The following is a 72089-nucleotide window of genomic DNA, read 5'->3' as shown; positions in this document are numbered from 1 at the left end:
TGTGCTTAATTTAGATTATCAACCTTCCTTTTTTGAGCAAGATCACAAAAAAAAATAAATAAATAAACCATCTTTTTTTAAGCCATCCCCATCATCAAACAATAAAGAGGGAAAATTATTGACCAACCATATGGGTACTGCCAAACCGCACCTAACTAGATACTGCGTTTGGAATAGGACTGTAAATGAACTGAGCCGTTCGCAAATTGTTAGAGGCTCGGTTCGATAAGAGCTCGTTTGAATTCGATTTGTTTGCTAAACGAACTGAACCTGAACCTCAATTCTAGGCTCGTTCCATAAATGAGCCGAACCTGAGCCTAACAATATTCGGCTTGGTTAGGCTCGCGAACATATACTTAAATTTAATTAATAATTTAATAGAGGTCTATTTGTAAATATAAAAAAATTTAAGGTTGTATATGTAATTTAATACTTATTTTTCTCTCAAATTCTATACGATCAATGAGAGAGTTTGGGTTTGCATGAGTTTAATGAGCCGAGTAGAACCAAACCTGGGTCTTGACGAGCTCAATTCGAGCTTAGATTCGGCTCGGCTCCATTCGTTTGAGTTTAACGAGCCAAACTCGAGCCAAAATGTTCAGGTTCGAATCGAACTCGAGCCAAAGTAGTACCTTAACGAATTCAACCGAGCCGAACCCGAGCCTTGAAAAATTTTAACGAGCCGAACTTGAGCCGAGTTGTTTAGGCTCGAATCGAACTCGAGCCGAACTAGTACCTTAATGAACTCGAGCCGAACTTAACAGGGTTCGGCTCGATTCGGTTCATTTACAATCCTAGTTTGGAGTATTTAAAGGTAGTCGGTATTATTCATTACATTAGTTATTCTTTTCGTTTTCCGTTATAATTTTTACATCACATTATTCGTCTCGAAAAAGGGAATTAAATAAATATTAAAATATTTAGCAAAGTCGAAAATAAAACTTATAAGACAACACTAAAGACAGGCTATTTTTCAAACTTTTTCCCGTATTTAGTGAAATTAGTTTGTATTTTTTGTCAAGATGAACAATTAATTTATACTATAATTTGACCCGAATATAGTTAAAACGGGGCAGTTTTGGAGACAACTAATTAAACACCTAAAAAAATACCTCATAGTTTCCGATCAAATTTTGATGATCTGAGCTGCTCAATGTAATCAAAACGTGATTTTAAGGATACCTGCAAGAAATTAGCAAAAAAAAATGACCGGAAAATGCTTGATCTGAGTAGTTTTTAGCTTAGATTTGATGAATGATTCAATTAAAAACTGCTCAAAATAAGCACTTTCAGGTCATATTTTTTGCTAATTTCATTTCTCGCGAACACCCTTAAAATCATATTCTGCACACATTGAACGGTTCAGATCATAAAAATTTGATTGGAAACAATGAGATTGAGATTTTGGGTATTTTTTTTGGTGTCCCTTAAACCGTCCCGTAGTTAAAATTTAAAAAATATTAGGTCATAGGGCACCTAAAATTAGTGGATTACCAATTATACCTTTATTAATTGATACACGTAAAAGATTGATTGACAGTGCATAAGATGATAGGAGGAAAAGATAAAAGAAAAGATATGCGCCCGTTCAAGACTAGAGAAGTGATGTATAAGTTTGAATTAGCTCGGAAATTAAGAATTAGGATTCCAAATTTCCAATGTACCTAAAATGGGAGAGGAAGAACAAGGCTTGAATTACTAATGAACAAGTTGGTACCTCAGCATTTTGTTAATAACATGGCATCTGAATTAGTATTTGCACATCTCGATTAATTTTTAAACCCGAAAATCAACGACGGGTCAAACATAGAGTAGCCCAAAATATTTTTTCATCACTTGAGATGAATATTAGATGATCGCCTTAAAAAATGGGTGCAGTGTTTAGGACCGAATTTGCACATTAGCTGTGATAATGGTAAAAATAGTGACTACAAAATAAGCAAATTGGGTCATTGCATTTTTTAAAAAAGTAAAAAAATAATAATAATTCGATTGTAAATTTGTTGACAAACAATATCATGGTGACCATATTCGCGTACCAGATGTTACTTTTGACACAATCTCATCGATGGTAATTCTACTAGTATTCAAACCGTTGTGATGTCAAACATGTTAGGATAAGTGAAATATGATGCCCAAGTATTCTCCTTATAACATTTTTTGTTTGATCGATAACGATTTAGACAAAAACATTGAATTACATAAACAACTTAGAAATGAGGGAAGTCAATAGGGTTCCAATACAAGCAAGCATGGAGCCAGGTGGATAAGTGGCGGCAATCGCCCCCACAATTTAAGAAAATATTGTTATTATATGAGAATTGAATCATTTCCAAATTACATAGACCCGTCACCACTACCTTTTTTCCCCATTTTTTTCGTTATATAAAAGAGTCTATAATCCTCTAGTTTTTGTTTGTTTATGCGAACTGGAGTATATCTGTTTCAGATTGATTTATATAAGATGAATATTTTTTTTTAAAAGTTATAAAAGGTGGCCTTTTGACAATCCAAATTTGGATAGCGGGAACGGAAGGTATGTATTGAGAGACAAAGTGGAACGTGGGTATGGTATGTAGGCAAATGAGCAGCTGAATTTATTTATTACTACTAATAATATGGCGCGCGTGTGGACCGACCAGATCGACCATATTAGCAAAAAGGCATGGGTGGTCTGATACATGCCACATCTCAAAAGACAATTCAATGAACATTTGAAGCGGAAAGTTGTGTTCCTATTGACCCCCCCCCCCTGGAAAAACAAATTTTAGTACTCCATTTTTAAGGAAACAACTAAAGAAAGATAATCAGAGAGAGAGAGAGAGAGAGAGAGAGAGAGTGGAGAGAGTGCGCTGCATAAAAGAGCAAAAGTGCGTAAAGCAGCTTATTTTTTCAGGGCCAAGAAAATCTGCAGAAGGCGCCAAAATCCAATTGAATTAAAGCAAATTTAGGGGGGCCAAAGATCCAATTGGTGTGACAAGGATCTAACTCAAACTTATACCCTTCCGTTCCTATTTAATTGTCCATTACAGTTTTATGTGTATTTTTAATAACTTATATCTCTCGATGTATATTACTCCGTTTTATGTTTTTGAAATCATTGTCTTATATAAAAAAATGAGCTCTATCAAATAAGATCCATATTGCATATTTTTAGCAATATACGTCGAGAGATATAAGCTGTTGAAAATACACGTAAAACCGTAATGGACAATTAAATAGGGACGGAGGGAGTATGAATGGACTTCCAACTTATTACTGTACTACTATTTAAAGAATTGATACAGTACATGAAAATTATCCATGAAAGTGTTCATGAAAGGACTCTTGATTTTTTTTTCATGGATAGTTTTAGTGTGTCCTACCATTTTTGTAGTACTAGTTGAATGCAAATAATTGAAGCACGCCTCTAATTTTTCCTGATACAGAAAAAACTCTAAAGAAGCATATAGTTTCACGAAAAAAACAAACAAACAGAACATATAATTTCATGCGACACGGGGTTTACAACACAAGCATGAACTATACTTAAATAAAGTGAAATTTCCTTTGCAAGTAGTGTTTGCGCATAGATTATAGCTTCTGTGTATGTAGATGTGAGTAACCCTTGAATTCCCATGCCTCAAAATATTAGCCCGAATTCCATTGGGTTCAACGCAACTAGCTAGAGAATGATTTTTACATTTCCATTTGTAAAAATCGCTCTCCGACAAAAAAAGTGAATGCGGAAGATGGGAAGTTTATTTCGTTTCGAGAAAGAAAGTAATGTGTGCTTTCAGGAGGCTGGGGGTTCCATCAACATGTGGTCTCATCCACCAACTTGAATATGCACTGGAAATGACTATATCTAAATATCTATATGTGGATTTAACACATTAACTTGTGGTACCTCTCTAGTGGTTGCTGTGTCACTTCTGAGGGTCCCTAACGAACCGTCCTACAACTTTTATTGAGTCAAACTGAAGAATACTAGCTTGTACCATGCAATAGCCTCACCATTATTTAATTTTTTTTTATAACCAGTTGTTCGGACTAACTTGCGGCGCAAATCTCAAGTGTCATCAATTATTTTGAAGTCAATTGATAAGAAACTTTCACCCCTATTTTAATTGAGCCACCAGTAGTGGACAGGGACGGAGCCAGTATTTTTGCATAGGAGAGCGGATACACACAATTAAAAAAATTAGTTAAAAAAAGAGAGACAACAGTGTGAACTTTTACTAACTCAAAAAAGTAAAAAAAAAAAAACCCAATGCGTATAAAAACTAAACATGTTTCTTATATCAACTTAGAGTATCTAGTATCCACAATGCTATAATCAAAAGTAAAAGATTTTTAAAGTTAACAATATTGGTGCAAAATATGGCTCACAATGCTATGGTCAAACTTAAAAACCTCCTTAGAAATAATCAAATTTTGGGTTTTGAATAACCAAAACTAGCAACATTTTGATGATAACCAAATTTAATAGATCCTACATATTCTCAATCAAATATACCAATCATTATACAAAAATATTTTATCTCTCTTCTCTTTTCCTCTCTCTTTCTCTTCGAACAATATTTTTGAAAAAAAATATTGTACTAAAAATTGTTTTTGTTTTTTAGAAAACAGTTTTTTTCCAAAAAACAGTTTCAGAAACTATTTTCTATTTTTTGTAAATAGTTTTTATTAGTTTCAAAACAAATTTTAGAAAAACTATTTTCTACTGTTCACAGTTTTTACTTTGAAAATATGATGTGATAATTTTTGATTATCTACTTTTGATTATGTCATTATAGATATTTACATTGCTAACCTTAACTATTTCTTAAATGAATAATCAAAAGCTGATGTGATAACTTTTGATTATCAATTTTTGATTCTAACATTGTGGATACTAGATGGCAAAAGCACTAACGTTTCTTTGATCCTATCTACCAAAATTAAGCATATTTGATTAAATGACAATATTAACCCATTGTTTACTCTTTTATTTTATTTTAGCCCAAAACTGTAAAGTAATTGTTGTTAGTACTCTTATTTTGTTTAAAAAGATTGTAATTAAACCTCATTAAGACCAATTTCAGTACAAAGTTGTTTCATAGCTTGAAAAATATTAGTACTCTTATTTTGTTTAAAAAGATTGTAATTAAACCTCATTAAGACCAATTTCAGTACAAAGTTGTTTCATAGCTTGAAAAATATTAGTAAAGCTATAACTATTAGGCCTTCTTACCAATAAGAAATGGAGGGAGGGCGGGGCTATACAGTTTGATGATAACATTTTTTTTTTTCAATGTAATATTAGAATTTTTGAAAATTGTAGGGGGCGACGGCCGCTACTAGCCCCCCTTAGGCTCCATCATGGGTAGTGGAGCAATGGAATTAGTCCCAAAATTTAAAGAAGGTGTGTATGAGTTGACCCGGACACCTTGAGTTATCATAAAAATTCATGTTTGGTGACATTTTAGTGGCAGCTCAAGAGAAAAAGTGATCCTTTTCAATCAAAAATACTGATATTGACTTCTTGACATATACTAGAGATTTACTTACAATTTCTTTCTCCCCTGCTAGATGCAGTTAAACCTTATTAACGTTTAATCGAATCGTAATAAGTTAGATCGAGGATGTGAATTATGATCACTACAAATTGTGTGAATAACCGAACCATAACTAGCTAGTAGCTAGGGTCTATAATCAGTACTTGAAGTTGTTTCTATTTGATTGAATTTCAAGGGAGAGCTAGAGATGTAGCAATGCATTATATATGCACCTCTAATACATGCGTTCCAACCGTCAAGTAATGCATCATGCACCACTGAAATATGTGGTCCACCAACAAGACCCGATGCATGCATATTTCGGAGCAATAATTTTATAGTCACATCTTTTACACAGACACAGTCGCACAAACTCATTCACATCAAGCATGGGGGTCCACACATACAGAGACACAGTTACACACAACTCACTCACATCAAGCATGGAACCCACACACAGTGAATTATTCTTGATGCAAATCAGTTTGAATGATTGTGTATGTAGTCATAACATAATTGATTTCGAATTGAGTGACAATGTTGAATCAAAATTGCATCAAGTGAATTATTCTTCATCGAGAACCACTTCTAGTGAAATTGGTTTCTCATCTCCCTCATCTCAGTGGTGACCAGGATTCGAGTTCCACGAGAATGGGGCCTTGGGGGCTAGAGCTATGAATAGCCTTTAAACCCCTCTATGCTAACTGCAATACCCTCACTAACCCCAGCAATTGTATACAGTGTTAACAAAAAAAAAAAAATTTTCTTCATCTCTATTTTTCTGGTTGAAAAGGTTGAAAGCACTAATAAAGAAGGTACAAGAAAAGAGTGATCTGGTTCATATGGACTGAGCTCTTGTCCAGTGTAGTCTCCCTCTAGTCCCGTCCAGTTTTAGCCTTTTGTGGGCCCACGTACAACAATGATTGAAATCGTTCATTTTTTAGAGTCCATCAATTCTACCACGCCAAAATTCTCATTGATCAAATATCGTTTGATAGGATTTTTAAATGGTTCATATAACAATCCTGTGTTACACACCTTTTTTATAGAGAGTAGTGCTATTGGTACCGACGGTACCATAGGGAAAATGTACCGACGGCCACCGGACGGCCGTCTCCGGCCACCGGACGGCCGATCCGAGCCGTCCAAAAATTTGAAAAAATAAAACCGAGTGGGTCTACGCGGGAATCAATGGCATCCGAGGTGTGTAGAGTACTTGATCCGAGCACCCCTTTTTCGTGTATATACACGTATATACAAATATACACGAAAAATGGGTGCTCGGATCAAGTACCCTACACACCTCGGATGCCATTGATTCTCGCGTAGGCCCACTCGATTTTATTTTTTAAAATTTTTGGACGGCTCGGATCGGCCGTCCGGTGGCCGGAGACGGCCGTCCGGCGGCCGTCGGTACATTTTCCCTATGGTACCCGTCGGTACCAATAGGATTTCTGTTTTTTATATAAGATTAATGCATTTTAAAATGATATCAAACGGTATATGATCAACGTAGTTTTTAACGTGGTCGATGTCTTTCGATGATCTCTAAAAAATAAACAGTTTTGATCATTGATGTAGGCCCGAAAATGGCCCACAAAATCCATCACTGGTAGATGTTTCTTGACTTCGGAAGTCATTTTCTGAAAATTTCATTCATTCATGATCCTTTCTTTCAAAAGTTCATTCGTTCATTCATGTGAGAGAGAGAGAGAGAGAGAGAGAGAGAGAGAGGACATGGTGATCCACCACCGCAGGCCTCATGGGTGTGCTTTGTTATTTTCTCGATCTCTTTCACCTTTTGCCGTGACTGGCTAAGACTAATCAGTTAAAGCTCCAGAGTCCATCAAAAGTGGTCCGTCCGATGGATTAAAGCGTTATACAGCTTTTACTCACATGAATTGCCTCAAACTGAAAGTAATTGATTAAAACCCATTCATTTTTAAAGGAAATTGATATGCGCGCTTTATTTTTTATTGATGGTGCTCTACTTTATTTATAAAGTTGCCATCAGTAACAAGTGAAGCACGAAAATCAGTTTCCTTTTTAAAACCCATTTCATTTCCTATTTGATTCTATAAAAACCAAATAATTTATCAATGTCGACTAAATGGTTATATTACACATCGGCCTCGTTCGATAACGGTGATAGACAAGTGGGATTTGTAAGGAGATGGAATTAGGATTGAGATTGGTAATCAAATGAGATTAGTAACTTGCTTGTTTGTTTAGGATGAGATTAGATGATGAAATTATTAATATTATATTTGTCTTGGATGGGATAGGACAGGATTGGATTGGATTAAGGCCATGTTTGATAGGAGGTTTTGGGAGGGAGGATTGAATTAATAATCCTATGAGGCCCCTAATACCTTGTTTGGTTAGGCTTTTGTGGGAGGGACTAGTTATCCTGTGGGATTGTTAATCCCCCAAAATGGAGTATTAGCAATACCGGGGGGTGGGTGGGTTGTGGGTATGAATCCCATTCTCATGGGATTGAGCAGTACTAGTCTAAAAATCCACCTTAATCCCAATCTCAATCTCAATTCTATCCAAAACAAACATATTATTTACAATCCTATAATCTAATCCTGTGCAAAAACAAATATGAATAAATAATTCATCCCCTCATTAATAATCTCATCTCATTCTCAATCTCAATCCTAATTCCACCTTATTCGAATCCCCCTAAAACGAAATCTGCAATCAAACATGAAGGTATTGGACTGTTAAGGAGGGAATTGGATTACCAATACTATCTCCAGGGTGTTAGCAATACCCCTATCGTCTGGATTATTCATCCCATGGACTAGCGATCCGGTGGTGTTTTTGGTTACCAAACAGCTGCTTGAGAGTCCCTTGGGACAATTAATCCAATCCCAAGTGCTAACAATTTTATCAAACGGCGCGGGGCCATCAAGTAAATATTGTGTCCTGTTTTTTCTCTCTTTCCTTTCATTCTCTTCTTGTCTTCAAATTATCAATTCTATTTGAAAAAGAGAATCCAAGTTTGATCTCATCTTTTGACGCATTATCAGTGTTGGTCCAAATAACAACCCAAGAGGGGGGGTGAATTGGTTATCTCAAATATAACACGGAATTTTAAAAAACTAATTGCAATCTATTCAACTACAATTCCAATTTCAATGAAATACTATTCTACTCATGCAATATTGATATGCAAGACGGAAAGTAAAGAGAGTAGGGAAGAGAGAATCGAACGCAAGGATTTATAGTGGTTCGGTCCGCAACTTCACGGCCTAGTCCACTCCCCAAGTGTCCAACTTGAGATTTGCTGTACTATCTTCAATAGTTACAATCTTCTAGCTTTGCGGGTGCTAGACAACCTTTACAATGAGCAATTTATCCCCAATCGCTCCGACTGATTTTGACTCCGGTGCTAGTCACACCTAACCCAACTAGTTTTGACTCCGGTGCTAGTAACACCTAACTCCAAGTGATTTTTTTTCCAAAACCACTCACAAAAAGTAATCACTTACGAGAGTATGAATAAGGGTGTACAATCCTTTTTACAATAAAGATCAAAATAAGAGCTCTCTCATACAAGTGTAAAATTATCAAGTTGAAGAATAGAGTATGAAGAGATTGATGTATTCTTTGAAATATTTCTCCGAAGCACTGTTGTGTAATCCTTACTTCCCTTTATATACTCCAAGAATGCAACCAGCACATCAATTGCTTCCATCCAAAATCCACTAGCCGTTAGGACAATCTTCTAGTCTAGTCAACAAAAATGTAGCCAATCAATTTCTTATTTCCATTTCTTTTCTGCAGTAGCCGTTAGAGATAATTAAGCACCCAAGTAATCTTCAATCTATCTCATTGATTAGCATTTTGCTTTCCACAAAATATCCCTTGTAGCCAATTAAAAAAATAGGAGAAGATTTGTCCTTAATCTTCCTCCTTTCAATTTATCTTGACCATTGAAGATAGTGATTTGGTGTAGCAATCTTCCCATGTGCACTTCAACCAAATCCTACAAAATAAACATTAAGGGATTCCAAATATCACAATATTAATTATATTTCTTTTCAATAAAAATATATTTTGTTATCATCAAAATCAATTAAGGTATTCCATAGAAACCTTCGGGCTAACAATCTCCCCCTTTTTTATGATGACAAATCATTAATGAATTTAGTCAAATAAAATTTAGAAATATAATTAGAGCAAAAGAAATAAGATACTCCCCCTCAATTTATGCAATCTTCTTTTGCTTGAGCTTTTTCTCCCCCTTTGTCTTTCACAATATTTCTCCCCCTTTGTCATCAACAAAAAGAGCGCAGGAAGAATCAATAGGATCATCTTCTTTTAGCTTTCATAACACATTTCTCCCCATACGAGTTTGAAACTCCCCTCGAATTTGCATGTTCAGAATTGTATTGCGAATTAAACAGATAAGGTGCACAAGCCAATTCCACATCCTTTAAGCCTTCTTTATTGCACTAAAACTTCAAACTTCACAAACAATTCATAAACTGCCTCTACTAGAAAAACTTGTTAGACATTAAGCACAGTAACAATGTTTAATAAACTTAAGGAGGATTAATCACCATATGTTATCGTAGAGCCTTATCCATTTGAAAACAAACTCATTTGGAAAAAGATATTTTCACATAAGCTTTACGAGAGTAAAAAAAAAACTTTTCAATTAGCAAGAGTTAATAAACAGTAGATAACTCATCAAAATCAGTACCTTCAAATCAATTATAGAACCTTGGGCAACTAAAATTAACAATTAATAATCATACCATATATACGACTCTGAGTTGACTCTATTAGTCTGTTGAGCTTACTCCATTACAGTAACTCGTCTTTTTCGCTGTCTAGCTAGAAACCATCTTTAAACATTCACCATTGAGCACACATCAGTCTACAAAAATAAATCATATGTAGTTCTTTGGTACCCACGATTGCTTGGGTCCATGAAGGTTAGTAACAAGATGCTTAGGAACCCATATCTTTTTCGTTCCAACACTCATATTTTTACGAATAGGACAAGAATATGATAAATGACCATTCATTCCACAATAGTTACAAGAAGTGTAAGAATGACTAGAAGAAGTTGATTTCACAAACAAATTTTGATAAAACTTTTGCTTTTTGGTTGGATTAAAACCGATGCCTACTTTGTCAAAAACACATCTTTGTTTTCCAAGAAGCATATCCAAATTTTCTTTTCCTTGAACAAACTTAGAAAGAGATGTTTTCAAATCCTCAACCTCATTTTTTAAAACATCATTTTCAAGTCTCAAATTATTTTGAAATACCAAATCATTTGCAATCTCTTTTGGAGAACAAACTTCTTCAATTTTCCCTTTCAAGGCATCTTTCTCATTTTTCAAACATTCATTTTCAGCTAAGAGGGAAAAATTAGTCTTTTTGAGAGACTTATATTTGGAACTCAAATTCTTAAACTTGGAATGCAATTCTTCAAAAGCATCTAACAGTTCATCATAAGTAAATTGCTCATCAAAATCATCACTAGAGTTTACCTCTTCCTCACCATGTGCCATCAAGCATAGGTTAGCAACTTCTTGGTCACTATTTTCTTCGGAGCTACTCCGATCAATTTCTCTCAATGCTGCAAGCATTGCTCTTCGTTTTGCTGTTTTCATTGACTTCTTGATTTCAGGACATTGTGATTTCAAATGGCCCGGCCTCTTACACTCGTAGCATATGATGTCTCTTTTCTTGCTATTTTCTCCTTTGGAACCATCTTTTTCTAAAATTCTTTTTGCCCTTCGCATTTTTCTTGTCATGGACTTTTTGAGCTTTCTTGTGATTACTGCTAGATCTTCATCATCGCTTGATTCGGAGTCATCTTCACTTTCACTTGATGTACTTGAAGTAGAAATTTTAAAAGCAAGGTCCTTTTTCTTACGGCTTCCATTATCCTCCAAGTTCATTGTGATTTCATGAGTCATAAGAGAACCCAAAAGCTCATCCAAGCTGTAATTTGTGAGGTCTTGTTTGGCCTCAATTATTGCCGTCACTTTTGGCTCCCATTGCTTTGGTAATGACCTGAGAATCTTTCTCACAAGATCAACATTAGAGTAAGACTTTCCAAGAGATTTCAAGCCATTAATAATATCAGTAAAGCGTGTAAACATGTCAGAGATGGATTCGTCAGGCTGCATTTTAAACAATTCATACTTATGAACAAGCATGTCAATTTTTGATTCTTTTACCTGACTAGTACCCTCATGTGTAACTTCTAGCTTATCCCAAATTTCCTTAGCCGATTCACATGTAGAGACTCTATTAAACTCATTAGGATCTAATGCACAATATAAAAGATTCATAGCCTTAGCATTCAATTCAATTCCTTTAACATCATTCGCATCCCATTCTTTTTCCTCTTTAAAAACTACTACTCCATTAACGGTTTTGGTAGGACGGTGCGGCCCATCAACAATAATTCTCCACAACTTATAGTCAGTTTGAATATAAATACGCATTCTAGCCTTCCAATAATTGTAGTTAGTCCCGCTAAATAAAGGAGGTCTATTGCTCGATTGGCCCTCGGGAAGGAAGGTGCCATAAGGGGTTGCCATGGATCTTACTCTAAGACGATTAAGTCAAAAATATTTAGAGCCTCGCTCTGATACCAATTGTTGGTCCAAATAACAACCCAAGAGGGGGGGTGAATTGGTTATCTCAAATATAACGCGGAATTTTAAAAAACTAATTGCAATCTATTCAACTACAATTCCAATTTCAATGAAATACTATTCTACTCATGCAATATTGATATGCAAGACGGAAAGTAAAGAGAGTAGGGAAGAGAGAATCGAACGCAAGGATTTATAGTGGTTCGGTCCGCAACTTCACGGCCTAGTCCACTCCCCAAGTGTCCAACTTGAGATTTGCTGTACTATCTTCAATAGTTACAATCTTCTAGCTTTGCGGGTGCTAGACAACCTTTACAATGAGCAATTTATCCCCAATCGCTCCGACTGATTTTGACTCCGGTGCTAGTCACACCTAACCCAACTAGTTTTGACTCCGGTGCTAGTAACACCTAACTCCAAGTGATTTTTTCTCCAAAACCACTCACAAAAAGTAATCACTTACGAGAGTATGAATAAGGGTGTACAATCCCTTTTACAATAAAGATCAAAATAAGAGCTCTCTCATACAAGTGTAAAATTATCAAGTTGAAGAATAGAGTATAAAGAGATTGATGTATTCTTTGAAATATTTCTCCGAAGCACTGTTGTGTAATCCTTACTTCCCTTTATATACTCCAAGAATGCAACCAGCACATCAATTGCTTCCATCCAAAATCCACTAGCCGTTAGGACAATCTTCTAGTCTAGTCAACAAAAATGTAGCCAATCAATTTCTTATTTCCATTTCTTTTCTGCAGTAGCCGTTAGAGATAATTAAGCACCCAAGTAATCTTCAATCTATCTCATTGATTAGCATTTTGCTTTCCACAAAATATCCCTTGTAGCCAATTAAAAAAATAGGAGAAGATTTGTCATTAATCTTCCTCCTTTCAATTTATCTTGACCATTGAAGATAGTGATTTGGTGTAGCAATCTTCCCATGTGCACTTCAACCAAATCCTACAAAATAAACATTAAGGGATTCCAAATATCACAATATTAATTATATTTCTTTTCAATAAAAATATATTTTGTTATCATCAAAATCAATTAAGGTATTCCATAGAAACCTTCGGGCTAACAATCAGGTCCACGATAAGTGTTTTACGACCCGAATGAACTAGAACAGGAATATCAGAATTCAGATCCATGAAGAGACAAAGATCAATAAGAATCCATAGGAATTACCAAAAAGATTTGAGCAGAGGAGCGAAAAAAACGCGAAGTCCGAGGTTACCCGCCCAAATTGCCTCTTAACCCTCTAAAGAGAGAAGAAGCTCTCTGCGTTTACCACATCTAATGAAGCGAGTTTGTTTATGGTTATTGATTGATGCATTCGATTAAATTCCTAATCTTGGAGCTGAATTGATCAGAGTATTCATTAGGAATTCACATTTTAGAAACTCCTGGTCTTTTTAAGTTTTGTAGACATACATCATTGTATCTTACTAAGTGAATTCAGAGCTTTAGGGATGGGATCGATAACCATGTTTAGTACTGGAAGAGCAATTCCATTTGGATTGACGAATAAGGGTCCATTTATATGCAACCCAATTATCGTGCTCAGGCTACGCAAGGTTTGATGCACAGACAGTATGCTGCTGCAAATAACAATATCACCCTACAGATTAAAAGGAGTTTATTTTGGAGGAGCGAGAAAAGGGTTCTTCTGTTGAGATAATTTATGTAGTAATTGGTTTTAGGGGTCACTGGTTCTTCTGTTGATGCACAGACAGTATGCTTGTCGAGAACATTGGCCATGCCAAAAATCACATTGATCGGATATCGTTTGATATGGTTTCGAAATGCATTTATCGTAGGAAAATTGTGTCAAATGGGTTGTAATTCAGTGTCGCACACAATTTTCCCCCAAACTTAATGCATTTTGAAATCATATCAAACGATATCTGATCAATTTGATTTGTCGTACCCAATGTTTTCGACAAGTTCTAAAAAATGAACAGTTTCGATCATTGTTGCGGGCTCAAGAAGGGCCCACAATGGATCCAAACTGGACCGAACTGATTGAGAGTCTAACTTGACAGGACCCTTGCCCCGTCAGTGCATACAATTTGTAGAGCCCTTACACCCCTTCGCGAGCTAGGGTTTCTTTTCTGTCTTCTTTGGTCTAGGCACCCTGATGCCCTTGTAATGTAGTAATTACTTGCCAAAACCTGTAATGTAATTCCTTCATCTAGAACCTATTACGAAAATAACTGCAATAGAAGTTGTGAAGGGCAATTTAATTAGCAGATTTGTTGGGCCTTGACTATGGAAAGGATGAAAGTGTCTTTTTAATTTATTTGGTTTGGGACAGAGGTGGTATATATCAAAGGAAGGACACCGGAGTTGTGTATTCCCTATCATGGTTCTCTTTTTTAAGAAATCTTGGTCATTCGATTATTCTTTATACTATCTTTCACATTTAGGAAAATAATATTCTGTTCATAATGCTCATATTGAAAGCTGTTGCACTTTTTGCTTGGATTTTATTTTATTTAGTCCATCAATTTTTATATATTAGGATCTTTGCTCAGTTGGCGTATCACCTAAATATCGACAGATGGTGGATTAGCAATTCTATTTTCTTATGTCCCTTTTAACATTTGCTGCCTCGAATAAATACTATAGATAATATAGTTCAAATAGGATTATTTTTAGCACTTGAACCAAAAATGGTTCAGTTTCTCTTTCTTTTTAATAATGCAAAAGATATCAATTTCTTCAGCTCATGGATGCATTTGCATGTGCATGTAACACTCACCGTTCTTTAAGTAGTCTTTTTTTTTTATCATTTAACAAGCCCGCAGGCTTACAAAAGAGAGTCAAACTCTAAAACAGAAGGAAGAGATAATGGGGGATTAGACACCCAATTACAAGGTAAATTTCCTGACTTGACTAATGCAGCAATGGTATGGGCAGCTTTGTTGGCTATGCGACTAGCCCAACTGAATATGATTCCACTTGCTCTGGCCAACTCCCTTGTGTCCAGAACCACCGCAGATACTTTCCACGGGGGAACAATTTCTGAAGAGCTAAGATGGATGGCTTCCTTACAATCTGACTCCACCGTGACCCCTTGCCAGTTTGACTTGGAGACCATGAAACAAGCTTCCCTGATAGCTACCAATTCTCCTTGAAGGGCAGAGAGAATATTGAAAGATTTAGCCCTACCATCCACAGTGGCTCCTGTAAACCAGTTCAATTTCATACCAAAACAATTAATTTAGGGATCTAAATCAATTCTCAAAATTATGCTACACCCAGGAACAAGCATGAGCATTGCAAGTCCTAAAAGGGGACTTATGATGGACATGGGCCATAATCAAATCTTCTCTTGGTATGGGCCTTTTCTTAGCCCAGCCCAAACAAGTGCTGATGTGATTTAACTTTTCTTTATGGCTAAAGTATGTTTGGGGAATTATATTCACACTCTCATTTTTAGAATTGAACTTACAACCGATTTGTCACGAGCATGTAGGCTCCATCATTGTGATGATCGAAAATGTTCACCTTATAAAGTGCGTTGAGAATATTAGTCACAACAAAATTTATATTTATTTGATTGTGATATATGCATGTTCAAAACATATTTATTTGCTGTGAGTTAGTTTGTTTTCTGTGCTGATCATGCATTTGTTGACATTCTATAAACATTAATTTTTGTATTTCAATTATATTCGACCTGCTCTATAATGCAAACATTTTCGATCATCAAAATGATGGAGCCTATATGCTAATGTGGTGAATCGGTTGTATGATTGGTTGAAAAAAGGGGAGTGGCACTAGACTTCCCCAAGTAGGTTTTCACTTTTCGGTAAAAATGTAGATCAATCCACGTGTTATTCCTCAACTGAGACCTCCCGCACAATCATGGCACAAAGCAGTGAAGGAGGTAAAACTCCTTCATCAAGCTAGTGCAATCTCTGGATTAGAGGTGTGGGTGTACGTACGTAGATGAATATATAGTTGGTTTTTAATTTTTTGTTTCTTTGGTAATTAAGGGTTTTGATGTCTCTCTGCTTGTGTACATTGCAGAGGCGGCTCAATATGGTCACCAAGGTGGTCACTTGAACACCCAAATTTTTTTTTTTTGTTAAGCATAAATGTAATATTTTTAGTTTAATTTTAGTTTATCTCTTTCCTAAACACCCAATCCAAATTATTTGAACACCTAACCCACAAATATTTGAACACCCAGTCCAAAAACTAGTCAATAAATCAATCTAATGTAGAAAACTACAATCTGCGCAATCGATCAAAGATCGGTGGATTAATAATTGCTTGGTTAGGTACATTGAGAAGTTGTATTTGACTGTTGATAATGAGGGTATTATGCAACAGTTTCAAAATATGAAATCGCGTCAAGGAAAGTCGTAATATACTCCTTCATCCCAAAAAATTAGTCCACTACATAAGTGCAATATACGTGCGTCATACGTGCAATTTTCGGATAAAAAATAAAGCACTTCCATACATAATTAACCAAATTTCTGCACGCCAAAACGAATTTAATTTCTACACGCCAAGACCGATGCATGCATATTTCGGAGAGTGAATTAATTTTAGAATGCACCACCAATTATTTGAATCTAAATTGCATGAAGTGAATTATTCTTCGTCTTTCTTTTTTTCTTTTCTGGTTGAAAAAGCTGAAAGCACTAATAAAGAAGGTACAAGAAAAAAGGTGAACCCAGTTCCTATATATAGATTGAGCTCCTGTCCAGTGTAGTCTCCATCTAGTTCCGTCCGGTTTTGGCCTTTTGTGGATCCGGGAAGGGCCTATAACAATGATCAAAACCATTCACTTTTTAGAGCTCGTTGAGAACTTCGACCTCTAAACAATCTACATTGATCGGATATCGTTTGATAGGGTATTTGAATGGTTCAAGTTTCAGATAAATGTGTTGAAGGCGTTACAATCTTGTGTTGCACAAATTTTTTTTATACAAAGATGAATGTATTTTAAAATTATATCAAATGGTATCTGATCAACGTAATTTTTAACGTGGTTAATGACTTTTGGTGATTTCTAAATAGTAAATGGTTTTGATCACTGGGGTAGGCCCAATTTCATAAGGGGCTTCCATCATCACTGGTAGATGTTTCTTGACCTCGGAAGTCATTTTCTGAAAATTTCATTCATTCATGATCCTTTCTTTCATTTATTCATTCATTCAAGAGAGAGAGAGAGAGAAGACATGGTGATCCACCCACCGCAGGCCTCATGGGTGTGCTTTGTTATTTTCTCGATCTCTTTCACCTTTTGCCGTGACTAGATAGCTTCCCGTCAGGTTAAAGCTCCAGAGTCCATCAAAAGTGGTCCTTCTGATGGATTAAAGCATGCATTTATACAGCTTTTACTCACATGAATTGCCTCAAACTGGAAAGTAATTGATTAAAACCCATTTCATTTCCGATGTGATCCTATAAAAACCAAATAATTTATCAATGTCGACTAAATGGTTATATTACACATCAAGTAAATGTGTCCTGTTTTTTCTCTCTATCATTTCATTCTCTTCTCTGTCTTCAATTTATCAGTTCTAATATAGAAAAACAGAATCCAAGTTTGATCTCGTCTTTTGTTGAAGCTGTATGAACTCTAATTTTCAATGGATACAATAGTCCTCCAACACTAGTTAAATGTATCTACCATAAAACATTTAAGAAAATGATACAATACACACCCCTACTTTATTGTGTGCGGTATGCACCACTTTTATCGTTTTGATTCCTAACATTTTGTATACAAGTTCGTAACATTTGGTATGAGATTTGAAACACTCTCATACGATTCATAACATTTGCATAAAATTCATGACGTATTTGAAAATCAATAACAAAAGTTCGTAAAGTACAAATGCTACGAATCTATGTCCAAATGTTATGATTTTTTTTTAACTGTCAATGTTATGAACTGTTACACGAAAGTTTTGAATTCGAAACTGATGATATGGTTTGTTTTTTTTATCAAGTGTTATGAATTCAAGGCAATTCAAAATGTGCACACCGTATACACCCAAATAAAAATGCATATTCTAGTATTTCCCTGTTAAATACTCGAACTCAATACCGAAAAGGAACCCATCACTTGGAAGCCTTAATTCCCGCATTCTACAACTGCTCTCTTTCAGGTTGCAATTTTTTTTCCCCTTTCATCTTGATGCAATTAAAATATCGAAAGGTGATTTAACCGCATATCTTCTCCACTCACTCGCGCACGTATTGCATGTGCGAAGACACTAATTTTCAATTTATTGTGGTTCCACATCCTAATAAAGCTTGTCCATTATGGATTGGGCTGAGCCCGAGCCTGCCAAGGCCAAGCCCGCGTCCATGATCCAACCTGTTGACCTTGTCACTTAGGAATGACAATGGGTCCAGTACGTTTCGAGTTTTGTGATTACCACACATCACTAGTACTTTATGTTTAGAGCATCTCAGTGAACCCTATAAAACCCTCAATCGTGTGAATGGCTAAAAATTTAGCTAGTGAATCTGCAAAAAATAACTCCAATGGACTAGATAAGTTAGATTATTAATCTATCAATCAATTAACTCACTCTATAGATTTGGCCACCTATCTATGCATTCACTAAGTTCTGTGGGGCCCATTTTAAAAGTAAATGATGTAGTTGTTGGCCTTTTCATTCTCCCATTTTACCGTTGCTAAATTTAATTTAATTTTGATTTTGATTTTTTTGTGGTTTTATACAACAAAACTAACTAGTCCATTGAGGACACCATCCACTCAATAAACTAATGACCACTAATCACTTCATAAGTAGGTCCCACTAATCACTTCATAAGTGGGTCCCATTTTTACAAAAAAAAAAATCATTTAGAGCATGCATATCAAGCTTTTTAGATTTTGAGCCAAATTACACCTTAAAATCTCACTTTATTACTTTAGCTACTCATTTTTAAAATGTCACATCAAGCTCTCTAAATTAAAATTATACCATTAAAACTATTGTTTACTCTCACTCTTTAACTTTTGGACCAAAGTAGAGAGCAAAACCCACCAAAAGCCGCTTCATCAGCCTCACTATTGCTTGGCTTCAAATTAACATTGCTACGATTCCTCTTTTTTCTTCCACGAGGAACTGTCCAAAGGTTAAACATTTATTTAGTGTTTTCATTTCAAACTTTGTTTAGATATATTTTTCCGGTTCTGTGTTCGATTCACGCTTGTATTGGTTTCATTCTATGCATTGAAAGACATATGTGTGTGAAAAATGAATTTAGAGTATCACGTGATAGTGTCCCATAAATATAGAATAATTTTTTATCCATATTCAACCTCCACATCTCTCTCTCTCTCTCTCTCTCTCTCTCTCATTTTTTTTTTAAAACTCCAAAATTCTAGGAATTTAGGGTTGAGAGGCTTTTGGCTTTAACTACATTTGCATAGTATATTGATAGATTAGCATTGTGCCCATTCGATGTACGGGATGACAAAAAGAAGTTCACATTTATTTTTTCCGTTTCGTACCTCTAACAACCACAGCGCTAGTTTTAATCACTTTCAAAAGAAACCGGCTAATTCACAAAAGAAGAAACCATAATAGTAGTGAGGTGGCAAATGAGCGGGTCTGGGCGGATTGAAATGGGTCACAGGTCAAATACTAAAACAAGTTGAAATGGGTCGGGTCGAATATGGGTCAAACCAAATCCAAACCCACCCGACCCATTTTCCTCTTCTTTTTGACCCCCCCTCCACACACACACACACCCACCCCCCCCCCCCCCCCCCCCCCCCCCCTTTTCCTTCTCCACTGTCTTCCCTCGATATGGGTTGAAACACATTCACAAATGGACAAAACTCTTTCAGCTATATAATCCAACTGTTTTTTTTGTCTTTATTTATTTATTTTTGTATTTGTATGTTCCGCGTCAATTTTTTGTGGATTATTGGTTCTATTCAAAGAGAGGAATCTAAAAATTTAAAAATTACGATCCAAACTAAAATTTATTTGAATAAAGACAAACATTAACCAAAAGGCCAGATTTTTTGCATATTTGTGTGTGTGAGAGAGAGGGGATGGGGGCTTGTTTTGGTGCAGCGTGATGCAAGGTTTTGACCGTATGACAATTTTTTTTGCGTTTGTTAGTTTTGCACCAAATTTTTGTGAATTGTTGATTAGTCCGGAAAAGTAAATTTTTTGGGATTTGAAAATGCTTCGTCGCAACCTAACCTCTTAGAAAGGTTCACACCCCAAGCGTAAGGCTAGGTCGTTGAAAGTATAATAACCGATAAGACCGGAATCGTTTCCACAAAGAAATCTTCTTAAACGAATTCGGATTAGATGTTCCGTAGAGAGTTGTGGCGTTCAAGCGGCAAACGTAACTTTAGTATTCGATTTGAATGACGAAATTTAAACTTGGAATTAAACTAGATTAGAGATGGTTGAGTCAAAGGGATTGATTTACCCACAACTTAGCCATCAAACGGTTGCTTCATCTAACTCAATAGTGGACCAAAACTGTTCAAATTCCACTAAAAGAATTAAAAGCTGAAGACTACTTCTAACTTAATTCAAAGCTCTGATTCAAATTGAACTCATGTAACGCAAGTGAGAGACGAAAAAGGATCATTCGCACGCGTAGGATTATCAAGCTCGTAGCACAAGGCGACAATCTTCATTGATCAAAGAAGCCACCAACCCCATAATCAAAACTAGACATCATGGGTTTAATTCATTCAAAAACCTTGAAATTAAGCTAAAGATTAAGAAAAACCATTTGAACAACTAAATCATGGAGTGAACCTCACCCCATGACCAAACTTATATACTACTCACTCATAGCAAAAAGACTAGAAAAATAGTTTAGCAAAGAAAACATGATTTACCGATAAAAACGGAAATAAACTTGATTCATACAAAGATCCATACCATAGCTACAACATTACCACATGAGAAAACATCAAAACACTTTTACTTACTTGAGTTCTTGTAGGAAATAACTTGAAAAGCTTAAAAACAACAATGGAGTTCCTAGGAAAGCAAGAAAGAAACTTAGGCATAAAAACTAATGGCCTTACCTTCTGTAAATGGCATACAAGCCTATTTATAGGTCTTATAAAATCAACCTTACCATCGACAAAAAGGTCCCCAAAATATCCCAAAAACATTCTAGAAGTAGAAACTTTCCATATATGGAAAGTTGAAAAAGTTAACATAAATCTACACTACAGACTTTGGTACCAATACCTAAAAAATGAGGTATTGGTACCAACTGAACTGTCTTCCACTTCGGCATGATGGTACCAATACCTAAAAAATAAGGTATTGGTACCTCTGTGCAAAAACTGCAGAACTGAACAACTTGGTTCACCAAGCCTTCTTGTAGTCCGACGGCCTTCCGATGCTTCATTACATGATCAGTGGGACTTGGTGGAGGTATGCCTTGTGACCTTGGACTCCCGGATGCCCTCGAGGGCTACTCCTAATGCATTTGCCTTCTTTCCGAAACCTTGGCACGCTTCGTGACATTCTTGACAATCGGGCTTCCACCGAAACTTCTTGCAACACCGTTAGGCTCCGGTGAAACGTATGCCGCTGGGCACTTGGACACTTGGTTACATCCCGGTACGTCCCTTGGCGTTCAAAATCGCCTTATTAGCACGTTTTACCTGAAACACACACAAAAATACCTTACGTGCATTATCGACTTAAAATGACAACATATATGTACAAAACACGACATACTAGAGGACTTAAGCACCAAGAATATGCATTATGTAGTGCTTATTAGAAAACGCAAATTTTTTGTACGGACATTTAAGGTGGAAACGAAGGATTACATAATTATTTATAATTACATGCAAACAATCTTCATGATTTTTTAAGTAAATTAATAATAAGCTATATATTGGTTGTAAATATAAATCCTACTCCCTTCATCCCATTTTCTTTGGTCTTTTTCGATATTTCTGCCGTTTTTTAAACTCTTATATCTCCCAATTTATAACACTTTTCATAATTTTGAAAATTTGTATCATAGATCTAATTGAAAACTATCAAATAATATCCATATTACATATTTTTGAAGATTCATACTAAAAGATAAAAAAGTTTTAAGAATGACACAAATATCAAAAAAGTCCAAAGAAAATGGGACAGAGGAAATAGTATTAATAAACAAGTCTGTATCAAGGAACGATTGTTAGATATGGTTGACGAGTCGATGACCGGTAAAACTTGGGGCAATTCTCCTTAAAAATCAATCACTTGTGCTTCTCATTCAAATCCATATTGAACCCATTTTCAACTCACCTAAATCCATATAAATATAAGTTGAACTCATATCAACCCATTATATAATATGGGCGGATTAGATTGGGTTATAAGTGAGCGAATTTGGGTGGGTTAAAAAGTATAGATTAAAATTGTCACCTCTTAGAGCATTCATAGTGGATTAATCAAAATTAGATAATCAAAAGTTGCCACATCACCTTTTCAAAAAATAGTTTTGTGTATTTAAAAAAAAAAAACTATTTGTTTAAAACTATTTTTTGATAATATGTTGAGAGAGAGAGAGAGAGAGAGAGAGAGAGAGAGAGAGAGAGAGAGAGAGAGAGAGTATGAAAATGGAGGAGAGATAAAGTTTTTGTATAAGATGAGCATGCTTTATTGGAAAGATGCGGAGTTCACTGAATTTGATTATTGATAAAAGGTTGTTAGTTTTGAATATTCAATGGTCAAAATTTGATTGGTTGTTAAGAGGTTATTAAGTTTGATTATTCTAATGTAATCACTTTTTTAAACACATATTTCTAACCTTAGCAGTATTTTGATTTTAATTAGTCCACTGTGGATGCTCTTAATAGTACTAATCTAGTAGGAATGGGAAAAGCAGTTTAATTAAAAGGAAAACTATTATACATACCCATGTATTCCCCCCTCCCACACACACACACACTCTCTCTCCACACGTTCTGCTGTCCCCCTCCCCCTTTCATGTTCTTTCTCTCTCCCACATCATCCTTCTCCCTCTCTTTCTCTTTTTGTAAGAAATTAAAGAAAATGAAAAATTCAAAAAATTAGAAATAAAGATTTGAAGACTTGTAGGGATCAAACACATTTCAATTAAAAGGAAAAATATTATACATACCCATTTATTCCCCCCTCCCACACTCTCTCTCTCTCTCTCTCTCTCCACATCTCCTGCTATCCCCCTCCCCCTCCCCCTCCCCCTCCCCCTCCCACATTCTTTCTCTCTCCCACGTCATCCCTCTCCCTCCCTTTCTCTTTCCCAATTTGTAAGAAATTAAAGAAAATGAAAAATTCCAAAAATTAGGAATCAAGGTTTGAAGGCTCGTAGGACTTAAACATATTTATATAATAAATAAAATAGATAGATAGATCGATTACATGTTGGACTCAAAACTCTTTTGTCCGAACGGGGATGATGTTGTGTGGATAATGCACAACATCGTGTTTTGCATCACATGAACCGTTAGTTTTAGTGATCCAACGGTTCAAATCTCATCTTGACACCATTTAGTATCCGAGACATTTATTGCCGAGATGAGATTTAGACCATTGAATCACCGAACAAATGGCTTGACTAGTGCACAGCACCTACACAACTCGCGCCCCTAGTCCAGTTAAAACGGCCTCCTCAAAAAGAGAATTTTGTTTGAAGTCCATACGTGGACACACATAATGAATGGCCAACTTCCAGTAATGATAGTGATCATCTGAATTAGTACGATTTGTGTTTTGCAATTACTACTATATACTGGTATTTGTCCATGCCTACGGCACTACCAGAATAAATTTGCAATTACTAGTACTATATACTAGTGTTTGTCTTTACCTACGGCATTACGCATTCTGGTAGTACCATAGATATGAGCATTTTTTAAGCTGCTAATTTTGTCGCTCTTTTTTTTTTGTTAACGCCACTCCCCTATAAGTATGTTTTTGAACAAAAAATATACTCGCAGGAGAGTGGCGTAAATAAAAAAGGGAGTGACAAAATCATTTCCCATTTTTTAATACATTTTTGTTGTTTTATGCCAACGCCAGAAGTCGAGCAGTGGGCAAAAAGGATCGATGACATTTTTGTAATATATTTGTAAGAGTGTGGATATTTTCTTAAGATAGTTGGAGAGCAGGCATCAGCCTTTGGATCAAATAATTCTCAATCCTTCTCTTAACTTGTGTTTGTGTGGTTCCCACACATGTGTTTTATTAGGTAGATTTATACTCTAAGTACTTACTCAAACCCAAACCGATTGTGCAATTTTGAGAATGAATTCATGAAGAATGATTCCAAAATTTTCTCTCAAAATTCGGTAATGCAAGTTTGTTTGTTTGTTTGGTTTTTTTTTTTTTGGGAGAAGTGGCAATTTCATTTCAAAGGCCCGGATGTATTACCAAGGTTTCATCATAAGGTATATGAATGAACTAAAAATATCAAAATTTAGACGCGAGCACGTACACTAATAGGATCAATAACACATACTCCTTCCGTCTCTTATTTAGAGTTCAGTATTCTATTTTAGCTGTCCCTTAATAAGTGTTCATTTTATAAAGTTAGGGGGGGTAAAAGTTGATACATTGTTTATTTTGTCCCTAAAAATATTTTATTTTGAAAAGTTAGTGAGTAAAAGAATAATGATGATGAGTAAGTAAGAAAAGTGGAGAAAAAAGTTAAAGTGAAAAATATAATGATGATATCTTTTTAATAAGTTGTAGTTACAAATTAAATAGAACACTTAAAAAGGGACTAATGAAGTACTAAAAAAGCAGACCAACAACAAAGTCCGACATGGGGCAGTCAAAAATTAGGCAGAGGTTGCCAAACACCCCTCTCGTGAATGAGGACGCGGGGGCTCTGCTGTGCCATGAGGCACAACACCCCCTACCCACACCCAAAAACACCCAAAAACGGGGCCGTTTTGCAGGATTTTTTTTTTTAACTTTCCTATTTACAATCCTATGGAGTAGAAACGTGATTATAAGAGCTTTAGAGATAAAATTTAATTATGTTTCTTTAGAATAATATGATCAGAATAATAAGATCTTCACATTGGTTCAAACGGATTGAAAATTGGAGCAGATAATTTTTTAATTGTATTTTTAATATATAAACAGCCTACAAAAATTAAGTGCTCCAATTTCTAATTCGTTTGAACAAATGCGAATATCTTTATTATTCTGAAAATATTATTGTAAAGGATCATAATTAACTTTTGTATCTAGAACTCTCATAATTAAGTGTCTGCTCTTTATTTAGGATCTTGTGAAGCAGAAACATGATTATTAGAGCCTTAAAAACAAAAGTTAATTATGTCTTTTTAGAATAATATGTTCAGAATAATAAGATAATTCACACTTGTTCAAATGGATTAAAAATTAGAGTACTTAATTTTTGTAAGCAGTTTATATATTAAAAATACAGTTAAAAAATTATCCCCTCCAATTTTCAATTCGTTTGAACCAGTGTGAAGATCTTATTATTTTGATCATATTATTCTAAAGAAACATAATTAAATTTTATCTCTAAAGCTCTTATAATCACGTTTTTGCTCCATAGAATTGCAAATAGGAAGGTTAAAATTTTTTTTCCCGCAAAACGGCCCCATTTTTTGGTGTGCGTAGGGGGTGCTGTGCCATGAGGCAAAGTAGAGCCCCCGCGTCCCGTGAATGAAGTCCACATTCCGGACCCACCAAGAGAAAATGACTTTCTAAGCACAACAATGCTACTCATGCAACAATTCAAGCACAACACTAAACACAATTTCTCACATACATGTGGGCTTTACACACACAAAGCCTACATGTATGTGAGAAATTGTGTTTGGTGTTGTGCTTAAATTGTTGCATGAGTATCATTTTTGTTCTTAGTGCACTCATGCTTCGCCCTATTACACGAGACTCCGGTCCCTGTAGTCCCTCAAATGGACAGTTCCTCTCTCTCTCTCTCTCTCTCTCTCTCTCTCTCTCTATATATATATATATATATATATATATATATATATATATATATATATATATATTAGTAAGTCTACTGGTACAGCAAAAGGGAACAGATTTTGTGTACAGATTTTTTGTGGGGCCCACTATGAGTCCCGTACAAATGATCCAAACCGTTCATTAAATGTAAAACAGTTTTTCAAGGGTCCTCGCGAAAAATCAGCTCAATCCGATACATATAAGTGTTCAATCCAATCATATAATGTTTTATTATCGTGGAATCTAAATCAAAAGTTAGATGATTGGACCGAGCACCTATAAGTATCGGATTGAGCAGATTTTTCACATGGGCCCTTGAAAAACTGTTTTACATTTAATGAACGGTTTGGATAATTTGTGTGAGACCCGTAGTGGCCCCACAAAAAATCTGTACACAAAATCTGTCCCCTTTTGCTGTACCACAGACTTACTCTGTGTGTGTGTGTGTGTGTGTGTGTGTGTGTGTATAATTCGAAGGATTGTGTGAGACTCACCTCAGAGTCTTACACATATAATTCGAACTGTTGAATAATTTTAAAATAAATCTTGGAGTGCATTGTGAAAAAATCAACTTAATCAGATAAGTATAAGTAATTCATTTAATTTTCTCGTTTTTCATTCAAAATTCAGGATATTGAATACTTAATGAAGTTTTTTTTTTAAAAGTTAGATAATTGTGTGCGTACAATCCTCGGAGCGAACTGAATTTTTGTGAGGCCTCTCAAATGATTATTTTAAAATTATTGAATTGCTCGGATTATACGTACGTGTGAGACTCCAAGCCACAACCATCCATATCTTACAAGAGTATCATAAACTACCCATTTGACCCCAAAAACGACAAAGCTTTAAGGGGCTGCAATTTCCCTCTCGAGGGACTACAAGGGCTTGGAGTTCCTAATATTAGTACTCCGTAATAAATAAATAAATAAATAAATATATAATTTTTTAATATTATATATATCAGTAGGGGTTAGCGATGTGTTAGTATGTTAATCAATAGGGGGTTTAAAGACTGCCCATAACCATGAGCCCCAAATTCGCCTCCCTTAGGTCTTGAATCTCCGCCTCCACTGTGGAGACATGGTGAGACAACCAACATTAGTAGAAAGAATTTCGCGAGGTGAACAGACAAAAATTAAATACATTTTTAAGAGAGACAATATTCCACTACCGCTGCAATATCTGAAGCAACTACTACATTGAGGGAGTGACAACTTTTGATGACCGCCATCACGTTCTATAAGGATCATCTGGTGATGAAATGCAAGAGCCAGTCGTAGACCCTCACGTATCGCCATAGCCTCCACAATTCGAGGGGAAGTCACACCAATTATCGACTTGAGGAACAAACCGGGATAATTTTTACAAAAAGTTCAACGAAAATAATAAAAAATAAAAAATACCGAAATTTTTTTAGACAAAAAAGTATGCAAAAAGCAGCCTTAATCCTCTGGGATTATTATTTTTGTCTTCATTCAATTTTTTTTTATTAATTTTACGTCAATTTTTAGTGGAATATTCGTTTGTCTTGATGAAAGTAATCTAAAAAAGTAAAAAAATTATGTTCTAGACAAAAAAAATTCTGAACAAGGAAAAAATAATCCAAAATAGATAAATTTTTAGATTATTTTTGCCTTTATTCAAAAAATAATTAGTCTTGAATATAATTTTTTTACATTTTTTATACCTCTAATCGAGACAAATCAATAATTCAAAAAAATTAAAGCAAACTAATAAGAAGAAATTAAATGAGCATCATACTTTAAAGACTTATTTAGATGCCTATTCTAGTGGATTTAGGCTCCGTTCCGGAAACCAAAATAAGTCCTTATTTTTTAAGAAGGCAATTTCAAGCTCAAAAATTATGGCCTTATTGAAATCTAAAAGTATGCAATATGGATCTTGTTTAGAAGATCTTGATGAGATCTTTTATACGATGCAAAAAAAATTTAAAAATTATTTTTCATTTACTTTATTTTTGAGTTTGAAAATGTGAAATAAGCTGTTTATTTTTTAAGAAGGTTTCTGGAATGGGGCCTAAATACTTATGTTATTATCCTGAAATTGCATTATTTGCCCACAATCCTCCTGGTAATGTATTAATATTAATATTCCCCCTGGTAATGTATTAATATTAATATTTTCATTTAATTAGATATGCCAGGACGCTCCAATCCCCTAACCTCTCTCTCTCTTATCCTCTCTCACACACACACAAACGACTCATCAACCCTCCACCGCTGCTCTTCATTGTCCCCGCTTGCCATGTCTACCATAGCCAAGTAGATTAAGCAAGACCTTGCCACAAAGATGCAAGTCGGGGATTCCCTGCGAAGATCCAAATTGAGTTGTCACGGCCTCGCGGGTCTCCCCTCTCTCTGCGCACATCGAGATTGGTCATACAAAAAAATTTGAAAGAAGGAAAAAAAATAGTCCTCCCGAATTATTTAGAGCATCCCCAATGGGGATGTAAAACCAAGTGCTATACTTATAATACAACCCAAATGTAAAAAAAACTGCTCCAATGGGGATGTAAAATAGCAATTTTGGAGATGGAAAATAGCATAAATGGAAAGAGAGATGTATATTTACATCTCCTTTTGGCTGCAGCTATAAATTACAGGTCATCAAACATCATCCAATCCAACTGAAATACCAGAATTTTGGACAGCCGGAGGTTACCTGATTTCGTCGGAAAGGCATCGGAAATTGGAAGAACACGCCGGAATCTGGTAGAACACGCCGGAATCCGGAGATGACCGTCTCGTACCCCGATTCTTGACGATCCATGGACGGCGCATGCCGCCAGCTGTCCGCCGGCTGTACCCTTCTGAAACTCTCGCCGGCTGTGCCTTTCCGTCTATGATTTCTCCCTTTGGTTCAGAGAAAGGGAGAAGAGGGCTGGGTTCGACGCCAGAGAGAGAGAGAGAGAGGGGGGTATGCTACAGAGAGAGAGAGAGAGAGAGAGAGAAAGAGGGGTCGTCTGGTTTGAGAGGAGAGGAGGCGTCTGTGTGTTCGTAGAGAGAGAGAGAAAGAACAGATGATAAAAGAAGAGAAAGAGTAAAGTTGGACACGGGTTGGAATTTAGCCAATCCGACCGTTGGTCCTTTTTTTTTTTTTTTGATTAAAATCCAACCGTTGGTGACCCAACGGCTGTTTTGGTGTTGAAAAAAATTTGCAACGGTCCATTTTTTTCCCCTGCCTATAAATGTGTCTTAATAGAATTTTAGACAACAAAATTTTTATTCATTCTCCACAAACACCCTCCAAAAAAATAGTGTATTAATTATGGCAGAAGGAAGTCATAGTGCGAGAGGAAAATCGTTCAACTCCGATCAAGATGAAGCAATTTGTAATGCTTACTTGTGCGTTAGTCAAGACCCGATTATTGGTACCAACCAACCAATATCTAAATTATGGGATCGGGTTGCAAAAAAATATACCGAATTCACAGGAGGCGATGTACGATCGGATGCTTCTATCAAGTCTCGATGACAAGTCATCCAGCAGGCTTGCAACAAATATCGTGGATATTTAAGGCAAATTCAAAGGCAACATCAAAGTGGAATGACAGAACAAAATGAGGTATTATTATTTTGTTAATAATAGTATTATTTTGTTTTCATAAGAATTTGTTAATATTATTATTTTGATAATTAATTAAATTAATTTGTTATTATTTGTATAGATTGATCTAGCGAAGAGACATTACAAAGATACTGAGACTAAACCTTTCGCCAATTTGGATTGTTGCTGGGCAATCTTAGAACACAGTATGAAGTGGGCGGATTTAACCCCACCCCGGTCCAACCCAAGATCTTCACAAATGGATACAAGTTCGGTCCCGCTATCTCCTGATTTCTCTCAAAATCCAAACTTAGACTCTCCTGATTTCTCTCAAGTTCCAAACACAGCGACTACATTGGAAGATAGCAATCCTACGAGTGGAGGTAGTGTTCAGTCTCCAAGAAAGAGGCCTCCTGGATGTAAAGCATCAAAGGCAAAATTATTGAAGACCAAAAAATCAGGAAATGAAGAACGTGAATGGATAAACTTGATGGAAAAATTCAACTAAACTACATCTGACAAGGAAAGTAGGAGAGCTGAAATGGAAGCAAGAAGAGTCGCGGCTTTGGAAAGGACTACAGCAAATGATGAGAGAAGGGTGGCGCTTGAGGAGAGGAAGGCAGCAATAAAGGAAAAAGAGATGGAAGATAGGATTATGCAAATGGACTTGGATTTGGTTCAAGACCCCCAAATGAAGGCCTATTATCAGTATCGCAAGGGTGAAATCTTGGCTAAATGGACGGCTAGCTCAAGTTCGAAAGGTTATTTTCCTGATTATTGATTGTAATAATTTTTTATTGTCATATGTAATAGTCTTTAGCAATTATGTAATAATCTTGACTTTGATGTAATCGTTGAGTACTATTCGATAATAAAATGCATTTTATTTAGCTAATGAAGTACAAGATTCGATAATGAAGTACAAGACTCGAAAATGAAATACAAGACTCGATAATACTCGATAATGAAAAACAAGACTCGAAAATGAAAGACAAGACTCGATAATACTCGATAATGAAAACAAGACTCGAAAATGAAATACAAGACTCGATAATGAAATACAAGACTAGAAAATGAAATACAAGACTCGATAATGAAATACAAGACACGGGAACCTCATTCTTCATCTCCATTACGGGCCCATAGATGTTCAATAAGATAATTGCGGAGCGAATGATGTGTCTCATTTGATCGAATCCTGCGGTTATTTTTAAAGAAATCAACCAATGCAGGAGTGATATCTCTCGATACTTGAATTGGGTTGGAAGAAAGAAGTTCAGTAATTTCATCACTAGCATCATGATCACGTTGGTCTTCAATTATCATGTTATGCAAAATGACACATGTTTTCATGATGTAGCCTAGATCCTCCTCATTCCAGAATCACGCCGGTCCTCTCACAATTGCCCAGCGTGCTTGGAGTACGCCAAATGCCCTTTCAACATCCTTGCGACATGCCTCCTGCATCCTCGCAAAGTGTTGCTTCTTTCTTCCTTGTGGTTGAGAATTGGTTTGGACGAGAGTCGCCCATTTTGGATAGATACCATCAGAAAGGTAGTACCCCATGTCGTACTGACTCCCATTAACAACAAAATGGGCTGGAGGGGCACGACCGGCACTGAGATCATCAAAGAGATGAGATTGATCAAGCACGTTGATATCGTTGAATGACCCAGGCATGCCAAAGAAAGCATGCCAAATCCATAAATCATACGATGCAACTGCTTCAAGTACAATAGTGGGTTTTCCGCTGCAGCCACTGAAGAAGCCATGGTAAGCAGTTGGACATTTGTCCCACTGCCAATGCATACAATCCAAGCTGCCTAGCATTCCAGGAAAACCACGTTGATTGCCCACATGTAGGAGCCTTGCAGTATCTCTTTCATTTGGTTTTCTCAAGTATTCTGCTTCAAAAATAGAGATAACACCTCTACAGAAGCTTTGAAGAGACTCAACTGCTGTATTTCCCCCAATCTTGAGATACTCATCAAGACTATCAGCAGGCGTCCCGTATGCCATCATCCTCAGAGCTGCTGTCATCTTTTGGATACCAGAAAGACCTGCAACTCCCGTCGCATCATTCCTTTGGACGAACGTCACGTCATGTTGTTGGAGTTTGCCCAAGATCTTGTGAAATAAGGGCCGACTCATTCGAAAACGTTGCTGAAACAACTTTTCGTCGTAGAGCGGATACTCACAAAAGTAATCATCATTGAGTCGTTGGTTAGCAGCAACTCTGTCACGGGAGATCCAGGCTCGACCGCTTGTAGAACCAACATGACCTCTTTGTTGGCGTCTTCTTTGAAATTTTTGGTATTGCCTGGCCATGATCAATTGCGCCATTGCAATCTCATCATCATCGGAGCAAGATCCGTCAAATTCTCCCAGTAATATTCTGTGGGTTAAACTGCTCATGATGATTTTTTTGGAAAGAGGAGACTGTATATAGATTTGAGTCTGAGAATGAATAATGGGGAGGATAGTATATATAGATGGTAAGTAAACGGTGTAGTTGAAAGTAGATAAGAGTAAATGACTGAAGTAAATGGTGTTGGTGAGAGTAGATGCGAGTAAATGATGTAGGTGAGAGTAAATGATGTAGTTGAGAGTAGATATGAGTAAATGACGATAGTAAATGGTGTAATTGAGAGTGGGGAGTAAATGGATCAATTAAATGACGTGGTTGAGAATTGATGGGAGTAAATGGACGAAGTAAATTGTGTAACTGAAGTGGATGAAAAGTAAAAACAAAAATATGGGACGGAAGTATTTTTTTTTTTCCGAATTTTTTTTTTAAATTTCTCGATTACCGGATATCAAAATTATTTTTCAACGGAAGTAGTACTTAAATTAGGATTAAGAAAGTTGAGGAAAATTAAGGAGGATTGAAAGTTAGTTAATTATCCATCTTTTTTTTACATCTCACCATTGGATTGGCATAGGTTCTATTTTACATCTAACCAACTTTTAACCACTTTTTTCATCTAAAATAACTATACAACCTCTTCTATTTTACATCCCCATTGGGCATGCTCTTAACCAAAACAGGTCTTAAAACTCCTCAAAATCAGCCTCCGCTTCATGCGTACTAGAGGGATGGCATACACATTACGTGTGTGAATGGGAGCACGGCAAAGTGCAAACCCAAAAATAGTGGAGGAGCAGTTGTAGTAGCCAGCGGGAAGTTTTTTTTGTTTGTTTACTATTTTGTCCTTCCCCTGGTATATGGCTTGGAATGTAATAAGCTATTTTTGAGGGACTAGTTTGGAAATGAAAGAATCTATATAGCTTTATAGCACTAAATGATGCTTTTCCTTTATATATTAGAATGGATTGATTCCACAGCCCAAGCTTTGCCATTGAAAAATGAAGTCATTTTTATATCGCCTATGTGCGAGCAAAAATTGAACTCTAAGAGCGTCCACACTCGTTTACGTAGTACTTTTCATTGCTATTGTCATTTTTAAGCAACCAATAGTGTCGTTTTCGTCAAAAATGGCAATGGCGTTGCACCCATTTTGCTATTTTTTCCTTTCTCAATTACAAATGTCAACTCACCATAAATTTTGCCATATATGACAAGAAAATGATATTGGCCAAAATTGAGAAAATTTTGGAAATATAATAGTGTGGCACCCTATTTGCTATTTTCATTTTTTCTGGGGTTAAATCATAGTTATTGATACCGTTCCGTACCGGCCGGTACGTACCGTTTTGACGAAGAACCGGTACCCTAACCCCCCAATTTCGTTCCGGTCCCAATACTGGTCAGTACCGGATTTTTCGGGAAATACCGGACGGTATCAGGATACCGGAAATTCCGGCTGAAATTTTGCAGAGTTTTTTTTTTTTTTTTTTGGGGCTACGTTTTTCTTTTTCTGGTCCCCCCCCAAAAAAAAAAAAACGTTTCAGGCCCAAAAAAATAAAAAAAAGTTTTTAAAAATTTTAGCAAAAAATGGGCACCATAGTACGTGCGCGAGACTTAGATCCCGAATTTGCACACCCCTGCGCACGAATAACCCGTGACGCGCACCCGGTTAATTGGTTTCCGAATCAGTTTTTCCAAATTGTCTTCGGCCACGGCACATTTTTCCGAGCGCGTGAGACCTCTTATTGGGTTCTCATTCACAAGTTCACTAGTGTGCAAAGTCATTTAAAGGTTAAAGAATTTTGTAACTAAGCAATGTGGGACTAGAGAATCTCTAATAGAGATATTTTATAATGAATTGTATGATATGGGGGATTTTTTTGAATTATAATTATATATAATTATAATTATATATAATTATTATATATATTGTAGTTGCGGTAAATTCGTACCAGTAGAAAAATCGATACTCTGTCCGAAACGGTATTCAGAACTATGGGTCAAATTTAGCAACAATTTAGCAACGTTGATGCTCTAAAATTTTTTTTTTGGTCAAATTTGGAAAGGATTTAATGCAAGCAAATGTGCCATACGCGGATATGCACCACGATGGCATATTTCCTTTCGTCCCGAAACAAACACTACCAATCAACCACTGACCTGCAATCCATGAATGCCTCCGGTTTGTCGACAATGGAAAGGGGATAACAACCACCCACCGATACTTTTGTTTGTTTGTTGGGTCTTTTGTTTTAACGCTTTGGCGCGCTAGATACGGAGTACCTCTGTAACTGGCCGCGTCTCTTTCGGATCAGATTTATGAGAATCAAACCCGGCCACGTCTCTTGTCTCTGTGTATACACAACGGAGTTCCACGTCTCTTCCAGTTCAGATTCTAACGAAATTCAGGGCTGAAGCCCCGTCCCAATTGAACAAAACAGCTCCGCCGGAGAAGAGAACGGATCTGGACAACCCAGTTATGCTGCCGCCACTCCTTCTCGAATCGGCTACTCCGATCCAATTGAACAAAACAGTCTCGCCGGAGAAGAGAACGGATCTGGACCACCCAGTTATGCTGCCGCCACTCCGTCTCGAATCAGCTACCCGGACACAATTGAACAAAATAGATTCGCCGGAGAAGAGAACAGATCTGGATACAACCCAGTTATGCTGCCCCCCGAATCAAACGCCTCCCAATCCTAAAGAAGAGAAGGGCAGAGAAGAGACGTGAAAGAGGTGTTCGAAGGAGATGCCAAAGGGAAAGCTGAAGGGTTCGATTCATATCTTGGGCTTTATCGATTCGATACGGCATGTTTTCCATTTGGTACGACCACGTCAGTCCATGGCCTTTTCTACGGTTTTGAAGTTTCGATCAAGCGGATTTTTTTTTTTTTTTGGTTTGAAATCACTGAAAATTTGTGTTTGTTTCTTATTTTAGAGAAATGAGGGTCAATTTTAACGGTAATTTAGCCTATTGGGTTGAACGTGCTTGCATCCCGATCTTAATCTCGCGTCTGTAAAACTCTGTTTTGATTTTATTTTGCATCTTGCAGTGTAAAATGGTTTGTTTTCGTTTTCACGTTCTCTGTTGCCTCGTCCGTTGGTCTTTTTGGAAAAAAACACTAAACAATCTATGAACTTGTGACAGGTGCATACGGCTGTTTGTATCCAAAGTTCTGGTGGATATGTGACTGCTCAAGATATGAACAAAGCTAACTTACTTTTGTTTGGTAAGTTAAGCTTTCATAGAACCAAAAAACCAGATTACAGAACCACTAGGGGCGTACCCCTACGACCCAAACCATACAAACGCATAGGCCTAAGCCAAAACAAAAAGGAAGGTACATGCCCCCAAAACAGAGGGCAAGACGGAAATCCAGAAAGGTAATCACCAGCCAGGACGGAGGAGTACAGACCAAAACCAGAAAAGCGCAGAATTAAGAACCATCAAAAATCTTAGAAGAGATTTGCCAGTCCATGCACAGTTGATGGTTAGCAGCATTTCGCTTGATTCCATGCCAAGAGCTTATGAAGTATCTTAGATCAGCAACAATCTTCAACACCACACCCTCAACACTGTCCATCCTTTGTCAAAAAATTCTTGAATTCCTCTCCTTCCCAAGTTGGTACATAGTAGCTGCAAGGGAGATTTTGCAAACAGACTGCATCAGACCATTACCCTTCCTGTGTTGGTTTAACCAATCCAACTCCTGTAACATGGTAACCGAAGTTTTGAACATGGTAGAAAGTGTCCAAGAAGCTCTGAGATTAGTGAAAAATGTAGCGATTCAATTAATACATTATCGAGAACCAAAAGCTCCCCCGGGAAAGGGAAAAAGAATCGATAAAAATCTTCATGTGGTAGACTTGCTGAACATTCTATTTCATCATCAACTACCTCGGCTCAATCATCAATGAAGGGGAAAAAGAATGCCATGGCTAATCACTCAGGTATGGAAGCCATTATATTCCGTTCTTCTTGTTCTTTAAAAGCTCTTATGTTTCCTTGCTCTTCTGAATTAAGGATTTTAATAAGTTTGCACGAATGGGGTTTGGGTAGGGGGGTATCAGAGAGAGGACACCGGAGGTGCACAATGGGGGATGAGTCATCCCTAGATCAGGGATCATCCTAAGAGGCTAGATTTCCCAGCTTTTTTATGTCCACTTAGTATCATTGCTACGTTTTTTACAATTTGTTCAGGGCTATACCTTCATTTTTGTGGCTTTGTAAGGTTTTCTTCCATAATTTTGTAGTAGGTTACTTAATTATGTTGCAGGTTTTGTTAAATTATTAAGGAGAACAACAAGCAAAGCTAAACAGGAGTGGGGTTCCGTTTGGGACAGGGGGCGTATCAGAGGGAGGTTTAATGTGTATCCCTGTCTCTTTGATTCTCTCTTTTTTAGAAGTTTTGGTTATGCGATTATTCTTTTTATCTTTTACATTAGGAAAATAATATTCTGTCCATAGTGCTCATATTGATGAGGACTTGAGGGAAACTGTGACATGAAATTGTAAACTGGATGAATAAGATTTTTTTTTTCTTATTAAGATTGAATATGTATAAATTAACCCCTTGAAGAACATTGAAATTAGGCTTTTTGTGGCAAGATGTCTGTGGTGGTAGTAAACTTGGAAAATGAGCTACTTCTTATTTCTGAAGATTCAAAGAGTATGTTAGTGATGTGAATTCATTTTTGAAGTGGAGTTTCTGCTATTGGGAAAATAGGTTCAAGAATCTATATGAATGAAATTTATATTATGTGGAAAATATATGTTATCTTCGTCTCTCTATTGTTTTAGTTGCCGTTGGTTTCCATTTTTGAGACTTAATTCATGCGAGTACAAATCTCTTTGTTGTTTTTAGATTTCTAACAAAAATTACATGTTAGATATATAACAAAAATCACTGAATCATCTTTAGCTGAGTTAGGGAGCACGGTAGCAGGGATACTATCCAAGATCTCTTTTTTTTGTTGTTGGGAAATAGATCATTTTATAGCACCAAAACAACAGGGAAAACACCCTTCCAAACAAACTGTACAAGCAATGTAGCTACACATTACATCACTCTACAAAACTCTAGGAATACCAGGCCCAAAAATTCTACGCGGAAGTTTCCAAAGCTCACACATGCTTTGGTTCTCCACTGAACTAGGAATCACTTTCCAAGAATAAACGTGAGATCTAATGTACTCATCTATACTATCCAACACTTCAGGTGCACATCTAGATCTCCCACCAAAGATACGGGAATTTCTCTCCATCCAAATGTGATAAACTGCTGCAGCGAAGACTAATTTGAAAAGGAGAGATTGGAAAGAATTACCCCTGCAGAAATGAATTGCCCAACTAACTTCAGAATTCCATAGATCAGCCTTCCTTTGAATCTGAAATCTGTATAAAATGACTTCCCAAATGTTGCTTGAATAACAGCAATGAAAGAACAGGTGCTGCAAAGACTCATCAGCCTGGGAACAGAGCACACAAGTAGGGTCAACCTCCATTCCCCACTTCCGTAATCTGTCCTTAGTGGAAAGCCTTTTTAGACAGGCAAGCCACAAAATGAATGCCCATTTTGGTACATTCCGAGGGAACCAAACTAGGGATGCCCAAGGGACTTTCTCACTTTTGGATCTTATAGCTTCCCAAGTATGCTTAGTTGTATACTGACCATTAGGTGATATATGCCACCGAACCTCATCTTCCATCTCAATTTGAGGAACCAGATTCCCAGGAATAGCCATCTGAATTTGATGAATCAGATTGTTTCTTGGCCTAGGCCAATGCCAAATACCATTAGAGATTACTGAGCTAACTGTCGCAGACGCAGCTGTACCCAACCTAGACACTGTTCTGTCATCCAGAATCTTATACAGAGGCCCCCATGGATGCCAGTTGTCATACCATAGAGAAGTACCCAAACCATTGCCTATATGATGTTTAACAAAATTTTGGCCTAGACCTCTTAATTTAAGAATTTTCCTCACAGTCCAAGAACAATCATAGGGTACCTTCATCACCCAAAAATGTTGGTCCTTTATGATATAGCTGTGAATCCATTTAACCCACAAAGTGTCCTGTTTTTTTACAGAGGGCCCATAAGTGCCTTAGCATAGTGGTTTTATTCCATTCTTTGAGTGACCTCAAACCCAGACCTCCTTCAGCTTTAGGGGTACAAATTTCCATCCACTTGACTTTAGCTCCTCCTTTTTTGAGTTTGAGACCTGACCAGAGGAAAGCCCTTAAGATAGCCTCAACTTCTTTCGTAATCTTCTGAGGTAGGATGAATAGTGAACATCAATAATTTTGCATACTAAAGAGGACAGATTGAATAAGCAAAGCCCGGCCCCCAAAAGACAACAAACTGTTTGACCAACTAGCAATTCTTTGTTGAGTCCTTTCTTTTAGCTGAACACAGTCATCATATTTGAGTCTAGTTGAGATAAGGGGAACTCCCAAGTATTTCACAGGAGAGACCCTTCAGGAATTGGAAGAATGCTAAGAATATCAGTCTTAACAGCAGGGTTAACACCTGAAAAGAAGATCTGGCTTTTGAGAAGATTAGGTTTAAGGCCAGAGGAATAGTAAAAATCATCCAGAGCTTCCTTGAGAATAGCAATTGAGTGGCAATCAGTTCCAGCCATTAAGAATAAATCATCAGCAAAAGCCAGATAAGAAATAGACAGAGCTGAACACTTTGGATGGTAATTGAACTGACCCTCAGAAATCTTCTTTTGGAGGATTGCATACAGACCTTCCATTATCAAGAGAAAAAGATATGGAGCTATAGGGTCTCCTTGTCTAAGGCCTTTCTCACCTTTGAAGAAGCCCTCCAATTCCCCATCTATCACAATCGAATACATGGCAGAAGTAATACAAATTCTAACCCAAGAGATGAATTTGGAAGGAAAGTTCAGAGCCACCATGACTTCAAAGAGAAAATCCCAATCTACAGAATCATAGGCCTTCATAAGATCTATCTTGATGGCACATCTATCTGGCCCAGAGTCTCTTTGATAGTTCCTAACAAGTTCTTGCATGAGGAGAATGTTATCAGAGATTGACCTTCCTTTGACAAAAGCAGCTTGACCTTTGTTGATAATGTGAGGAAGGACAGGTTGTAACCTACTGGCAAGAATCTTAGTATTAGCTTTTTAAATGGTATTACAACAGGCAATGGGCCTGTACTCCTTCATGGATTGTGGGCAGCTAGTTTTAGGAATTAGAGTTAATGCAGTGGCATTAACTTCTCTTAATAAAACACCAGTTTGGAAAAAGGAAAGAACAGCTGCAGTTACCTCATCTCCTACCACAGTCCAGTTTTTTTGAAAGAAGCTAGCATTATATCCTTCAGGCCCTGGGGATTTATCACCATTTATAGCAAAAATAGCTACCTTAACCTCTTCAGGAGTAACTGGAGATATGAGAGAAGCATGAAAAGAGGTAGGGACAGTGTTAGTGAAAGTTAACCTCTCATTTGTGGGTCTTTTATACTCAAATTTGGAACCAAGCATATTCTTTTAGAATCTGAGAATTTCTTCCTTAACAGCTTGAGGTTCTTCTAGTCTAGTACCCCCAGCATCACATATAGAGATGATCTTGTTCCTCATCCTGTGGCTAGCAACTTTCTTATGGAAAAATTTCGTATTATTGTCACCCAAGTTTAACCATCTAATTCTGGACTTCTGTCTACTCCAACTCTCCTCAGCCAAGCTGAGCCCATTGTAATGAAGAAGGGACAGTTTCTCATATTCCATTAAAATAGGATCCCCAGGGGCATGAGCACACCTACTCTGAATATGGACAAGCTCTTCATTTGCTGCCAAAACTCGCTTCTGAATGTCACTGTAAAAATCCTAATTGAGCTTCTTCAGACAAGGTTTAAGCCTTCTCAATTTCTTGTATAAAAGCAGCATAGGAGAATCATCAGAATCTATTTGAGCAGTCCAAGAGAATTTAAGAATATCAGCAAACGACTTGTGATTCATCCAAAAGTTAAAAAAACTTGAAAGCTTTCATCCCTCCTTTGTAAGGAAGAATTGAAACTGTAAGAGGGCAGTGGTCAGAAACTCCAGGTGTAAGAACAACAGCCTCAGATTCAGTAAAGATATTTTGCCATTGAGCATTAACCACTGCCCTATCCAATCTACTATAACAATGCTCACAGCCTGCTCTCCTATTAAACCAAGTGAACCAAAAGCCTGTAGAATTAATATCCTCCATTCCAATATCTTCTAAACATGTATTAAAATCCCCAGCAGAAGGAGCATCAAAAGAACCATGATCTGATCTTTCATTCTGCCATCTCACAGCATTGAAATCAGTAAATCACCCATCAAAATCCAAGGCTGATGACCAACAAGACTATAGCTAGTACGAAGATCATCCCACAATTTCTTCCTATTACCAGCTTGATTAAAACCATAAACAATAGAGATAACAAAAGTCTTCATCTCCATGGTAACTGACAACAACATCATTTGATCAGAAGTAGAAAGAAGACTCACCGATGGACCCTGCTTATCCCAAGCAACAATGATTCTAGCTACAGAGCTAGACCCTATATTATGAAGAAACTCCCAACCAGAAGGAAGGCATTTTTGCATAACTACTGCCAGATTTTCCTGCCTAACCTTGGTTTCCACAATCCCTATCAAGGATAATCGACTAGTATGAATGAATTTTTTTATTTCCATCTGCTTTCTGGGGCTATTAAGGCCCCTTATATTCCAGGAAGCAATCTTAATCATTTCTTTTTTGAGTTCCTTGGCTTTTTAGTTGCCCCAGGTTTCTTCCCACCACTTGGCTGCTTATCATCAGTAGCCACAGACTTAAGAGCCAAAAAGACAGCATCTGGATCTGTCATATCAACACCAAGATCAGAAGGAAGGAAACCATACTCAACAGTTCCACTAGGTCCAGGTACACCCACATCAGTCGCAGCAATATCTATATCATTCCCCATGCTTGCACTGACGTTCTGACCAATCTCTATCTCCTGTAAAATTGAAAACTGATTGATACAGGGGAGTTCAACCCCTGGCACCACAAGATTAGGGCCCTGGCTCACGGGTGGAACAGTAACAGAGACATCATCCACCTTTCCTGCTTTAACAACCCACACCTTATTCTGAGGAACACTAGGGCCTTTACCATCCATCTGCTCACTTACCCTTTGACCAGTTTCCTTGTTCTGACCACATTCAAAGTGACCAAAAACACCACAGGAAGTACATTTAGCTGGTCTCCAAGGATATTTCACATCAATGATAACCAACTGCCCAGAAGAAGTAATAAGATCAAATGAATGAGGCAAAGAGGACTTCAAATCTACTTCCACACAGACTTTAGCAAAACTGACTCTCTTAGCAGATTCTGTCATTTCATCAGCATAAAGTGGTTTACCCACTGCACTAGCAAGATAACTCAAGCCCTCAGCTGACCAGTACTGAAGAGGAACATTATACAATTGAATCCAGATAGGCAGCCTAGTCAATCCCTCCTTTTCAAGAACAATACCAGAATACCACTCTTGTAACACCATCAGCTTACCCCCCATATGACATGGACCAGCTTCTAAAACTTGCCTACATGCACCTTCAACTCCAAATTGGAAGAAAAAGAAACCCTTGTCATTAGATAGAACATCTTTCAGACCAAACTTACCCCACATATTAAAAGCAAAGGAGCGAACCATAAGGTAAGGGAGCTTCTTATCCACAAAGTGACCTACAATGCAGTCCTTCCACCTCTCAGCCCCTAGGAGTTCCACAGACTTAGGAGGAGAAACCTTAACCTTCTCCCCATCCAACTCAGGGGGAAAAAACTGAAGATCCATTCGCTTATGACCCTCCGTAGGAGGAGAAACTTTGTCCTTCCAAGATGAGCCCATAGCCAAGACCACAGGGTCAGTACGCACAGAACTAGACGCCAACAGTTTCCGTTTCTCCTCAACTTCAGCACGCAAAGCCCTAACCTCGGCATTTAAGCTTTTAATCTGCCTTACAATAGGGGTATCATCTGCCCGAATCTCAAGGTGCTCATTATTATCAATAGTAACAGAATCAAGAACATCAAGCACATTCAAACAACTTGCCAAGTTTCCAATAGCGGAAGAACTACCCTTGCCATTCGAATTACGAACGCCAGAACTAGGGTTTGGCGCACTAATCACAGAAGTTAAAAGAGGAAAATCCACAGAGAGATCCATGAGAACACTTAGCAGAAAGTAACGAGAACTAACCTAGAAATCAGGACACAAACAGCAAGATCACAATCGAGAGAGAGGAGATCGCGCTCCTCGCAGAATCGCCATTTCCAGAACACTACTTTTTTGTTTGGGTGCCATGAATTACCTCTAATAATAGAAGCCACCTTAAAGGATAAGTTTCTAAGCAGATTATGGTCCCTTCTTTCCCCAAACCAAGCTTTCAGGGGGCCAAGTGGATGGCAGTTATCTAGCCATAGAAAAGTATTCAGTTCATTGCCTACAATGGACTTAATCCAGGGTTGAACCCACTGCCTCAGATTAAATTTTTTTCCTAATTGTCCACGAGGCATTTGCAGGAATGTTCATAGACCACATACAGTGATCCTTAATCAAATAGGTATGAATCCACCTGATCCATAAAGTGTCAGCTTTCCTAGTAATGGCCACAATAGTTTGGTCATAGCAGCCCTATTCCCGTCCTTGAGGGATCTAAACCCAAGGCCATCCTCCTTAGGTGTACAGACATCACTCCACTTTACTTCAGCACTGATTTCAGTCTAGAAGAAGGACCTCAAGATAGCTTCAACACTCTTGAGCACTCTCCGAGGGAGGATAAAAATGGAGCTGAGAACTGAAAACCAAAGAGCTAATACGTTGGGCCCTGCCTCCATAGGATACCTGAATGGCAAATCCCCAGCTGCAATATATGGAATATTGGGGCTTAACCACATCCTGCACCGCTGCAAAGAAAATACTCCCTCTGTCCCATAAAGTTGGTCCCCTACGAAACTCTGTGCAATTTTGAACATAAAAATAAAATAATTTTTGATTTTTTTTGCACTGCTCGAAAGATCTCATCGAGATCGATCAAATAAGATCCATATTGCACAAATATTATTTCGGTAAGTACATTATTTTTAAGCTTGAAAATTCTTAATTTTGTAGGGGACTAACTGTACGGGACGGAGGGAGTAGTACTCTTCTCCAAATTAGGTCTATCACCTGAATAAAGATAGAAATCATCCAGCAGTCTTAATCAACTGAAAAGAGCTACTATCAGCACCACATAGCACAGACAGGTCATTAGCAAACACTTGGTGGAAATCTGAAGATCAAGACACTTGGGATGAAAAGTGAATTGGCCTTGAGAAATAATATGCGTGGGGACTAATTTGATAGACTTAAGAGCACACATGATTTATAACTACAGAAAACTTGGCAGATGACACACATTGTTTGATGGGGTTTTTATAGGCCGGTCGTGTAAATTAGGCTTGAGCCCAAATTAGTCCCCGCGTATATTATTTCTACCCGATATAGTCCTGGCCTATTATTTCAGACAAAAATACCCACGGGTCACACATACAGCTCGCATAGTTCACATATACAGTTCACATAGTTCATTGGGGCAAAAAAGTCATTATGCAACATAACAAAGCCTATCCAGGTTTGGCAACAATATTTAGGGTTGGGATGAATCCGAAGCTAAAAAGTAGGACCTGCCTCATAATTTTCTTTTGTTTGATCCACTTGATAAACGCTTCTGGAAAATCCATTACAGTCATAGTATCAAAAAGGAATTGCCATACACAGAGTCATAGGCTTTCATGAGGTCCAACTTTAAGGCCATCTAGAGATCCCATGATCCTTATGAATAGTGCTTTACCAGCTCCTGGATGAGGAGGACATTATCCACAAAACTCCTTCCATTAATGAAAGCAGATCTGCAAGGATTAATGATTTTAGGGAGAGTAGACTGGAGTCTATTAGCAAGGATTTTGAAAATACAGTAAGACACATTGTAACAAGCAATAGGTCTATAATCCTCGATAGTTATAGGAGAATCAGACTTGGGGTCCAAGGTAATGGCTGTTGAATTCCATTCCTTGAGCAGAAAGCCAGTACTGAAGAACTGTTTGATAGCGGATAAAAAAAAGGAAAAAAAAGAACTGTTTGACAGCATCCGCTAAATTAGAACCCATTAGGTCCCAATTTTGATGGTAGAAAGCTAAGCTGAAACCATCTGTGCCAGGGTTTTTTCCCCTTTGATAGACTTCAGAGCACACATGATTTCATCTTCGGAAACAGGCTTAATCAGGCCATCCCACCAATCTTTATGAACCAGATTTCTGACAGAAGCCATAAGTTCATTAATAGCAGCATGTTGAAAGGTAGTTCCCAAAAGGCCTTGACAATAATCAAGAATTTCCTCTTTTATGGCCATAGCATGCTCCAGCCTATTGAGGGGCCTATCAACCTGATGTAGGATGGGATTGATAGAAGGCTAAGTATGATCAAACACAAGAGAAAGGGGCTGTGGACAGTGCAAGGAATAGTATTTTGTAAGGAGAGAAATGGTTAGAGAAGGATAGATCTAGGTCTCACACCTAGGTTACCAAAGGCATTACACCTGAGGCCCCTTTAGCTTCACACCAAAGAATGAGATTGCATCACACAATCATAAAAAGCTTGAAAGCTACTCATTTTTATTAATACTCATCATGATTTGCCATAAGGCTTACCAATCTTATTTATACCAATTTCAGCTTGACTCTAGACCTTCCCAAAATAAATAACCTTTAACCAACTTTAGATTTCAAAGACACATTGAACATTGACTGCGTTAATGACATGGAAAAACTAAATGACTCATTGATCAACTAATTGATTCTGACTACATTTAACATTAATGACATGGAAAAACCAAATGGCAGAAGCTTTGGCATGTAGAGCAGCTTTGGGATTTGCAGGGAGTATGGGGGTGGAAGCTGTCACTTTTGAAGGAGACTCTCAAGTGCTGGTTAGAATCCTAAACAATGAGGTACCGAGTCAGGCTGATGTTGAGGCGATTGTTGAAGACATCAGGAGGGGAAAGCACAGGTTCAAGGAGTGTGAGTTTCAGTTTGTTCGCAAGACTGCAAACGTAGTGGCAGACAAGTTGGCGAGGAATGGGCTTCAGGGCGTTGGCACGAGAACGTGGGAGCCTAGGCCACCTGATTGGTTGTGGGGCTCTCCTGATTGTGGTCTTTCTTGATTACTGATGTATTGGTTTACCATTGGAAGTAATGCAATTTCTACCATTTTGAAAAGAAAAAAAAAACTAATTGACTCTAAAGACTTGGACTATAAATTAAATAGACGACTTAACTAGAACCCAAAAGAGACTTCTTAAGAATCAAACCCATGTCTAGTCATATCCCAAGTGGACCCATGGGCAATCCTTACCCTCCAATACCAAATAATGGTTAGATTATTGGAATGCCTCCCGGGCCACCTTTTCTGGACTGCAACACAACTAAACACATAATAATCTTATTCCTAAGTGTGTGAGAGGCCATCTTCTGGTGAAAACACTTTGAATTTTATCATCCAAAGAAAGCCATTTGACTATCGATTTCTGCTTGTTGAAAGCTTCCTCAGCATAGCTCAGATCCATAAATTTTCTAAGGGCTTCCTTTTCTTGTCACACAGACTTTCATCATAAGGTCAAATATTGAAGTTGGTACAAATCCTCTCTAGCAACTTCCACTCTAGAAGGGATTTTGGAGAAATGCCGACTATTGAAGTCCCCAAGGACATACTTAAGTCTTATTTGCTTAATCCTAAACTTCAGTATAGCAGAATTACATTGAACATGGTCCACCCAGGAATTGGCCAAAGCCTCTTTAAAACCAAAATGCAGCATCCAACTAACTTATGCCATCACAATGACCAAAACAAGGCTACGATCAGAAATGCTAGGAGCTAACACCCAAGCTTCAGACTCAGGAAAATTAGACGCCCAGGCAGCGTTAACAACTACTCTGTCAAGCCTACTTTTATTAGCCCCATTACCACCCCTCTTATTTGATCAGGTAAACCAGAACCCCTTAGTGGGCATATCATCCATGAGTGACTCATCAAGGTAGTTATTGTAATCCAGAGAAGCCCTGCCATCATAGCCCTCCAGTCTTTCAGTCATCCTCCTAACCACCTTAAAATCCCCATTGCACCGAAGCAATAATCTCGACAGCAGAACTACAGACTTCATAGAAGCCCACAAGGACCTATCTACCATATTATTAGAGCCATAAACCATGGACACAAAGTTTTATGAAACTCCAAACTTTCCACTTCTAACTGCATTAGGTCTTGCAGTTATGAATCGTCATGAGAACATTTACAACCTCACCTTTCAGATGAGATACGGCCGTAGGCTAACTTACTTTCCAAGTTAGTTTTCGCTCTTGGATGTTATGGATAAATTTGGATTCTCAAGAAGGCTCAAACATGTCCCATGTATAAGCAAGATTTTAATGCTCTACTACTTCTCATGGAAACAATGTATATTTTTAATTTTTGTAAGTGACTATGATTCTTGCACTCCATTGAGTGGTAACCCTATTTTATTGTGGTGCAGAAAAGGATGAAGAGATCGTTTCAAAGAGACATGGTCTATTCCAGTCACAAAGGTATATTTAACGCTCATCTATGTATTTTTTGTAGGTATGTACGTGCTATTTATCTCAGAATCAGGTGCTATAACATGGGCATTTTGATTGTGTAAATAGATGGGAAGAACAAAAACAAGGCCAATGCAGCACGCTCCAAGCATTTGGTCACAGAGCTGCGCCGAAGGTGCAAGATAAATGAGAGGTTCGTTTGGAACGGTTTCTATTGGATCTTTTTTTCCCTCAGCCTTTTTGTTTATGATTATTGATTGATGCATTGAATTCAATTTCTAATTGTGGAGCTGAATTGGTCGGAGTATTCATTAGAAATTCACATTTTAGAGACTCCTGGTCTTTTAAGTTTTCTAGACATCTTTGTATCTTACTAGGTGGATTCAGAGCTTTAGGCTTGGGATAACCATGTATACTGGAAAAGCAATTCCATTTGGATTGACGAATAAGAGTCTATTTATATGTAACCCAATTATTGTGCTCAGGCTACCCAAGGTTTGATGTAAAGACTCTATGCAAATGCAAATAACAATCACCCTATAGATTAAAAGGAGTTTATTTTGGAGCGAGAAAAGGGTTCTTCTGTTAAGATAATTTATGTAGTAATTGGTTTTAGGGGTCGCTGGTGCTAACCTGGACGAATTCTTTGAGTTTTGTTGGCAAACTAATGTTTTGAAAGTTGGTCTTGGCTCCGTCAGTGCATACAATTTGTAGAGCCCTTACACCCCTTTGCGAGCTTGGGTTTCTTTTCTGTCTTCTTTGGTCCTGATGCCCTTGTAATGTAATTACTTGCCATTTGCCAAAACCTGTAACGTAATTCCTTTCATTTAGAACCTATTACGAAGATAATGGCTCACTAAGGAACTGCAATAGAAGTTGTGAAGAGCAATTTAGCATATTTGTCAGGCCCTGACTATGGAAAGGATGAAAGTGTCTTTTTAATTTATTTGGTTTGAGACAGGGGTGGTATCAAAGGGAGGACACCAGAGTTGTGTATTCCCTGTCTCTCTAGATCTCTTTTTTTGAAGTCTTGGTTATTCGATTGTTTCTTTATATCTTTCACATTTAGCTCATATTGAAAGCTGTTGCAATTTTTGCTTAGATTTTATTTTATTTAGTCCATCAATTTTTATATTAGGACCTTTGCTTTGTTGGCGTATTACCTAAATATCAACAGATGGTGGATTAGCAATTCTATTTTCTTATTTCCCTTTTAACATTTGTTTCCTCGAATAAATGCAATAGAAAATATAGTTCAAATAGGATTATTTTTAGCACTTGAACCTAAATGATTCAGTTTCTCTATCTTTTTAATAATGCAAAAGACATCAATTTCTTCAGCTCACGGGTGCATTTGCATGCGCATGTAACACTCACTGTTCTTTAAGTAGTCTAACCCAAAGTTTTCAGAAGCGAAAGCGCAAGGCGAGGCGCTTGACCCTCCATGGGGCAAGGCGTACGCCCCCAGGCCTTTTGATTTTTGATTTTTTAAATTATTAAAAAAATAAAATAACTTAAAAATACAAAAATGCGTATTTCATGAAAGATAGATTTATACAAAAAGATAGCATAAAGTAGATTATAAATTAATGACTTAATATTACCTTATCAGTTAATAACTAATTGAGAAACCCTATAACATCACTTTATTAGTTATTAAATTTTTATCTTATTAACTTATCACTTTATTAGTTATTAATAGAGCACATCAGTTCGTCACTTAGTAAAGAAAAATAGAGCACAACTATTTAAAGGAAAATATAGTACGATTATGGATGATGATCGACTTTAACAAGGTAGCACAGAGAGAGCGCACATCAATTCGTGAATTTTTATCTCGTCCTTTTTTCTAGCCAATAGCAAACCAATAACCACCCTAGAAGCCTGCCTTTAACCGATAAACATAAACTTAAGCCTTGCACCACTCTAACCACTAGGTTTAAAACTAAACTAATAATTCCTACATTATCAAAACCCTTCCCCTTTACTTTTATCTTTTTTTGGGCAGAGGACAAGAGAAGAGAGAGACATCAACTCTTCTCCCCCTTTACTTTATTTTTCTTGGCCGAGAGAGTGAGGTTGCTGGAGGAAGAAGGAAGTAAGGAGAAGTAGAAAGAAGAAGCAGCAGCAACCGCCAACCTCCTTCGCTTTCAAAACTACCACTTTTGTCCGTCCTAACTAGAACTCCAAGGACCAAGGTAGATTTTTTTTTTCCCCTTAACCCTAAGTATATTACATGTATTATGGATTTATTTTTAATGTTTGATCGATGCTTGAATATGTAAATGATCCACAAAATTTGAAAGTAAGTTCAAGTTTAAAAACTGCCTCGTTATCAAATAGATCAGTCTACTTTGGAAAATCATATAAAATATTACGAAGCTTCCATGCACATGATTCTCATGTCAAATTGTAGTTCTATGTCTTGACTTTAAAATTCCGCTTGAATCGCTTACATCGATTTTATATGATTTTCCGCTTAAATCGATTTCAAATTGTAGTTCTATGTCAAATGTGGACGGTCTAGGTTCAAAGTCGTTTTTAGTTAACTTAAACTAATTTTTAAGGAATGTGTTCTCTACAAATAATGTTCATAACAACCGAATCTATAATTCTGTTAAATATCATGAAATTTGAAGGCAATTTGGTATGGTCTTGAGAACCATTTTGTGAAAAACAGCCTTGTTCTCTTTAGGATTCAAAAAGCATTTTTTTAAAAATTCCCTCTAGATTCCCCCTACTCCCAATATTTCTCTCTCTATCTCTCTCCACTTATTACCCCTACTATTTTTCAAAAAAAAATTCAAACATCAATCCAAACAAATAAAGATCTGTCATATACAGACAATTGTCGAATTTTTATCAATTTATTGGAGGTCTTAAATGTGTTATTTTCCAAACCTGTTTTTACAGGAAGATAAGTGTGATGTGTTGAGAATTTATGAATTTTTAAAGATCTTCAATCCACCTCCTTAAACCCTAAACAGTTCACTTTTCATCTAGTGTAAAAACTGGACAGTTTCTGTTCAAGAGCCTTTTGAGTTAACTTAAAAAACCCGTTTTTGGAAATGCGTTCTTCAACAGAAATGGTTCTAACATCCTAAATGACTTACTGCTAAAAATTCATAACAATTGCATTACATTTGATGTGCGATTTTAGCTAAACTCTGAGGTGTATAAAATCTGTGTTTTTCGGTAAATAGGGAGCTAAGCATTAAAACTCTCATTGTTACATTTTTTACTTTGATTCATGATTTAACTCATATTCACGACTTTGTTGGTGAAAATGTTATTTTTGGTATGGTAATATGGGTTATTGAAATATTGCCTCAGTTAGAAATGTTAGACGGTTATAAATAAAGTCAAGATTTCTAATGAGTTACTTGTCATTACCAATTATGATTACTGTTTTATTGTGTGTAATAGTGATGGAATTGTGGTGATAATATGATCTGTTTACTCACCAATTGAAATTATTGCTTTGTTGATTGGTTTCATTTCGTTTCTCGATGATCTCTCAGAGAGAGGAATACAACACTTTTATACCTGAGAATTTCCTCTCCCTGAACCCTGCTTAATCAACATCTAACTAATCAACTAATTACGATTACAAGTTCCACTTAACAGAAAACAGGTGACGTGGAAGTAATAGGAGCTGAATCTATTGAGCAAGAGCTATGATCAGGTGTGGTCAATGCCCCTGAATCCTTTACACCCCCTTCAAACTCGGGTGGATTAGCAACTCTGAGTTTGGATTTGAGAAGCTGAAATCTGGAAACTGACAAAGCCTTGGTAAAAATATCAGCTATTTGAGCCTCCGAACTAATATGATACAGCACAATCTTGTTATTCAGAACTTGATCTCTGATAAAGTGATAGTCGATTTCAATGTGCTTGGTTCTAGCATGGAAGACCGGATTATATACGAGAGCAATGGCAGACTTATTGTCACACCACAAAACTTGAGGTGTAGAAGATGGAATATGAAGTTCAGAGAATAGCTGTTGTAACCAAATTAAGTCAGTTGCTGTGTGTGCCATGGCCCTATACTCACCCTCAGTGGAAGACTTGGCCACCGTGTGCTGTTTCTTAGCACACCAAGAGACCAAGTTATGGCCCATGAAGATGCCATAACCTGTCGTGGACCTTCTATCTACTGGATCACCAGCCCAGTCAGCATCTGCAAATGCTGTGAAATGAGGCCCTGGAACAAAATGGAAACCGTGATGTATGGACCCTTTGATGTACCTAAGGATTCTTTTGACAGCCATAAAATGATTGAGCTTTGGATCATGCATATGCTGACATGCCACATTCACAGAAAATGAAATTTCAGGTCTTGTCAAAGTTAAGTACTGTAAAGAACCACCAAAGTTCGATAAAGATGTACATCTTGGAACGGGGAATCGCAGTCAGGAATACCAAGCTTGACTGAGGCAGGTGACTCAGAACTCTTATACTCCACCATACCAGCTTTAACAAGAAAGCATACTTAGACTGTGAAAGAAATAATCCAGAAGAAGAATTAACTACTTCAAGCCCCAGAAAATAGTTGAGAGTCCCCAAATCCTTCATAGCAAATTTCTGACCAAGTTGATGAATGAGTGAAGTAATGTAAGTAGAATTGCTGCCAGTGACAATGATGTCATCAACATAAATCAAAACCAAAGTAATATGATCCCCTGTAACCAAAATGAAAAGTGAAGTATCTGTGTCTTACTGGACTGAAAACCAAGCTCAACAAGATAACAGGAGAACATGGAATACCAGGCGCGAGGAGCCTGTCTAAGACCATATAAAGCTTTGGACAGCTTACAAAGAAAGTCAGGGTGAGCAGAATCTTTGTACCCCTGTGGTTGCCTCATATATACATCCTCAGTGATCACCCCATGCAAGAATGCATTAGAAACATCTAACTGACGTAGAGACCATTGTTTATGAACAGCAAGACTAAGAACAACCCTTAAAGTAGGCTGTTTAATAACAGGACTAAAGGTCTCAGTAAAGTCCATGCCTTCTGCTTGTTGATTGCCATGAGCAACCAATCGAGCCTTGTATCTGGCTACAGAACCATCTGAATGCCTCTTAATCTTAAAGATCCATTGACAGCCTATAACATGCCCATGAGATCGAGGGAGGAGGCACAAGTGCCCAAGTCCCTTGCTTAACTAAAGCTTCGTACTCTTCGGCCATGGCCTTTTGCCAGACATAATGTTGAATAGCTTCAGAAAAATAAGAAGGTTCTGTGGTAGGAAAAGAAGAAGAAGGAGGAGAGGAAGAAGAAGTAGAAGTGAGCAAAGTAAGAGGCTGGCGTGGCTTAAAAATACCAGCTTGAGATCTAGTTCTCATAGAATGAATGGGTCTGGACACAGGTGGATTAGAAGATTCAGAAGCAGAGGAAATAGGAATAACAGGAGTAGAAGAAGAAGGAACATCAGACTGAACAGAAACAGTGATAGGAACAGAAGAAGAAACAGTAGGAAACCTTGGAGCAGGAGTTGGTGTGGATTGAGTAAAAACAGGAGGAGGACAAGGAAGAGTAACAGAGACTATGATATCTTGAAAATTTGTAAAAGGAACAGAAAAATTAGACAATGTGTCTTCTGCATTGGAAGATAAGGAAATTGAAGAATTTAGAGAAGAGTAAGGAAATTGATTTTCAAGAAACTTAACATGACGAGAAATGTAAACCTTATTAGTAAGAGGATCAAAACACCTATATCCTTTGGTAGTTGTACAATAGCCCAAAAATAGTAAAATACACAAGTAGTAGATTTTGGAATCAATTTGTGAGAATGATAGGGTTTTAGCCATGCGAAGCAAGCACAACCAAAAGGTTTTAGAGCAAGATAATCTGGTTTGGTATGAAAAAGAAGAACATGAGGTACTTGAAAATTCAGAGAGGAGTGTGGAAGTCTGTTTGCTAAGAAAACAGTAGTGATCAAGGCTTCAAGCCAAAACTGAGCAGGCATCCCAGCTTGATCAAGCAAAGTAAGAGTTGTATCCATTAAATGTCTATGTTTTCTTTCCACAACACCATTTTGCTCAGGAGTGTGTGGACAAGTTGTTTGGTGAAGGATACCACTGACAAGAAACAAATTGGTCAGATAATGGTTAACAAATTCTTTACCATTATCTGACCTCGCAGTTTTAACTGACTTTTGAAATTGATTCTGAACATAGGCCTTAAAGTGAGCAAGTGTAGTTTTCACATCAGACTTGTAATACAACGGAAATAACCATGAGTATCTAGTACAATCATCAACGATCAAGAGATAATATCTATATCCTTTGACAGAAGAAATAGGAGTAGGGCCCCAAACATCCATGTGTAACAGATCAAACGGAGCAATAGACTTAGATTCAGACAAGGGAAATGCCAACTTGTGACTCTTGATCTTATGACAACTAAAACACTGAACATCGTAAGGTTTTGAAACAGGCAAACCAAATTGCTTTACAAGAGACTGAAACAAAGGGAAACTAGGATGGCCAAGCTTCTGATGCCACAAAGTGGCAGAAGTTGACACATTATTATTGACATGAAAAACAGTTGGAACCTGAGTAGAAACAGAGTTAGAGCAGCTCTGAATAGGGTAGAGGCCCTGGAGACATGGTCCCTTGAAGAGAACCTGATGAGTATTGTTGTCCTGAATTACATAACCAGTAGAATTGAAATTTAGGGAGCAATTGTTGTCCTTAGCTAAATGAAACACTGAGAGTAGATTATGTGTAATGGCAGGAGTATGAAGCACATTAGTAAGCTGTAACTTAGCATTAGGTGTAGGCAAAATCCCATTACCATATCAAGAAACAGAAAGAGAGTTACCATTGCCAACCATTACTCCTATCCCTGCTATATAAGGCTTAGGATGTGTGATCTTATTGAGATCAGAAGTGACATGATTTGTAGCCCCACTGTCCAAATTCCAATTCTGAGAAGAAGAAGCATGAGGAATCCCAGTAGCAGGTCCTGAACCAGGTGGACAGTAAGTTGTAAAAGCAGATGCATGAGGAACCCCATTAGCAGGTTGAAAACAAGGACTTGACAGACCAGAACTGGATCCAGTTGAGAAAGGATATTGTTCACCATAGCCAGGAAAAGTGCTGGGACCAGGTTGCATAAAAGAAGTTTGCACTGGTCCTTGAGAACCAAACGGAGAAGATTGAAAAGGAATTGGCGTCTGCACATGATGATATGCTGTAGGTCTCCACACACTAGGAGACTGAAAACCAGAAGAATTATAAAATCCAGAGGGAAACATGCTTAGTCCTGTAAAACTAGGGGATGTGAAACCAGCTAGTGGACCTGTGAATCCAGGTGTAGAAGTGTTCCTATAGTAACACGTGCGAGCTGAATGATTATCTTTGCCACAGATTTGACATGCAGGCCTTGGAAAAGACACAAAACTCTGTCCCCTAGACCTGTTTCTGTTGTTGAATCTGTTACCAGGCTGTGGGAAGAATGGAGCCTGAGGAAAAGCAGGTTCAAACATTTGAACAGGTGGTGGTTGAAACACTTGTGGTGGAGGTGGTGGTTGAAAAACTTGAGACTGAAAACTTGGAGAAGCCTGCAACTGTGAAGACTGAGGCACAGAGGTAGAATGAACCACTGAAGCAGAAGAAGAACCACTGTCTCCAAACTGAACTGAATGCCCCTGAGAACTACTACCACTCACCGCAGATACACTAAGATCTTTCAACTTTTGTGTGGCTACAAACACACTACTAATATCCTTGTCTGACCTGGACTTATGAGTTTGATGTTCTTCAGACTTCAAGATGGACACTAGTTCATGAAACTTCAAATCTCTGTGTCCTCAAGGTCTGTTTTAAAGATGCATAGTGTTCTTCTGGTAAACTGTTAATAGCATGAAACACCATATCATCATCATCTACTTTGTAATCAACCACACTCAACTTTTGTGCACATATTTTAAAATCATCAATATACTGATCCATAGTACCGGATTTGGAAAAACTAAACAACGTCCTCTTGAGATCATGAAGATGTGATCTAGACAAGGAATTAAATCTATTTTCCAAACAATTCCAGACATCGGAGGCATGTTCAAGCCCTAAAACAAGAGGCAATGTAGACGAAGACAGTGTTGCAGTCAAGCATGAGAGTAATTGATTATCAACAAGAGTCCAGCAAGATATGCAGGATTTGTAATCAAATTATTGCTAGTATCACGGATCTTCAGAGGTGGACAGCGAATGATACCTTTTACATAGTCAAGAAATCCATTTGCCCTAAGTGCATTCAAGACTTGAGTCTTCCATAGAAGGTAATTGTCTGTACTCAACTTGATTGTCACCAGCGATTGGAAATTAGAGACCAAGAAAGCTAGGGCTGTGGGCATTTCAACTCCATTATCACTCGAACTCGAAGACATTTTGTCGAAGAAACGAGATGTCGATTGAAGAACTCCGTAGAGGAATTGTTGTCAAGGATCGAAGAAAGGACTTTCGTCGCTCACGGCTCTGATACCATAAAGAATCTACAAAAACTCACCAAAACGTATTCAAGAATATTCAAGAAGATGAGAGAGAAAGTAAAGCAGTTTCATTTCGTTTCTCGATGATCTCTCAGAGAGAGGAATACAACACTTTTATACCTGAGAATTTCCTCTCCCTAAACCCTGCTTAATCAACATCTAACTAATCAACTAATTACAATTACAAGTTCCACTAACAGAAAACAGGTGACATGGAAGTAATAGGAGCTGAATCTATTGAGCAAGAGCTATGATCAGGTGTGGTCAATGCCCATGAATCCTTTACAGAACCGAGAAAGTAGAAAGGACATTGGATGAGTTGTGGATTTAGAGAAATTATGTAGATGTTGTCATGGTTAAAGGAAAAAGGAAACAGATGAAAAGTTGTGGGCTTAGCAGGATCTTGGGGGTAGCCTAACAGGACTTCATGTTATCGGGGATACCCTGGTAGGACCTTGAGGGTGGCCTGAAAGACCCGGTATAGCTTGGGTGGCCAAGCAGGACCTTAGGGTAGCTTGACAGCCTGACAGGACCTTAGGTATTGAGGGTAGCCAAGTAGGACCTTGAGGGCAGCCTAATTGACCTAGAATCGTGAGGGTGGCCAAACAAGACCTCAGGGGTAGCCTGGCAGGACCTTAGGTATTGAGGGTAGCCTAGCAGGACCTTGAGGGCAGCCTGATGGACCTAGAATTATGAGAGTAATCTACTAGGACCTCGGGATGTTGAGGGTAGCCTAGCAGGACCTGTAAAGTATGTCAAGTGAAATTCTGAGTTTGGGACGTGGTGAATATAACGGTATTGGAACGATTATAGAAGTTGAGAATCTAATATCTACTTAAGTTGATGGTTAGATATTGAAACAAGATTTGTGCTCTTAAATTCTTATCTCATATACTATCAATGTGATTAATTGTAGAGTAAGGGTTAACGGGTAGGATTTATCTACTGAGTGTCAAAACTCATTATAGTACCGTTTGGCCTGGCGTTTCATGCTAGGTATTCAGGAGACGAGAGGTGATCAACAAAAGTGAAGAAAACCCAATTACTGAGACTAGGCAAGAAGAAGCTTGGAATCTGTATCAAAATTAGAGTCCTGCTCTACCCTCTTGTTAAATTAAGTTGTCAAACTTCTGTACCCGTACCCTTAGATGCTTTGATTTATTTTTAGTACTGATTTCAAGTTCCAAGAAATGTAATCTTAAAGTGATTTAACTTCTTCTTTTTTAAGACTCAAATTATGTTTATTTTTAATTGGAATTTTAAGACTTCTGCTGTTAAACTTGGTATGGGTGGGGGAGGATTGGAGACAGACCTAATCTTTGGCAATATGCACAAAGTGGCTGCTCTCAACATACCACTAATACAGTGGCCCCCTGTACCTATTTTGTTGCGGAACCATACCCCTAAATCAAAGCCGAATGGCATCAGGGAGGGCAGGCCTAGAGACCCAATTCAATTTATGTGCACATTAACCAAATTTTTTTTAAAGTCATTAGATCTTTTGAAAAAGATTAAATTAACGTTTCCGAAAATCGGGGCTTTACATACCTAATACACTGTCTCCTTTCAAACACCATTCCTACCCCTGTATTTACACTCCAAACACAAACTGTGAGCAGGCCAAGGTTTCTAACAGTCATTACTTTTACATCTTATGTATAGATAACATCGAGAAAACATTGTCTAAGCATGCCACAGCCAATGTAATCAAACACAAACAAGTATAGCCTTGCATTGCATTACCTTAATTATCTTTACCATGGGCATTGGAAAGCATTCAAGAACATCTCACTTATTGTATTGTATTGTATTGTATTGGTTTTTTTTTTTTAGAGAGTGACAAAAGACCTTTGTTTACAAGTGAAGTGGTGGTCTCTAGCAAAGCATACAGATACCCTTGACAGATCTGATTGAACAAACATGGCATTGCCTTCGTCACGCTCACAGGCCCATAGTGATGTCAATGAACCCATCATCAGTCATTCTGGTAAGCTGACATATGAGTTTTTTGTCATTGGTAGTTTGTAACACATTTTTATCATACTTCCGGCCAGAAGATAAATTATCAGAGATAAGTTACAAGTACTTCTTCTAGTCCATTTAAATGTAAAGTCATCTCCGTTAGATTGCCTCTTAGTCCTTAGGACACGGGTTTTCGTGATCCTATGATCTTACTGTCAAGGAAGTGATTGTAATTGGTTAACATTGGTAACACAAATGCCATGGCAGCAATAGGCTATGAAGCACAGATACTCTATTTTGGCCTCCTTATCACATACCGTATGCGTATCGGATATGGATATGCTCGGATGCGATCCGGATACGTATCGGATACATTTTTTTAGAGTATCCAGTTTTTAGAATTAATTTTTGGTATCCCGATACGTTTCGGATACATGCGGGGGTGAATATGTTATTTATTAAAACATATGGGTTTGAACTGCAATTAGGGCTATATATTCTTTATTTTCCCCCACCAACCAGAAAAACAGAACGACAAGGCAGAAGAAAAGGCAATCGATCTCCTCCCTATCGTCTCTCATCTCTCTCGATCTCTAAGTCTCTCTTCTCTCTCTCTCTCGTCTCTCATCTCTCTCTCACTGTGTAGTGTGTATATATATCTATCATCTCTCTTGTCTCTCACCTCTCTCTCGCTATGTAGTGTGTGTGTATATATATATATCATCTCTCTCTTCTCTCATCGCTGTGTAGTATATATTGATCTATATGTATATATATAACGTATTTATATATATAACATTATATAGATACAGAGCTGTTACTGGATTTTTTTTAACAGTATATGGAACGAGAAGGCAGAAGAAACAAAGGCAAAGCTGCTTTTTAAAAAAAAAAAATCATTAATGGAATTTTATTTTTATTTATTTTTATAGTCACGTATCCCCAACGTATCGTATCCTAGTTTTTGGAAAAATCACGTATCGGCGTATCCGTATCCGTGCTTCTTAGGCAATAGGTGTAAGAATATGGTGTCATAGCTCTTCTGTCCTTGAGAATTCTTCTACTGCAGCAATGTTGGAGTTCGTCCTTGTCTATAGTTACATGGTTCTTGCCTCTATACTACTTGCTATGTCACTTTGGTTGCTGAATGAAAGTTATGCCAGGCCACAACATTCTGTATGGATTCTCTCTTTCAAAATTGTAGAGAAACTGATTCCTTTTTTTCCTATGAAGTGTTCAGTAACTAGTTGGACATTACAACTTTAATCCATTGAAACTCAGTTGAACAGAAAATTATTTGATGGTTTAGGAGTAGGATTTTTTTGTCCGGACCACCGAAATATTTACCAAAAACAAAAAAAAATTATTAGCACCAAATAACTCATTGAAGTCCGCTAACCTTCTTCTCAACTCTACACAACACGTTGATATGCAGCAACCAACTTCGCCTACTTTAAGTACAGTACCGGTATTTACAATTTTTGCTTTTCTATTATATTGCTTAATACTTGTGCACAAACTTCCCTCGGCTCGTAGGTTTATCCAAAGTGGAGTCATTAGGATGTGAAGATGAGATATATCTTTTGAGATAAACAGTTTGTATAGGGATGTCCAAAACAATTTTGGTTTTTTCATGCATTTGTCTAAATATGTGTTCATTGGCAGTGAAAAGCAAGGCAGTAGAAGAGGATGTCAGTTGTTATCTCCCACTATATAAAGCTATAATCGCACACGACTGGAAGGCTGCAGAGAGATTCTTTGAGCTCGATCGAAATGCCCTGACAGCCAGAATCTCGATGCTAGGTGACACACCGCTCCATGTGGCAGCAACAGGGAGGACCATCGATTTCATTGAAAAGCTTGTGGAATTGATGACTCCTGAGGAGCTGGCGATAATCAATCAGGATGGTGACACAGCATTCCACCGAATAGCAGGAGTTGGTAACGTTGTGATCGCCAAATTGCTATTCAAGAAGAACCCTGACTTGCCCAATATGTGGAACCGATTAGGTCAATTACCTTTACATCATGCTGCAAAATGGGGCCAAAATCATATGGTTCGGTACTTGCTCAAAATCACCAAGGAAGATATAGAGCCAAGACCGTATGAAGGCTATTCAGGCTCTGTGCTAATGGGCGAGTTAATAACCAATGGATTGTATGGTGAGTAGTTATTCAGAAGGCTACTTACTAGTTTCTTTTTAGTTATATCTATTGGAATGATGCAAGAATAAAAGTGTTGGAAAAAATAAAATTGTTTTCACTCATGTTTGCACCAAGTAAAAGACAGCTATTTTTGTGTTCGGGCAAATTATCATTACTCACTTCTATGAGTTTCTTCTATGTAACAGATGTGGCTTTGCTTGTGCTCCGACGCCATCCTAATTTAGCAGTGTCTTATGGCTCTTATCCATCTCCTTTGCGTCTGATAGCACAGCAGCCTTCAGCATTCCCAAGCGGAGCTCGTTTTACCTTCTGGCAGCGGTTCATTACCTTCTGGCAAGGGTTCATTTCGAGGAGTACGTCCCTGTCTTTTCATTGTTGTCTGAATATAACTTTTGCTTCTTTAGTTCTAGTTTTGGTATATGGTATACATAGTAACATCACAAGGACTAACAAAATGAGTTGAAGCAGATATTATTATGTACTTATGAAGTCAAAAGTTTTACAGTATGCATTGGTAATAGCTTAGCTGAAGTAACCATACTTGAAACATGGTGAGGTTGCATCTAAATTACTGCGCGGTTGCATGAAGCGCGGTTGGTGTGATTTACCAAAAGACAATAGTCAGAATCAAATGTTTTGGAGCCGGATTACTTACTACATTGTTTTGTTATTCTGTTTTGTAGATGTTCTTTCCTCTAACATTTGTGATGGAGAAGATGTGGATAGCTCCCCTGAAAGCCCTAAAGGCTCTGTCGAAGTGCGCAGTTGGTTCCCATGGTTTCAAATAAGCGACTTTATTTCTGGTTTGTTGAGGATCATCCTCTTCTTGATAGAGTTTCTTGATTTCTGGTATATTTTTTCAATTGTGTTTAGGAATGAACGAATGACAAGAAACATTTCTTATTTTGCAAAGCAAAGGACAAATATTAAATATTAACATTGCCAAGTAGATATTGACAACTAAGTTTAGAATATACTATAATAAAACATGCTTGGTAGTTTATTGAAGCCAGAAGAAGGGGAATCAATTGTAAGAGTAGACCGGGATTGGTGAAAGGATAGGAGTAGAGGCTGGAATTGTTGGAAGGGGAAGGTGACCGAAGAGGTTGCCACTCTCTCAACCTTTATCACATATTAACGAAAATGAATTTTCACTGCCATAAACACTAAGCTATGTTGTCCACGTAAAGTTAAACACTTTTCATCATTTTTCACTTTCTTTTCTCTCTCGTCACAAATTCACAAATCAACACTGCCTCTCCCGGGTCTCCCCATGTGATTGGTATTCCAAATTGTTAAGGCTAGGCATATCTAAAGTTGACAACTTCTTCCTTAATTTGACTCAGTTCTGTTTTGCTGCATGCAGGGTTGTGGGAAGTCATCAATTCATTATTAGGTATAAAGTACATAATTTATTTTTATTTTAAGCATAAAAAGATGAGTGGACTAATCACAGTCATGTGACTATTAATTCCAAATGTAGGAATTGAGCAAATTCGAGAATTGAAATTGATGCATTGTCAAACGCTCGAGATTGTCACAATCCTTTGCACGGAAATTGTCAAGCTGGACAGCCGTGAAGCCTTGTCAACATTATTGGATCCATTCCTTGACGCGGCACGGCTTGGAATTCATGAAGTTGTGATGGATATTTTGATTGCATTTCCTGATGTGAGTCTTTATAATGATCGAGAGGGTCGCACCGCATTAGGTCTTGCAGTTATGAATCGTCATGCAAACGTTTACAACCTCATCTATCAGACGAGACACGGCACTAGGCAATGGTTAACCATTCAAAAGGACCGTGGTAACAACACTCTGTTGCATTTGGCTGGGGAATTGGCGCCTAGACACAGACTCGATCTTGTTTCTGGTCCAGCCCTACAGATGCAACGTGAATTGCATTGGTACAAGGTAACATGTTATTAACTTTCAACAGTTTTTATGAGCCAAGAATGGTTAATGGTTTCCATGGGTCCAACTCACCTGAAATTTGAAGTATCTAGGATGCAAAAAGAAAAAGAAAAGGTTGGTGATAGTGCCATCTACGCCAGACGTTCCTCCCTCTGTTCTCTACCGCCGCTACACTTTTCTCTATCTTTTTTTTTTTGGTAAGTAAAATTTTATATAACCAAAAAACGCGCACGAAGCTACAAGAAATCAACAGGGCATCTCCCTGGCCACCTATACAACAAAAGGACCAAGAGACGTCCAAAAAACAAACTCACAAGGAAACTATGAACAATTATTTATAGAAAAAATCCGAAAATCTAGAAGCCAATCATCGAAAAGCCTCCTGTTCTGCTTGGAGAATTTGAGAGCTGACCAAGAGCTAACGTTGGCTCTCACAGAGTTAAAGACTTCACCCACAATTCCATCAAACACCTCTGGATTTGCCTTGGAAGGTCCTCAAGTTCCGTTCCCCCCCCAAAGAACATAAATGAAGGCTGTCAAGGACAGCTTATGCAGATAATCACGCAAGCTTTTCCCTTGTCTATACTGGACTTTCCACTCCAATTCCTGGGCCAAAGGCAGAACCGGCCTACTAATCCATTTCTAGCCAAAATTTGCCTCCAAATCATCTTAGAAAGCTGGCATTCAAAGAAAAGATGGCTATGGGATTCTATATCAGTAAAGCAAAGGGAACAAAGAGAGGGCACCACCATACCCCAACTCACTAACCTGTCCTTTGTTGACTGCCTTCCCAAGATAGCCAGCTAAGCAATGAAACTCCATCTAGGCACACCTTGGCTGAACCAAACAAGTGTATGCCAAAGTTGAAAATAATTCCTATGCCAACAGGCTTCCCAAGCTGATTTGGCTGAAAATTTACCATCAGAGTTTAAAGTCCATATGACCCTATCAGGAAGAGATGGATTAGGGAGAAAGTCAACTGGAGTTTGCCTAATAATGTTCATAATGATCCTGCTGCGCTGCCTAGGCCATTTCCAGAGTCCATTCTCAATAATAGAAGATACGTTAGCCGTGAGAGCCCGTCCTCTATGAACCACCACAGAATCACCAAACCTTTGGGGATGCCAGTTATCAGTCCATAAGAAGGTGTCCCTGCCATTACCAATAACATATTTCATCCACTCCTTGCAGAGAAGTCTTAGCTTCAGAAGTTTCCTTACTACCCAAGAAGCTTCATTACGAATTGGAATCCCCCATAGGCTTTGACCTTTAAGGATATAGACATGTACCCATTTCACCCATGAAGTGTCAGCTTTTTGACTAAGGGCTCAAAGATGTTTCATGTTGATAGCTCTATTCCACTCTTTTATGGATCGAAACCCCAAACCCCCTTCATTCTTGGGGACACAAAGAGAAGACCAGCTTACTTTTATCCCAGTATGCTTCAAATCTGCTCCGCACCAAAGAAATGCACATAGAACACTCTGAATCTCCTTATTGATGTTTTGAGGAAGGATAAAAATGGCACTCCAATATGTTTGGATGTTGAATAGGACAGACTGAACTAATTGAGCCTTGCCTCCATAAGATAGAGATTTTTGTGTCCAGCTCTGAATCCTAGCCAAAATCCTGTCTTCCAAAACAGCACAATCTGTTGAAGTGAGCCGTGTACTAATCAAAGGAACCCCCAGGTATTTGACTGGAAGTTGACCTATAGGAATACCCAACAAATCAGAGAAGACTTGCTTATCAGAATCAGGGACACCAGCAAAATACATTGCAGTTTTCAGTAAGTTAGGTTGTAACCCAGAAAACCCATGAAACTCCTGCAAAGTTTTCAACACTGTCTGTAAAGACCCCAAATGAGCACCACTCAGGTCATCCGCAAACACAACATGTGAAATTCCCAACTCTTGGCATTAGGATGGAACTTGAAGTCCCCAACCTCAGTATTCCATTGTAAAAGGGATGAAAAAGCCTCCATAACTAAGAGAAAAAGGTAGGGGGAGATTGGATCCCCCTGCTTAAGGCCTCTAGCTCCCGGAAAGTAGCCAACTAACCCACCATTAAGCATGATAGAGAACTTAGGAGTGGATATGCATTCTTTTATCCATCCAACAAACGTAGCAGGAAACTCCATAGCAATCATAGTGTCAAGCAAAAAATCCCAATCAACCGAATCGTATGCTTTCATAAGATCAACCTTGATTGCACATCTAGGAGGCCCATCATTTCTATGATAATTCCTAATAAGTTCATGCATAAGCAGAACATTGTCCACAATGCTTCTCCCCTTAATAAAAGCTGACTGGGATTGACTTACTACAACAGGCAAAACCTGTTGCATCCTCTTTGCCAAGACTTTGGTAACTACTTTATAAACCACATTGCAACAGGCAATGGGTCTATATTCTTTAATAGTAGAAGGGTTGGAGGTCTTAGGAACCAAAGTTAAGGCTGTAGAATTCCATTCCTTAAGAATGTACCCTTTGTAAAAAAACAGCAAAACTGCATCTACCAAATCCTGCCCTACAATCTCCCAATTTTGCTGGAAAAAACTAGAACAAAAGCCATCAGGCCCAGGTGCTTTATCTCCTTTAATGGACATTAGAACATTTTTAACTTCAGCCACAGAAACAGGTTGAATAAGGTCCCTTTGCATAGAAGCAGGGACTTTCTTCTTTATAATCTACTGCAAACAACCCGTAGCATCTGTCCTATCCTGAAATTTGGTCCCAAGCAAACCTTTGTAGAACTGAATAATTTCTTGTTGCGCCTCCTCAGGTTTGTCCAACCTGACCCCTTCTGCATTTGTCAAACTCAGAATCTTGTTTCGCATGCGATTACTAGCAACTTTGTGATGGAAAAACTTAGTATTCTTGTCTCCTAAGGCAAGCCAAGCCACCCTAGATTTCTGTTTTTAAAGGATTCTTCAGCATTACTGAGCTCCATAAATTGTCTAAGAGCTTCCTTTTCCTGCAGCCGCAAACTTTCATCTCCCAAATTCTGAACACAGAGATTGAAGATGCTCCAAATGCTGTCTAGCCTCAAAAACCCTCCCAGAGATATTAGAGAAACACTGATCATTTAGCCCCCTCAAAACAGGTTTCAGTCTTCGAAGTTTAAGAGAAAGCTTAAGCATAGCAGAACCAGTAGAAGGTTGAGTCCAAGAATTCAACACTAACTCCTTGAAAAAGTGATGCTTCATCCAGTAATTGAAAAACCGAAAAGGCTTTTTACAGGGAACTACATGAAGAACAGAAACCAATAAAGAACAGTGGTCAGAGATACCTGGGGAATGAACCAAAGCCTCAGATTCAGGGAAAACATCCAGCCAACTAGCATTAACTACCACCCTATCCAGCCTGCTCATATTGGCACCTGCTCCACCTCTCCGATTAGTCCAGGTGAACTACGCACCCCGAGTAATCAATTCCTCCATATTAATGTCAAACAAACACTGTTGAAACTCAGTAGCTGCTGCAATATCAAAATTTCCCAGCCTTTCAGAGCTTCGACAGACTACATTAAAATCTCCAATTTGAAGCCAAGGAGAATGCCCTATAGCAGAAGACAAGGCTCTCATGGAAGCTCACAACTCTCTCCTATCCAACAAAGCATTAGCCCCATACATAGCAGAGATAGCAAACCCTCTGAGTATCCAGACAAGTCACTTGCACACACAAAAGTTGATCGGAAGAGAACATCAAAAGAACCCCTAAAATACTAGGATCCCAGCCAAGCACAATTCTAGCAGTACTATGACTACCAGAATTATCCAAACTCTTCCAAGAATTTGGAAAGCAAAACCTACAGACATCATTAAGATTTTCCTTCCTGGCTTTAGCTTCTAAAACACTACAGAAATGTAATTTCTGATAATGAACAAGAGACTTAATATCTTTCTGCTTTAGGGGATTATTCAATCCCCTAATATTCCAGCTAGCAATCTTGAATGCTAACGCTTGGACCTTTTCCCACCCCCCTTCGTATTAGGGGCCCCCGTACCTCCTCCCTTCCCCTGGCCTTGTTTAGAAGCTGAGCCAAGAAGAAGAGTAGTTGACTCTGGAGGAACCACTGAAAAGTCTTCAGCAATCTCAGCCACCAAAACATCACCCCCAGTGCGAGGAGCATCAAACAAATCATCAGGAAGAACCACATTCATGGAAGTCATTTCAGCAGCAACATCACCCACATCATCCCACAAAACAACCCCAACAAAAGCAGCAAATTTATTTGCAGAGTTACATTTAGAAGGAGCCTTAGGAATAGTAGGAGAAACAACAGCTTCCACCCTAGGCAGATCTTTCCAAAATAGAAAAAGGACTACCAGCATGCTCAGTTAGAGGATGAGGCAGAGCAATAACAGGAGAAGTACCTGTATCTGAACTAGTGCTAGTAGCTACAGGTTTGCAAGTAGGAGCAGGAGCAATCTGAAGAGAAGGAGGTCGAAGGCATATCGATCCATGAGTATCCTTCCTCAGAGTCCCCACAGCCTGCCACTCAGTATGACCAGGAGCCACATTCTTACCCAAATTCACGCGAGTCTTCACAGCTTCTGGCCCCTTAGAGGGGACTCTCTTAGGACAGTTAGAAACCCCATGACTAAACACCGTACAATCAGAGCATATCATAGGTTTCCAAGGATACTGAACCCTAATCTCCACCATATCCCCATTGGCATATTTCCTATCAAAAGAACTAGGGAGGGGAGAAGAACAATCCACCTCGACACAAATCTTCTCAAAACTCAACCGTTGGCCAGACTCAGTTAATTGATCAGCATACAAGGGCCTACCAACGGAACTTGCAACATAGCCAAGACCTGGGCCAGTCCATAACTCCAATGGGACATTGAAGAAGTGAACCCACAGAGGAATAGTGGACAACAGCTCTTTCTCCAGCTTGAGGTGGGGATGCCAAAGTTTAAGAATCAGTAACTTTCCTCCAAAATGCCAAGGCCCCCTTTCAAGCAGCTCGTGGAACTTTTTCCCTTCAAATAAAAAGAAACACCCTTTCTCATTCGATAGAACTTCACGAATCCCAAACTTTTCCCAAATGCGCATAGCGATATTCCTGACAGCAGTAAAACCTAATTTCTTGTCCAAAAAATGACCAACAACGCATCTCTTCCATTTCGACTGCCCCAACAGTTCAACATCTTCCGGAGGAGACACCACCACCCGATCATTTACAATAACAGGGTTAATATCATCAAGTTTCATCTTCTCAGGAGAAATTACAGAACCAGCACCTTCCTGTAGCCCTACACCATTTGCCATAACATTACGCCACGATGGAGCAACCACAGGCCCAAAGGAAGTAGTCTGATGCCCTAATGCACACGGTTCCAGATGATCCGCATTAACCATTGTAACTTGTTCTAACAAATCGATACCACGCAAGGGAGATCCTGAAGCAACTAAACCAGACGCCCTAGGGTTGGCAACAGAAGGAACCCTAGGTCCAGAAGCAGGAAGAAACGTATTCGAATCCTTCGACAAAACCCTAGGACTAGTAATAGGAGAAACTCTAGGATTTCCAGTTGAAGAAACCCTAGAAGAACGAGTTACAGAGGGAAGCAGATTCAACACAACCTCCCCCACACAAGTAGTCGTACCCCCATTAGTTCCATCACAAGCCACACACGCACTCAACTGCCCAGAATCCATATTTTCTCTATCTTTCCTCTCACTCCCAAATCCATCTACAGACCGATTCAAAACGATTGATAGTTTCACTTTTACGGTACAGAGATGAGATATCATGCCTCACTGGTTAATTGTGTCAAGATCTTTCTTCTATTTTGTGAACATGAATTTGGAGTGCTTGGATTCCTTGATTGAATATGTTTTGATATGGGTCTGAGGTGTTTAATGGGTTTGTATTTCTGATTTTCGGTTCATTTGGATACTAATCACCGATTCATTTGCAAGTCATCCTTCAAGTTTGTATACTAATCACTGAGAGTATTGCGCCCAATTATCTTGAAGCGAACAACCCAATCATGAACAATTTTGCGCAATGGATGAAGAAAAAAGGGACATGAAAACTTGTTCTGTTTTCTCTAGTTTGAACCGTGCAACTGTTCAATTTTGAAGGCTTCAATCATACTTGTCCATAAAAATATCCGGGGTGGTTTGTGCCTCAGGAATCAGTTTTTGCTTGTTAGTGCTATTGATTCAATGAGAATGTACCTTGAGGCAGCGGTGTTGAAGAAAGGGGTAGTGGATAGGGAGGTGCTCACTGGGTCGAGATTGAGAAGGGAGAAGTGGGTACATGTCTACGTGAGAGAAAATGGTAGACTGAGAAGCTTGGAGAGAAACCAAATCTGACTTTTTTGCTTTGAGTGACGAGGGTTAGATCGGCTGATAATTTGTGGCCCTATAAAATCTAGTCGTGGCATTATCGTTGTCCGAAGAAAAAACTTGAAAAAATCTTTTTCTATCTAAATCAGGAAGATAGATTTTATGAGTTACATGCATACTGGATATGATCCACTCCTTGTCAAATTGTGATCAAAATTTTTATTAGTTTTTTTGAAAAAATTTCTTCATGTTTGGTAGATTGCACAATCCTAAATCTTCTCTTTTCAGTACTATTTTGGCATCCGAGAGTAATTGGAATGTACTTGATGCAGGAAGTGGAAAAGTTGGTACCGCCCTCATGCAAAGAATTGAAGAACGCTGAAGGGAAGACACCTGCGATGGTATTTACGGAGGCGCATGGTGAGCTTAAGAAGGAAGGAGAGCGGTGGCTGAAAGACTCTGCGGGGTCGTGCTCTGTGGCGGCAGGCCTCATTGCCACAGTGCTGTTTGCAGCTGTCATTACAGTGCCTGGTGATTACAGGGACAATGGCAAGCCAAATTTTGCGGGCATTTCTGGTTTCCAAGCCTTTGGCGCAATAGAAGCCCTTGCTCTCTCCTCATCGCTCACTTCACTTTTGATGTTCTTGTCTGTCTTCACATCTCGGTACTCAGAATCTGATTTTCTCCGTGCCCTGCCTAGGAGGTTTCTAATTGGTCTTTTCACATTGTTCATCTCCATAATATTTTTGATGACGGCGTTCAGTAAAGCGCTTGAACTTGTATTCGGTCAGACACAAACATGGAAGGTAGCTTGTGTGCCTGTCGCCTTATTTGTGTGCATGCAGTTGTCCCTTCTCATGGACATATGTACTTCCACGTATGGCCCAGGCATTTTCAGGAAGCAAGGTGGACATATCCTCGTATAGGTCACACGATGGGGCAAGAGGAAAGTTTTGGAACTGTGTATAGGTCACACAATAGGGCAAGAGGAAAGTTTCGGAACTGCGTAGCAGCATATATGTGAGCCTCTGGGCTTCCTCAGCTAGACATAGAAAAAATCACTAACTATTGTTGCTTTTTAGTAGCCAGGGATAGCTATTGTTTTCTTCTCTTGGATATGTGGTTTCGATGGAGTGGATTTCCCTTACTATTTTATATTTAAGGTGGAAACAATTCAAAGTTGTTATATAGTGAACATCTTGACATTAAACAAGCCTAGCTTGAACAGTACTTTAGTACAGTACATGGAACGACTTGTTTCTGGCCCTTGGAACTCAGCCATCACTTTTGTTGAGAAACTTTTATATATATAAAATCAAAGAAACTTATATTGAAATTATTTCAGAACTTAGCAACTTTTGAGACTAATTATGGTTTATCTATTTGTGCATGTGTGTCGTGTTCTAAGAATAAATGAATGTAGGTGTGTGTTTAAACTCACTGTTGGTTTTGATTCAAAAGCAATGAGATTTCTACCATTACTCCGTAATAGTATCCAGTTATGGATCATGATCATGGTTTGGCCTATTCACGTGGAGTTCTTTCAGTAAAGATAGAAGAGCGCGCACGAGGTCATGGGTTACTGCCTTCTTCACTGCTAAGGGCGCGACCGAGATTGTGAAATTCAACATAGCTCGCTTGTTGGTCTGTCAGTTCAGATGAGGAGGAGGTTTTGATTTCGAGTTGGAGTGGCTCTTATCGTATTGGCTGAGTGTAGGAACACCATTACTTGGATGAGGTCTACCAAGCTGGGTCATTTTGTACCCTTTGATGACCACATCAATTTTCACCAGTTAAACTCAACTCCTCTTCATATTTTTTTCTTTCTTGTTCCAAATGACTAGCCTGGAGGGTATGTGAACATCCCACCTTGATCCCTGTGCAACTTATATTTGTTTTCCGAGCCTCTATCGATTAAAGGTGGAAAACCTAAAAGGGTTTGATACCCTAGCTAGGGAGTATAGACGCGTATGAGAATGAGAAAATATGATGGAGAGGATGAGAGTGAATTAAATCTGATAAAAAACATATAGGAAGAGGCCCTCTACCAGTCATTGTTTGCTTGCCTTTTGTGATTTTGATCGAGCGTTAATTCTAATGTAGTGAGGATTTTGTATGTTTGTGGGTATTATCGCTGGAAATCCTCACAAAACTGTAATTCGTGCACTAGGGGCCACCTAATGGTTCAAAGCTTTGTTGCATGTGTTAAGCGCACTTGCGGATTAGTTTTTTATAGTTCATTTTATTTTATTTATTTATTTGTTGAGTATTTGCTTTTATCTCTTGGTGTTGGAGTTATCTCTTGAATTGCCTTAATTGCTACGGACTAGCAATAAGCTGGGTCTCTCTCTCTAGACAACTTTCTCTCTCTCTTGAAAAATCCTCACCCCAGATCCGGGGAAGGGGGCCACCGCCTCCTCCTCCCTCCTCCCCCATCGTCGTTACGCTCCTCTCCCCTCCTCCCAGCTTCTCCATCTTTCGCTCCTCCCCGCTTCCCCCCTCTCGTTCCTCTTCCTTCCGTTTTTCTAGTTGGTGGTCCGGCCCTCGTGATGGGTTTCCTGTCCTTGCTGTCAGGCGATGCTGGTTCAAACCGGAGCTAGAAGGCGGTGAGTGGTGGTCCGGCAAGCGGCGGACATTTGATGTGGTAATAAGGTGAGTTTTGGGGTTAGGGTTTTGCCTTATTTTCTTCTGTACTAGCCGTTTGGCTGGGTCTTTTACCGGCCGGTCTCCACGGTTCGGTTCATACTGGTCTAGGCTTTTAGATTCAGTGGGTGCTGGTGGTGGGATAATAATTTTAGGTTAGGTTTTGTTGTTGGCCTGAGTTTTCAGCTGCAGTGATGTCCTTTGCGTGCATGGGTTGTGCCGGCGATTTTGGTGCGCGATTGGGTTGTAGTTGAAGATTTTGGTGTTCGGGGATGGTGTCCGGTGCAGTGGGCAATCAGCCCTTAGTGTTCGGCTTCAATGACTCGATCCGACAGAGGAGGCGTGCAGATCTTCGGGAGACATGGACTCCGACAGGAGAGCTGTACTTTCCTTAGGTTGTTTTTTAGTTGTTTTTTCAGATTTCAGCTGTGCTTATTGTTTTTTACGGGTTTGAGCTGTGGTCCGTTAGGATTTTCTACTACCTGGACCTAGATTGGTTCCTAATCTACGCGTTTCGTCGGTCTTGCTTCTGCAGGGGGTGCTTGTGTCAAAGTCTTGATAGTTCTGGCTTTTTCTTGTATATTTTGATGAAATCTGTATTGCCTTCGGACTTTTGACGTGATAAAAAAAGAAGAAGCAATAAGTTGGGTGCGTGTTGGTGTGTTTGGGGGGATGAATAGTAAAAAATACATTTCCTATTATTCTAGGATAGTATTGCACTTGTATTATAGTATTAATTCCTCCAATTTATGCTTAATTAGTTGCTGATTAAGGGATAATTCTTTCTTTGTAGGTGAAACAAGTAATTTTGATGACATTTAAAGAGGTTGAAGTTGATGTTGGATCAAGGTTAAAAGTGACGGATTAAACCATAGGAGAAAAGTGCCCCCCAAAAAAAGCCCAAAACATGTGTTAAGCCGTGAAAGGAAGAGCTTGACTAGTTGACGCAATAGTTAGTAGCCCATCACATAATTCCACATGTTAATTTGGACTCCTCCTAGACTCCCATATTGGGCTCCTTCCCCTTATTATGGACTTCCTTCTATTAATTAGTTATGGGGAATTTTTAGGCCGGCCTAAAAAATTAAGTTCGGACTTAATTTGGTTCTGCATAATTATTTATATTTTTTATTTCAATCATGTTCCTTCATGCGCATCAGCGCACGAAACTAGAGAGCATCTAGTATAGAAAAATTATCCAATGCTCCACGAACATTAGTGCACTATTAAAATATTGTTTAAATTTTAAAAAGTCATATCTTTTGTTGTAGATATTTATTTTTAAAAAAAATATTTTTGGAACCTATTCGACGATATCTACTAAACAAGATCCATATTGAATATGAAATTATGTAAGATTAAAAAAATATCATTTACTATGAGAACTCTCTATGAGAATTATTTTTATGAGAATTGTCTCTATGAGAAGTGTCTATAATAACTATTTCTATAAGAACTGTTCCTATGAGAATTATCTTTATGAGAACTATTTTGGACAAAAATATCCTTGGCTCTGTGAATTGATTATGAGAACTGTCAATTCTCATAGTCAGTTCTATAAAAACTATGTGAAATGACTATGTGAATGAAAAATACATAGTTCAAATAGTATCAACACACACTAAAATACACAATTCTCATAGAAAATACGTAGTTGTCATAGAAAATACACAGTTCTCATGGACAATACTCAATTTTCAAAAAAAATACATAGTTCTCATAGATAGTTGTCATGGACAATACACAGTTCTCATAAAAAAATAAACAATTCTCTTAGAAAAATACATGGTTCTTATAGACAGTTTTCATAAAAAAATACAGAATTTTCATAAAAAAATACACGGTTCCCATAGAAAATACACAGTTTTCATATA

The 72089-nt window shown here is 38.0% G+C and overlaps 6 protein-coding genes and 1 non-coding gene across 9 annotated transcripts; 2 read left to right on the top strand and 5 right to left on the bottom strand.

Annotated features, from left to right (window-relative positions):
- Positions 1–10429: 10429 nt before the first annotated feature.
- Positions 10430–12100, bottom strand: LOC131332656 (uncharacterized). The gene has a single exon (XM_058366953.1). The coding sequence runs from the start codon at positions 12098–12100 to the stop codon at positions 10430–10432; it is 1671 nt and encodes a 556-aa protein (XP_058222936.1).
- A 17084-nt stretch (positions 12101–29184) lies between these two features.
- Positions 29185–30436, top strand: LOC131331874 (uncharacterized). Its single transcript, XM_058365819.1, has 2 exons — positions 29185–29718; positions 29822–30436. Exons 1-2 carry the CDS (start codon positions 29701–29703, stop codon positions 30206–30208), a joined length of 405 nt encoding a protein of 134 aa, XP_058221802.1. The 5' UTR covers positions 29185–29700; the 3' UTR covers positions 30209–30436.
- A 647-nt stretch (positions 30437–31083) lies between these two features.
- LOC131332655 (uncharacterized) lies at positions 31084–32115 on the bottom strand. Its single transcript, XM_058366952.1, has one exon. It carries the CDS (start codon positions 32113–32115, stop codon positions 31084–31086), a length of 1032 nt encoding a protein of 343 aa, XP_058222935.1.
- A 3106-nt stretch (positions 32116–35221) lies between these two features.
- LOC131331873 (uncharacterized) lies at positions 35222–68782 on the top strand. Of its 3 annotated transcripts, none has more exons than XM_058365818.1 (10): positions 35222–36019; positions 46765–46914; positions 48730–48919; positions 57058–57209; positions 58850–59347; positions 59536–59703; positions 60034–60153; positions 60717–60746; positions 60834–61264; positions 67905–68782. In XM_058365818.1, the coding sequence occupies exons 4-10, from the start codon at positions 57143–57145 to the stop codon at positions 68496–68498; spliced, it is 1908 nt and encodes a 635-aa protein (XP_058221801.1). In that variant the 5' UTR covers positions 35222–36019; positions 46765–46914; positions 48730–48919; positions 57058–57142; the 3' UTR covers positions 68499–68782. The 3 variants fall into 3 exon arrangements, with proteins under 3 accessions (XP_058221801.1, XP_058221799.1, XP_058221798.1); XM_058365816.1 differs by having other exon boundaries at positions 46679–46914; positions 57056–57209; XM_058365815.1 differs by lacking the exon at positions 48730–48919 and having other exon boundaries at positions 57056–57209.
- On the bottom strand, positions 37139–38086 carry LOC131332653 (uncharacterized). Its single transcript, XM_058366950.1, has one exon. It carries the CDS (start codon positions 38084–38086, stop codon positions 37139–37141), a length of 948 nt encoding a protein of 315 aa, XP_058222933.1.
- LOC131332652 (uncharacterized) lies at positions 38534–40819 on the bottom strand. Its single transcript, XM_058366949.1, has 5 exons — positions 40380–40819; positions 40075–40245; positions 39643–39914; positions 39368–39483; positions 38534–39208 (listed from the first exon to the last, which is right to left on the bottom strand). The coding sequence occupies exons 1-5, from the start codon at positions 40817–40819 to the stop codon at positions 38534–38536; spliced, it is 1674 nt and encodes a 557-aa protein (XP_058222932.1).
- Positions 56603–56711, bottom strand: LOC131334964 (small nucleolar RNA snoR100). The gene has a single exon (XR_009202362.1). It is a non-coding gene; the product is annotated as a small nucleolar RNA snoR100 (small nucleolar RNA).
- Positions 68783–72089: the final 3307 nt, after the last annotated feature.

Source organism: Rhododendron vialii, chromosome 7a (genome assembly GCF_030253575.1).
Source record: "Rhododendron vialii isolate Sample 1 chromosome 7a, ASM3025357v1".
Taxonomy (NCBI): domain Eukaryota; kingdom Viridiplantae; phylum Streptophyta; class Magnoliopsida; order Ericales; family Ericaceae; genus Rhododendron; species Rhododendron vialii.
Note: the sequence above shows the minus strand (reverse complement) of the source record. Positions and strands in the feature narration are given on the sequence as shown.

Coding starts and splice junctions, on each gene's coding strand:
- LOC131332656 (XM_058366953.1), bottom strand. CDS start 12,100: ATGGCAACCCCTTATGGCACCTTCCTTCCCGAGGGCCAATCGAGCAAT.
- LOC131332655 (XM_058366952.1), bottom strand. CDS start 32,115: ATGAGCAGTTTAACCCACAGAATATTACTGGGAGAATTTGACGGATCT.
- LOC131332653 (XM_058366950.1), bottom strand. CDS start 38,086: ATGAAGGTACCCTATGATTGTTCTTGGACTGTGAGGAAAATTCTTAAA.
- LOC131332652 (XM_058366949.1), bottom strand. CDS start 40,819: ATGATTAAGATTGCTTCCTGGAATATAAGGGGCCTTAATAGCCCCAGA. Junction 39,915..40,074: donor GGAGGGATGAAAGCTTTCAA/GTTTTTTTAACT, acceptor GGATTTTTACAG/TGACATTCAGAAGCGAGTTT. Junction 39,484..39,642: donor CTCTATATGTGATGCTGGGG/GTACTAGACTAG, acceptor TCATATCTCCAG/TTACTCCTGAAGAGGTTAAG.
- LOC131331873 (XM_058365815.1), top strand. CDS start 57,143: ATGGCATTGCCTTCGTCACGCTCACAGGCCCATAGTGATGTCAATGAA. Junction 57,210..58,849: donor ACCCATCATCAGTCATTCTG/GTAAGCTGACAT, acceptor GTTCATTGGCAG/TGAAAAGCAAGGCAGTAGAA. Junction 61,265..67,904: donor GTGAATTGCATTGGTACAAG/GTAACATGTTAT, acceptor TACTTGATGCAG/GAAGTGGAAAAGTTGGTACC.